This window comes from Uloborus diversus, chromosome 2 (assembly GCF_026930045.1).
Source record: "Uloborus diversus isolate 005 chromosome 2, Udiv.v.3.1, whole genome shotgun sequence".
Lineage (NCBI taxonomy): Eukaryota > Metazoa > Arthropoda > Arachnida > Araneae > Uloboridae > Uloborus > Uloborus diversus.
The window spans coordinates 188,131,190-188,203,278 of NC_072732.1; the positions used below are offsets into that span (position 1 = coordinate 188,131,190).

The following is a 72,089-nucleotide window of genomic DNA, read 5'->3' on the forward strand; positions in this document are numbered from 1 at the left end:
CAATACAAAAGTTTAAAAATAATACTACATTTCTCGCATTAAACAAAAACTTTTCTGTGTCATTGACAAGCTAAAATCTATTTAATTTGGAAAAGTTATTCATATAATAAGAGGAACATGAAAAAAAAAGAGGAAAAAAAATAAAATTTAGTAGTGAAGTCTCCATTTTAAAAATTACTAGACAAGGTTTCTTGACTTTAGTATAGTTTTAAATTAGATGTAGAAACGTTTTATATTAGCAGCACAAAAAATTGTCATGCTTTGATGGGTGAGGTAGGCTCATGAAATTGTGATGAGGGAGGGGATAACAGGAAGTGTGACCTCACTCTTTTTTTAATGAAAATATACTTACTAAAAACAGCATCACATACAACAAAAGGGTGACAGGTGATGAAGAGGAAGGGAGAAGGTGAAGTGTGACACTATGTGACAAAGGGGGAGGAGTGTTAAAAATGTTGAAGAAATCGTGATTTATGGACACTGGACAGCCTCTAAATCAATACAGTCAAATCCCGCTACAACGCGATCCGACTAACGCGAAATGGCTATAACGCGACTTTTTCACCAGTAAAAATTTTTTTGTCCTAACGCGAATTCCTCACTACTAATCTGAACATCGCTTTTACAAGTAACTACTCCTTATTTTCCACTGATTTTTTTTCCATTCTAAATGAGAAAGTTGATGAAACATAATGACACCTAAGAGCGCTATTTCATCTAAAGTTTGTAAAGATAGAAAGAAAAAGAAAGTTTTCGACAATTAAAGAAAAGCTAAAGCTTCTCGACGCTAAAGCTTCTTGAAAAGCTGAATCTCAACTAAAAAATCCATCGAAGGTAGCACGACAATTAGGTATGAGTGAATCTTCCAAACATACAATTAAAAGTAAAGAAAAAGAAATCCGTAAATGTTCAGCGAGTAATATCCTAGTAAAATGCAACAATTTATGAAAATGGAAGCTGCTCTTGTATTGTGAATTAAAGAAAATAGGAAGACGGGTGTTTGCCATAGATGGAAAGGTTATAAAAGAACTAGTGAAGCAACTGCATTAAAAAATATATTAGAATAACGGTTTGATTATGCAGCATAAATCATTATCATCTTCACTTTTTTAAGTTATAGATATCATTACTGGATCTACTGTACAGTACAACTAGTGCATTTGCATTATTTACTATATACTGTACATACTTATACTGGTTTATTTTATGTCTTTCTTCCCCATTGATCATTGATTTTGTGCATTGTAACAGTATCTTATGTTGAATGAAACGGCTTTAAAAAAAATAACATTCAGTTCTTTATGTAAGAAACAGTAATGTATAGTTAAGAAATGGTTTTAAACAGTTGAGGGTGTCTATAATAATTGGGTACGTTTATAGAAGTTTTTACACATACCCTTTTCCACAACGCGAAATTTCGACTTACACGAGGGGTCTTGGAACGCATCCCTCTCGTTAAGTCGGGACTCGACTGTAATAATATTCATAGGACGAATATTATGATGGGTTCCTAACTTATGATTCCATTTTATGTTAGTAGATTACATTACTACATTACATACACATAATTACATTTTTGAACAACTTTTTAAAGGGTCCGTTTTTAGATTTAAGAATTTTGTGAAAGACCTGTTTTTGATGTTGGATAATTTTAGATGCGTTAATTTTTATGATTACTAATAAGTGCAAGTGCAAGGTTTGTAACTGGACACAGGAGTGCTTTGAACTTAAAATTTTTGGGAGGGCAGACATTCTTAATTTGACGAATTGAACTACAAATTTTGTTGATTGATAAAATACGTGTATGTACACATAAGTACATCTACTGAAAAGGGACGTTCCGGCATTTAAAAACTTCAATATTGCAATTGCTTTTTCCAAATTTGCCGAACAAGGAAATTTTTGGGAGGTTGCAGTGACCTTCCTCTGGGATGACTGACTGAACCCAATCTTTTCCCAAATCAGTCCCTCATTAATATTCATATTTAGGTGATTTTTTAACACCTATTCATCTTTGTTACATCGTCTTTATTCCCTTTAAGAGCACCATAGCATCAAAAACTTTTAATGAAACTTAAAGTTTAAATATTTTCATGAATCCAAAAGTCGAATATTTTCTTACAAATTTGCTGTTTTTACTTATTCGATGCAATCAAATATCGGTGGGTGAATGTACATGTAAATAACTACAGTTCAGTTTTTTCACACAGCTTCAAAAAAAAAAAAAAAAAAAATCGCCGAATTCACGTATTTTCATTTTGGGGGGGGGGGGGGGGGGGGTTGAATGTGGGAACTTGATTTGAATATTAAAAACTACTGTTGCTAAATTTTATTTAATTAGAAGTAAAATATTGTATTTCACACAATTTTTTTTTAACAGAAGTGAAACATTCTTTTTTTTTACTTCCAAATTTGCAGTTGCGTTTGTTTGCAAAAATTCTTGATAATGACATCACAACCTGCGGAAGAAAAACTGAGTTAAGAGATAAAACGACACACCTGCTAGCTACCTATGAGATGAATTAGAGGAGATCGACAACTATATGTCATTTTTTATAGCTGGCGTGTTCATTTAAAATGGAAGAGCTGCTTCACACAATGTCATTGGTAAAATTGAAAATATTTAACAGAAAATATGACAAAGAAGGCTACATAAGTGTGGGTTTAACAAACTAATCCAATTTCTAAAAGTGAAGTGCCTAATTTTACCTAAAACTATTTCCTTAACTTGGTTTCAACGTATTTCTCCATTTACAAGAAATGTTGCTGACTTGTAAAGTCAGAGTACTCAGCTGACAATACAGTAGACCCTTGTTTTACGTGGTTTAAGTTTTGACACCTTTATTTTATTTTACGCGGATGAGTTTCGGTTTTACGCGGATGCGACAATGCAAACAGATAAAATTTTCCCCTCTTTCTAAAACCAAACTCCTAAAGATTGCAGATTACACATAATGAACTGCATTTTGGCATGCTAATAATCAAGCTTGAACCACTGGAGACATTTTATGCGATTGTCCCAAAGCTCTTTCCAGAAGTAAAGTTATTAAACTCACACAGTTCAGAACTCACTGGAAGAAGAGCTTTTAGGAGTGACAAAGGAAGCCAAAACCGACGAGGATACCGACGTCGGTGACACACAACCAAAATCGCTCACATTGATTTTGAGCCATTCCTTGACAAGACATGATCTTTCTGATTTGTTAGTGAAGGAAGATTCCATCATGGAAATGACGCAAGTGATCATGGATGCATTAATGCTCTGCAAAGAATTACAGAATGACTGCCAAAAGACTATCATAGCCAGCTCCTCTTTATAAACCAGAGCACGAAATTAATTTATGTTTTCTTTATGCATGTTGTGCATAAAAATCGAAATAAGTACACATTAAACTTATTATACAATTGGTCATCAATGAAGTAGTTTTTTTACCTACGGAACTTAACCCCTATTTTAACACTACTGTTAGGTCTCAATTTACGCGGTTACGATTTACGCTGCATTTCCATGGAATGTACCCCCGCGTAAATTGAGGGTCTACTGAATATCTTGTAATGAAATGGGAAAAACCATTACAGTACAGAAATCAAATTTTCATACATAATATTGCTCCTTTTGAATGAATTTATGAGCATTAGCTCGGGATGGGGGGGGGGGGATTTTTACCTTAAGAAGTCCACATCAGTACCCTTGGTTGCACCTCATTATGGGTCAATATTTATGCATACTTTTTGAATTTGAGTGAGTTTTCCTAGATTTCTAAAAGCATAACCAATTAATCTAAAAATACTTCCAGTTTACCCTGGACTAATATGCTATTAAAGCCATCAAAATGCAGTTGTTGTATAAAACAAAAATTGCACTTCACTCAACACCAATAAATCAGAATTGTTGCACATTATAAAAACGATTAATATTTCTATGGATAGTTTTAAAATGAAAGATTATGCAATTACAATTATTTTTTTTAGAAATTTCAAATAACTTATATACATCAACAAAATATTTGGGTTACGCAGCAGTTCAGTCAGAGTTACGGCCCAGAAAAGTTTTTTTATTATTGATAAAATAGTTTGTGTTCTTCTTCAGGGCCATTCCACGGAAAATGGTAATTTTGTCCCGCACATGATGCTTCATATATTTCATAAAAAATAATAATTTAAAAGGATGATGAACAAAGTTTTGTTGCTTAAGAAATCACAAACACATGTGTAACTTCTTAAGCAAAAACTTTCTACAAAAATTCTCTTTTTTATAAAATATAGGAACTGTTACGTGCGAGATAAAATGACCATTTTCAATGGAATGGGCATATACATTTTTTTTTCAATGATTTAAACAATTATTTCTAAACTAATGAGATATGTTTCCTTTGCGTTGGAACTATAGCTTTCAAAATCTACAATTTGGTTCGTCATTGATGGATTAATAGAGCAAAAATATTAGCTTATTCATAAGCAAGTTACCAAAGATTGACTTTGGTTGTCCCGCATGTAAATAAATTTAATTTCAAATAACAAAACTGTTTAGTAAAAATATAATTGCGTCAGGAGTATCTTTGTATGAAATGTAAAGATTTAAAAAATTGCTCACCCGTTTCATTAAAATATTAAGAGATATGACAAATGCTAATGAAATTTAAGTTTATTTTTGTCCCGCACGTGACGGTGGAATGGTTCTTCAGTAGCACTACAGCCTGCTGAAGGCAAAGATTTTCTCTGTCTGCTTCCTCCAGGCGATAGGACTATTTGCTAGGTTTCTCCGCCTATTTATTGCCGAGATCTTCAAATATCTCTCAACACTGTCCACCCAACTTATAGCGGGTCTCCCTTTTCTCCTAGTCACCTCAATCTTTCAAAAGGTTAGTTTTTAAACTGGGTCCAAATCTGACTGTCAAAAAATGTGCCCCAACCATCTGATTCTGTTGGATTTAATAAAAACCTTTAAGAAGTTAAGTTGTCTATTACAGACAAACTAAAACAGTTCTTACGTTACAACTTTACTTAACTAAAGTAGTAATGTAGTTTAGTAAAGTTAAGTAACTAAAAACTTATTTAACTTTACTAAACTTTGCTTAAACTGCTGTATTAAGATTGGCAATAATGTTAAAAACAAGACTTCTCAGAGGTGCTTTTACCTCCAAAACTGGGGGTTCCAATGAAGGGGGCTCATGATGCATATCGTCCCATTGACAATTTTAGGGGAGTCAATTCTGTATGCGTTTCGTTCTTTTACTGGGGTAAGGGGAGTCCTGTTGGGGTTATTGCACTTGAGGGGTGTACCATCAACTTTGGGGATGGGGCACCCCTGCCAAAACACTCTTTGATGTGTTACTGGGGTTACAATTTAAAAGAATAAATAAGAAAAAGCGTTTTCTTTTTTTTTCTTTCTTCAATTTTAACGAACTCATTTTTATCACCAATAATAAATAAATAAATAAATTAACTATTAGCTCCAAGAATTCGAAAAAAAAGTACAAACATTGACATAATATATATTAATTTTCATTTGGCAGAAATATATATACCTTCATCATATTAAAACTTTTTTTACACATAAAACTCATTGCACCTCTGAAGCATTATATCTTTAAACTCAAATAAAAACAATTTAATCTCATTTATTTATAGTTTAAAAGTAAAGGAATTGCAAAATATATTAACACTAAACTTACAATACTTGGACGAAACTGTATATTTTGTGCAGCATGTCATAAAACACTTAGCATGGACGGAACAGAAAGTGGTTTTTCAAGAATTACTTATCTTACATCACTTATAATTTAAAACCCAAACGTTATCACCAAAAATGAAAAATGATTTAAAATATCTAATCTTAATGATTACAAAACAAAACTGATACACAAAAAATTTGAAGCATCTTCTAAAACAAAAGAGAAATCTTTTTTTTTCTGATGATTAATATGAAATAAAAGCATTTAAAATAAATGTAAAAAGTAAAATTCAGCAACTGTACTCTGTAAAGAATCACAACCCAAACCAACAATAAATAACTAAATAACAAAAACAAAACTATGAACTAATTTACATTATTATGTCACATAATCATAATTTGACAATATTATTAACAAATTGCCTCAAACCACAGAATATATTTTTAGAGCATAATATTTTCTTCTAAAAATATTTCATTAAACAATGCAATATGCAATATACTTAGTCATTCAACCGAATCTCAACAAAATTTACAGAAAAAAAAAACAAAACATAAATTGAAATATTATGATCGTTTGACATTTTAATCCTTCAATGCATGTAATGGTAAGGAAATCACGCCACTTTTAACTGAATTTAGCATCATAAACATCACAAAAGTTTTCTGGGATGATTTTTATCTCCCTTTCAATTTCATTAACGATAAATTCATCAAAAAATGGTATGATTTACTTATGCATTGCTAATTTTGAAAAATTAATGAAAAATATATTAACACTTAACCATCCAGACAGCATATTAATATGCTCTTTCTCTATTGTAGGTACCCCACCGGCAACACAATGTAAGTGTAAGTAAAGGAAAAATTTACAATCTGTACATACACAGAAAAAGTATAACACCACCTATGTGTAATTCATGTTGTGTAATGTGTCTATGGAGCTTGTTTGAAATCACATCATACTAAGAAATACACACAGCGAAATATGCTTAAGTTGTGGTGCAGTGCTTTCGTGGTCAAGTTAAGACAAGCGGTCCACTAATAGAGGTTGATAAAACAGGATTAACTGTATCTTAAATAGTGGTCAATTTCTCAGTTTTTACTACTATTATTAAAACTTAATTTACTTGATTTTACTAGGCAACAATGTATCTTAAGAATAAAATTATATCTTGTATTAACCTTTGGGATGGGTTAACCTAACTGATTAGGATGTCAGACTTAGATTGGCGGATGCCGGGTTCAATGTTCAAGGTCGAAAAGATTGAACGAATAGTACAAGGGACAGGCTGGATAAATCTGTAAGGCCCCTTAAGTCTCGTGGCTGGTCATTAAGAAGTTTATCACATAGATACAAGAGATTGTAAAAATATTCTTTCTCCTTCAGTCTCATATTCAAATTGTGGAAGTGGAGATGACTGGTGATGCCATCTCTTGATTATTAAACCAGTTACTGCGATCTCCCATTTAAAACAATGATGGAGTACCTTCTGGATTGCCCTTTATGAAAGACCGACAATTTAGTGCATTTGGAAGGTGAAACAGAAACCTAATACCACATACCACATATTGCGGTGGTGGGGGGGGGGGGAGGAGAGAGAAACTTTTAAAGTGATTTATGAAAGTAAATATTCTCTGTTTTACAAATAATAAACAGCTAGCAAAATTTAGCATTTCTTTAAATTCTATGAAAATATTGTTCAAAAACAATGTCTTTTATATGAGAAACACATTAACTTTCTTAGTAAGAGTAGAGCTTCTTAAATAATAATTCTTCCTGCCAAACAGTTAAATTTTGCTGTGAAAGAGCTGGATGGTTAAGTATAAAACTTGACAGAAATATCTTGCAGTCACAGGGCTACTTATTTACTGTCAGAAAATTAAATTAAAAAACGAAAACTAAATAAAATGTAAATACAATCAACAAATAAAATGAACCACACAAAAGAATTGCATATCCAAAACTTTAAGCTCACATGTGTTAGATATGTTGAAATCAAAGGTTGTAGCTTTTTAATCTAACAGATACATTTTTTAAAAATTCATAAAATACAAACATTTCTATCAATATCTTTTGAGAAAAAAATTAAATATCACAGATTGATTTTTTAAAAGAAATTTTAATACTCATTCATATATGTATCAAATATAAAACTGATAAATCATAAATTAAAAATACATAATTTATTTTTGTTTTCGTGAAAATAAATAAAATAAGATAAACTCTGTTCTTGAATATAGAAACAAGTTCACCGGAAATTAAAATTTGCTCAATAAAGGATAAAATATTCAACACAGTAAAATTTTTTAAACCCTTTTAGCACGAGGAATGAGCACTCCGTACGACTTAAGTTTTGTTAGTTGGAAAGGCATTGTGCAACCCAAGCTTTTGAAATTAATTGTTCTCTTTTTAAACAATGTACTGCCCAATGTAGTAGCAGAGTGCAAATCAACTCGCTATACTGTTGAATAAAACCGCCCAAATATTCTCCATGAAACAATGAACAATTACATGACATTGAACCCTAATGCTAAAAGGGTTACAAGGAAAGTAATGCACTAAAAAATCAAAATGACATCACTTTAAAATATTTCAATGAAAAACTAAAATTTATAAAATATTCCACTAAATCAGGAGTAGTAGTTTAACAGCATTTGAATTGGGATTTATGACAAAAATATACTGCACCAATAATGCCTTTTTCATAGCCTGACAAGGGGGGGGTGGGTCCAAAATCTATTTTCTCATCCTTTTCAATATTCGTAATGAGATAGGTGATAATTCAAGATGTGGCAATTTTCATTAATGAATTGAATGGTAATAAACGTGTGAGTGTGAAATTTGAAACAAAACTTCTTTTAGGGAAGTTCCACTAACAGTTTCACTCTGAATTTAACTATACACAGGGTTCGTACTCAACTTCAGAAATTAAATGAAGGAGTTTTGAAGGAGTAAAATGAGATTTTGAAGGAGTAATTTTGAGCTATCCTTATAAATTTTGTCACTTTTTTTTTCAATAGATTTGAACCCCTTTCACACTTTACCTTTCTCCTTCCCTTTGTCATACATCTTATTTTTCATAAACATATTGTTATAATAACTGTGTGATGTCACTTTTTGGCACTCTCTCTTTCCCTTGTCACAATTTCATGAGCCTGTCTCCCCTCAAGGCATGACATCCCTTGTGGATGACTCTTTTTACAATGTCAAAACTTCAATTTACTAAACAATTGCTTTTTTAACAAAATCACTTAATATAGTACATCTACTAATGTATTTTTTAATACTTAAGTACCGAACAAACTGACGTTTGCTACTGAGAGTGGCGGGAGTTAAAAGCAATAATCATAATACTTGGCAAAATTGCCAAGCACCATTTAAGTATGATTTACTACACTTATGAAATGTCTTTGTCCACTAATAATATTTTCACAATCAACTTTTATGACTTCTATAACAAATTTGTAAATCACATCTTTTTGAAAAAATGTATCAAATTACTACATTAAAATTGCTCTTATACCTTCGCCCCTGTGACAAAGTTAAGTTGTCGAACGAAGTATTTTAAATTACTGTCATAAAGGAAGATTATGTACTCTTGATCTAAAAAAGAAGGAGTTTTGAAGGAGTTAAAAACAAAATGAAGGAGTTTGAAAGGCCCTTCAAAACATTTTCCTAAATGAAGGAGTATTGGGAGTTTTGAAGGAGCGTACGAACCCTGTAAACAATTTCGCTTTCATATTTTTTTATTGCTTTCGATTAACACACAAAACCCTTGTTCACTTCTGCACCAGGTTCTTCAGAAACAAGATTGAATCCTACACTTGTGTAAACTAATATAATAATGTGTAATATACTTGTGTAAAATTACACATTAACAGTTTTAATATTGGTTTAATCCAGGTTTCACACATTAAAACTTATGCTTTTCTTATTGCATGTTTTACCAAGTTATGATGTTTATTAATGATGCAGTATCATTTTTGTAAAATTTAACAGCAGATAGATAAAAATCTTTTACGTCGATTTTTTACTCTTACATTGCTAAATAGCAAAAAATTATGTAACATATAAATACGGAACCTAGAAATATAATCATTTAATAACAACTACAGGCATACACAGACACCCGGTAGCAGATTTTTTAAAGTAGTCTGGGACACACATTAAAATTCAAAAGATTTGCAGCATAGACTAACAGTAGATTAGTTGTAAAATCTAAACTAGCATTGAGGGCGAGAAATGCTTAAAATTAAGATAATACAAGAGCATGCCATCAGAGAATTATATCTCAGAAAATATAGTATAATTCATCATTAACAAATATTTTAAAAAATTTCCTTTAAAAATTTTAGGTTTTCCCCCCTCTGCCAGCTAAGAAATTTTTTTCAAGAATGTTTGACGCACATCACAGCATCACGCTATTTCTGCTACCAGGTAACTGCCATAACTTTGCCTAAAATTTAGATAAACTTCCCAAAGAATGTTTAAAACTCTTGAAGTAAATTTGAAAGTTTTCAAAACCTATGTAAAAACTTGGGACATAGTAATCTAGGGCTCAAAGTTTTACATCAATATTGTTTAAAGCCTGGTCTAAGTAGTAGGGAGGGAGGGGGGACAGATCATATGAACACTTTAAGTAAAAAGTTAAAGAATAGCAGCAATACAATAGTTTTGGTAAAAAGCAATGCTTTTAAAGTAAAAATCTTTGATCCTTTGATTCAAATACATATATTCGTTTAAATAGTTTAAAAAGTTATTTATCCAAATGATGTTTGTAGTCTAGATGTACATTTTACTAAAATATCAACTTCATAGAGATGGGAGATTTTCCTGAAGTTCGCAAAATAATTGATGCAAATAAAATTGCTAAGTTCCATTATAAATATATTTTTCATTTCATTTTGTAACTGAGAAAAGGCAAATAATTTTGATTATATAAGAAGCTATGCAGCTTTCTAATACCACTGATTTTCTCACACACTGAGGGGATCTAAGCACAAGTAAAAATATTTACATACATAACTAAGAGTAATTACAACAGGAGGGAATAAATGTGCAGGTTCCTTTCATGTAAGGCACAATTTTTAGTTCCAGCTAAAAATTTCTGTACTAGCATAGCTGCAAACACTAGACGAATCAGATAACTAAATGCAATAAAAAATAACAAAAATCTAACAAGTGAATTCTTAACAACATTAATTAAAAGTGCCATCATCAAAGAAATATATTTGGACCATTATCAAAGGCATAACAATATATTTTTACAATATATTTATAATAGGCATTTTTACAAGAATATCAAATAAATGTATATAAGTGGAATACTCAAAAATTTGTTTAAGTTCTTCATCCCTAATTTATCACACTTAGGTAGGAAGATTTATTTATGTACCTTTGTTAGCTGCTAAAATTGCTATTATTCAAAATGTGAGGGTTAAATTGTTCAAGTTATTTGCCCTGTGAAGTCCTGAAATATGAGATTCATATACATTTCATGGAACAAATGTATTTCAAAATAAATGGTACCGTTTAGCTATATTATAAATCATTCAAATAACATTTATTTATCAAAAATAGATTAATAATGTTATATTTCTGCTATAAAAATATATTTTGTTATATCTGTAATATGTTTTTGTTTTTCATTATAATTTAACACTTAATATATAACTTTTGCAAAAGTAATTTCCGAGTGTAAACTTTATAAACAGAATAAACAAAATAGAAGACAAATGCAAACAAATCCATAAAAAATGCTACTATGAAGCAGAATTTTCATCAACAGCAAGAACTTTTTTGGATGCACAATGCAATTAAAATTATTTCAATTAAAATTCTGATTTTTCCTAAATAATTTTCCACAAAGCTCTAAGAACCATTTTATTTTATAATTTATTTTAACTATGCATAACTAACCTCTCATACAATTTTAAAACACTGTTAAATCTACAGCTTGATTTATAATCTTACTAATATTATGTATGCGAAAGTTTGTCTGTATGGATGTATGGATGGATGTTTGTTACTCTTTCACGCAAAAACTACTGAACGGATTTCGATGAAACTTTACAATAATATAGCTTATGCATCAGAATAACACATAGGGTAGTTTTCGTCCTGTTATGGGGGGCAACACCCCCTTAGGGGGGCAATAAAACACAATTTTTGTATAAAGTCTCTAATATTGGGATGAAAAAATACTTGCACATATTTACATTATATGTCCATCGAAAGCTCTGATTTTTCTGCTGAAGATGGCACCTGTTCGAAATTTCTATGTAGAATAAAAAACGAGTTATGAACTTTTTAGATCCATGTTCGAAGGCTTTCCTCAACTCAATACAGTATTTAGTGTATCATCTCAACTCCCTGTCGATAGCGACAATTGTTGTATTGTTGACTTTCTTTGCTTTTCGTGATTGTTCAAGGCTTTTCTCAAGTCAAATCTTGAAGTAAGATTTTTGCACAAGATTGGCAAATAATACATGATTTGGCTGATGATTTTCCATTTAAACGGAACTTTAATGTAATTAATGGTTTTTATTATTATTTATGCTGATTGAACACTTACTCATTATCCAAACAACCAGCAGATCGCCAAAATTTATGCAGAAAGATTTCCGTAGCTGATGCATTTGGCAGTTTTTTCAACGTTGCTGTTTTTGAAGCCGAAGACTACGTCATAATGTTTCTCAGCTTTCACCATGTAAACAAAATATCGCCAATCAAAGAATTTTCAGAAGACCTTTTTTACTGTGTTAAATAATCCAGCAACTAAATTAGGCAAATCCATAAACAGCACAAAAACTTCCATTAATTTTCCTTTTTGCACAATTTTGAACAATCACCAAATTTTATTACTTATTTTGGTAACATTTCGGATGAAACTGTTTAGCGCCATTTTATGGTGACCAAAAATATCTCAGCATCTGGCGACGATATCCCTGTAACTAAAATTAATATCATATCGTTTTACAAAGTAAGGAAAGAATGGGGGAGCATCATCGAAGGTACCCCGAAACGACTTTCGCAAATTCGGTAAAATCGCACCAAGAGCTACAATGATTGAAATTTCCCGAAGTAACTAAAGCAAGTATAAGGGGATTACGAGCGCAGCTACTTTTTTTTAATTACTTCGTACTTCATTAGCCATATAGAGAAGGTTTTAGACTCCATGTTAAAAAAAAAAGTATCAACAGATTAATCTTTTTAAACATGAGAAGATTAATTTCATGTTTTTTAAATTTGTATATGCTTAAATATAGTGCTTTCGTTTTTAAATCAATACTACTTTGTTCTTTATACTTATTGCTATTTTAGTTTTATGGGTAAGGAAGAAACTCGATTTTTAATCACGTCAAAAAGATGTGTTTTAAATTCTTTCACTTAAAACAGAAAACAAAAGCAAGTAACGATTTTTTCTAATAATTATTACTGACCCAGGCAACGCCGGGTATTTTTGCTAGTGTCAAATATTTTTGAAAGGAAGACATTATTTTCTGAGCTGTCCCCTCCACGGGGCCGGCTCTAGTTTTAAATAGATATAATCTGAAAAATCATAAAATTCAAACTAAAAAGCTTTTTTTTTTTTCAAAAAACTATCAACCAGCTCTAAAATGCATGTATACATGTGTAAAATTTGAAGATTATGTATCACAGTGGGAGAATCCTGTTTAAAAGCACTATAAAATATGCTGCCAAAAATACTTTTTTTAAAAAATCAGAGATAAGTTCACATCAAAAGGCTGCAAAATAATATTTTTTAGTACATCTACTGTTTTAAGTGATAAATGCTAGTTGTATTATATTGGCAGGAATTTTATATATTTTTTCATAAATACTTAAGAAAACTATTAGGAAAGTTAGACACATTTGTTGATCGTTATAAATTCAAAAGCAAACAAAAATAGCTGCAAACATTAGATTAAAAGACCCTTTGTATAAAGAACCTTTAAAATTAAAACATCAGGCAACAACTAAAAATCGAGAATTTTTAACTTCATCTTTAGCAGTTTCTTAACCCCTTTATCATGGCAATGTTACTTATTCGGCCTTTTAGAAATTTTGAGAAAATATAATACTATGAACCAGGATGGAATGAAATGTTTTTTAAAAAAAGGACATATGCATTCTGCAATATAGCAGAAAAAACAATGTAGCAGACAAAATCTTATTCCTAACATACAGAGAAATACTTTTGGAAAATGAGATAATTCTTTACCCATGAAAACATCAAATACGGGCATATTTTTCATTTAAAAAATGACATTTTTGCATGTAAATTTCATTATTTTAGTCTAAAAATGATGCAAAAAGTATTGCATCTTTGATAAATTTATGATATGAAATGACATGGCAATTACGAGATTCATTTTTCTAGAAGTGAAATATGAGAATAATGTTCATATAAAAATATGATATTTATGTATAAATTTGGTATGAAATATTTTTAAAAATTTCAAGTTATCAACGTCATAGACTTTAAAAGTAAACTTTGAAATGGTCCAAATACTTGTATAAAATTTTATAAAAATACAGCAAAGTCCGTATCAGATAGGAGAAAAACACCTAAAGACACAAAACACAGTATCTGTTCCAGAAAAATATTATGAGAATAGCTCTCTTATATTGCACTTGGTGGTGGGTTTGAACCGCAAGTGCTCTTCAATAAACTGGCAGGGACATCTGGCACTGCCACAGTGTCTGGGAGGAGATGGAGGTCCAGTTTCAACTGTACCATCTGGGTGCAATGGTAATCGCAGATCTAACCTTTTCCTTACAAACTCTTTCACCCATCGCTGACTATATCGTAAGAACAACTTTTCAGCATATTTCTATGGAAAAAAGAAATAAAATCCCCAATCAGTCAAAAGGGTAAGAAAAAATTCAAATCTTGAAAAAATGGGACAGACTTTTCCATTTCTTGTAAAATGTCTAATCCTTCCAAATTCCAGTTGAAAAGCGTACAAGTTACCTGGCAATCATTTAAACATCAAAATCATTTTTCTGTTGCCTGAACAAATCAACTCAGGGTTAAGGATTGTTAAAAATCTCAAAAGTTGGAAATAGAAATCTGAAAATTTTATGCAACAACAATTATTTAATAATGAAAATTAAGTTAAAAAGTAAAAGATAAAAACTTATTCTAATCTACACAACAAAAGAAAACTGAACTTCGTTCAAAAAAATGATTTTTTTTCTTTCTTTTTTTTAAAAAATTTAAAAAGCAAAAAATCATCATGCCTGTAAACTACTAATGGTTTGACTTTTGTTGGTACAATGGGCAAATTATGTCACAGAAATGTTAAAAGCTGTGAAAAAAACCTATTTTAGTTGAATGAATAAAGTTTTGTTGGTAAGGCTAAATAAACAAGTCTTATGCATAACTTATACCTCCAGCAGTGGTGCCGGGTTTTGAAAGCCAATGGGGGTGCTCAAACACCTAGCACAGAAAGGGGGGGTGGGGGGCAAACAAGGCCAAAATTTAAAAATGTAACTATCAAGAAAATGTGCTTCAGTTTTTTAAATATTAATATTTGGTAGAAAATATCAACTTTTATTTCAAGTTTTTACCACAAAATAATTCCAAGAATTTAAAATAAATAAGTGATTGTTCTTTTTGTTAAACTTAAACAAAATATTTTTAAAAAAACGTCTCTTTTGGTAAGGCCTCTTTTTTCCGCTAGCTGGTGGTGGGGGTGCTCGAACACTGCACCCCCCCCCCCCCCGAGTCAGCACACCTGACCTCAAAAATATATCTTACATGAGCTTCAGGCATTGTATTTTGATGAAAGCCATTAAAAAAAAAAACTTTACAAAAAAAAAAAAAAAAAAAAACATAAACTGATTACAGATTGGATTCATTGAAAGATCACTAAAAGTTTCATTATATGCACAAAAAAATAAAATAAAATACCATAAAACAACATACTAAAAAAAAAATGCATAAAAGCAATGAATATTTAATTTGTATTCTAAGTATCATTTAAATATAATATTGATTGTATTTCTCTTGAAGTTAACCAAGAGATGATGAAAACTGAAAAGAGACAATATTGATGACAAACCCATAGAATACGCTTCATGACCCTTTTGAGCTTGACATTAAAAGGTTGGACAACCAATTCAGACTTAAGAGGGAAAACTAGTTTATCTAGGTAAACTAACCTCTTTTTGAGACAATCTAGTACTGTTACTGCCAGTAATGATTATATCAGAAGTATCAATATCCATTCTTGACTGATCAATAGTGGGTTGCCGAGATGGATCAGCAGTTGCAGTCTATAAATAAATTATTGAAAATAACAAATGATAAATGTTGCACAAACATAATGCTGAATGATTTATTAAATAATTATTCATCATAATCACACCTTAAAATTGGTAAAAATGTGTTACAGTTTTAAACTTTATACATAATCAAGAACTGTCAATTCATGAAAAACTTATACACTGTCTGTTTTTTTCCCCGATGGGTATATTTACAATTGCAATCGTTGTTTATTATATTATGACGTCGTTTTAACAACACATTGGTTAAAAAAAGTAGATTCTTCCTATATGTTTAAAAAATCACTTTTTTAACTTTAAAAAATTACTTTAAAAAATGTGCATGTTTTTAAATACAGTAAACTCCCAATTATCCGTGAGAACAATCAGGAACATGTATTTTCACAACAAAAAGCAAATTCAAATGGTTGTTTTTTGTCGAACAATTATAAATTTAAACTCAGTTGTTTTTGTTTTATTTACTTGTTTATTTTTTTATGATTTCTTCATTGTAAATACACTTGTTCTTTTTTAGTAAGTTGCCGAGTTTAAGTTATATTCGAGTTGAACCGAATCATTACTTCAGTCACTCATCTGGTCAGTGCTAATTCTATATTAGCTACCAGTTTGTTTGGCACTCTTTTCTTCCTTAAGATGTTTTCCACCTTCAGCTCAGTCACTCCTATGCGGGGCTGATGAGTGCAAATAAGCACGAAACTGCAGTCCTCGGCTGGAATTGACTGAGCTGGTGCTGTATTTTACACTTGTTCTTTATTAATGTTAAGTTCTGTTGAGCAAAAATACAAAATATTTTTACTGTATTGCATATATTTTCAGTTTGAAGGAAGTATTATGCATCAATACAGCTAAGTTTTTGAGGCAGGACAATTTTTATCTTATTTCTCCCTCCGTTTAGACTTTTTGTGGTTTATCCGCGATTTTTACTATTCGCGGCACTTGTGCCACCCAATTCCGCGGCTGATCGGGAGTTTACTGTATTTATTTTGCATCCCTTTAATCCTTTCGAAAAGAGAACACTTCCACTACTAATTCTTACGTAATGAACTCAGGTGTCCATATACAAATTAAAAAAAAAAAAAAAAAAAAATCTGGTGGAGCTTTGTGGGCAAAAAATGAGATTTTTCATGACTGTTTTAAAACTCAAAATTACTATTTCTTAAAAATGTTTCCAAAATGTAAATAAATAAACAACAGTTAGACAAATCAATTTTACTGCTGGGAGTGTGGTGAGGCAAAAAATTAATAGATATGTACGAAAAATTGTATATACACAAAACACTAAGGTGCATAATGGGAAGAAAGAGATTAATTGTTTAATCAGAACTATGGTGCAATGATTATTCCTACAGCAAGTTTTTACTTCTAGCCAAAAAAAAAAAGTTTTAAAATATAAAATCTGCTTACAATACATGGAAGAGAGAACAACTTGTGAATAAAACTTAGGATGAAATGATTTAAAGGTGATCAATTAGAAATGAAACCTATAAACATGCAAAAAAGTAGACAATAGAGCATATACATTTAGAGTTTATTTCTAATGATTAAGCCCTGGCGGTGAGATAGAACTGTTCTTCCCCTCATAACAATTATGTGAGGTACATATTAGAAAAATTTTCTAGAGTTTAATAAGGAAAAAACTTATTTTGACGCAGAAACATAAAAGACAGTTAGCAGGGGCCAATCCAGGAATTTTTTTCTCACTATCTATTTTTGTGAAAGTATTGCAACAACATTCTAATTTTGTAAAAGTTTTATTTTATTTTATTTACCTATATATTTTTTATGAGCATTATTTTGTGATTTTTTACAGGCACATTTTACCGTATTACCAAGCATTATCTGGCATGCCGGGAAAAAGTGAGGTTCACCAACACACCGGGGAATTCGAATTTTCCGGCATGCCGGATAATTCGAGGTTTATTTTGCAACAAAACAAAAGTTTTCCCCATTCAGTTCCAATCAGAAAAAATTAAATAAATCCCGAAAGTAACCTTCTTTCAAAAAAAAAGTTATTGCCTATACTATGTGCTGGTTATTTATGGTATGTCATTGTGAAAAGATTTAATTATGTGCCAATAAAGTAATCAATTCAGAAGCAATTATCATCACTGCGATTTGTTTTTATAATTTTTTTTAAATATATTATTTTAGGTTCCTTCTAGAGGCAAGTTTATTTCTCAGGTATTGAATAGCTATGAAAAATTCTTTAGCGGGCGGAAAATTACTGCTTAAATTCTTGCTTACTTAGTTTTATTTTAATTTTTAAAAAATTATTCGTTATTAAATAATATTTTTCTTGTTAAAATAACAAATAATATTGTTAGTAAATATTTTTACAAAATTAAAATGTTCATTAATAATAATAATAAGACATGTATAGAATAATAACTGAACTAATATAACTAATTATAATCTGAACATATATTAGTCTTTTATAGTATTTTTTTCCTAACCTCGATTTTTCCAGCATGCCGGAAAGGACCAGGCAAGTGTTATTGAAAATCTGGTGACCCCTGAATTTTGCGGCATGACGGATAATGCAGAGTAATACAGTAATTTTTGTAGTAGAAAATAAGAGAAACATTAATTTTAAATTGACATATGCAAATGTCATCTACTATTATTTCGAACAGCTTGTGTTTTTTCTCGGTGGGAGGGGAGGGGGGGAGGAGCTAAAAACCTAAAAGGTACAAAAATCATCATATTTTAGCTCAATAGGCTTTATACTGTGTACAATTTAGGAAATTATCTGCAAAACAGTCATCCAAAGCAGAGGCTAAAAGATAGCAACTGAATTACGTAAATGCACTTTGGTGGAAAACGGATGAAGATGAGTTGAAATACTATGAAAAAGTTGTTAATTTAGCGATTGTACATGTAAATTATCACGAGTAAATTTTGTTTTGATCAGACAAAAAAAATTTTCTAATGAAAATTTTCAAAATTACAGTCGGACCTCGATTTAACAAACCTCTATTTAACGAATATTTCTTTTCCCCCTATTAAAATGAAGCCAAAAATTCTATTTACCCAATAATAAACCCCGAATTATCAAATCATTTTAACAGTCTTTTTTTTTTTTTTTTGTTAATTTGGGTTTGGGAATATTGGATTGTTTTTTAAATGATGTATCCATCTTTTTCGAATCAGACTTTTCTTGGATTCAGCAATGTTTGACAGGCAGGCGGGCAACCAAAGAATACCGATTCTGTTGCAGAAAGCGAGAATGAAACTCATTAAAAATTACTTTTAGTTTCACTAATGCTTTACACTGAATGGAAAGTGTAAAATCATATCTCACGCAGCAGGCTGTAAATCACACAGTATTTTCTTCTGCCCATAAAGTCGAAAAAGAACTATTTCTCAGTCAAGTATGAAGGAAATTGTCAAAATCTATTACTCAGAATCAAATTTCAAACTAACTAGTGTGTAATAAGTCGTGGGATACTGAATAAAAAGTGTACACTTTCTAATTATGGATATTTTTGTGCAGTTGCGTATCGGGGTTTTTAGATCAAGTAACGGCAATTTAAAAAACATATATCGCACCCTGATATTATGAATAACCCTGATTTAACGTATAAAAGTTTCGGTCCTGATGAATTCTTTAAATCGGGGTTTGACTGTAGTTTTGTGAAGCTGCTGATTTTACAGCACGATTTTTGTGAAATTACCGATTGTAAAATACGATTTTCGCAAAGGTACTGAAAAACGGTGGTAAAATTAGCCTGTATTGGACCCTGGATTGCCAAATTAAAAGCTGATGAGGGAGAAAAGAGATTAACTTTTTTAGTATACAAACATTAGAAAATATAACATAGGTACAGAAAAGTGAACATGTAATTTCACTTAGCAAATTTTATTTCCAAATAAAGTAATAGATTTACCAGACCCTCCAAAAGGCTTGGGCGGGAGAGCTCCGCGCTCAACTTGCTCTTTTATTCTTAGAATGTGCCCAACTACCTGCTTTATCCATAAAACAGCATCCTGATTGCCTTTTTGTTCATCAACTGGTACTGTTTTAAGATTCTTACTAGGAAAAGGAAGGAAGCCAGGGTCCCCTACCGTAGTTTCCTACAATATCTTTCTTCTAAGTGATGATAGCAAATATCCGCCCCTCCCCTTCTCCTCTCAACTTGGATTGCCATTGAGCTGACTATTAGAAAAAGCATGCCTTCCCTTATCAGTTACCACAAGGGAAAGATATTTAAGTTATCACTGATTCTGTTTTATCTATGAGCACCAGTACCAATCTCTACTTATAGGAACTAGACATTCTCCCAACATATTTAATGCATGGCAGAAGTCTCCTTAGGTCAGCATTCCCAAAATTCTCAGGGGATGCACTTACCCAAACTCACCTAATGAAGCTGAAAGTCTAGATCTCTGCGATACGCATAGCGCCTAGACCGTTCGGCCGATTTTTATGAAATTTGGAACAAAATTAGTTTGTAGCATGGGGATGTGCACCTCGAAGCGATTTTTCGAAAATTCGATTTTGTTCTTTTTCTATTCCAATTTTAAGAGCATTTTCCTGAACAAAATTATCATAAGATGGACAAGTAAATTACCAAGTTATCATAACGCGGAACCGTATCATCGGCAAGTCAATTGGCGAGAAATTCACAATACATTATTTGTAAATGTACAGGCGAACCAAAAGACCTTTTACTGTTCTACTACGGGCAAAGTCGTGCGGGTACCACTAGTAATAAATAAAGCTCAATGGTCAATTGAAACTTAAAAAAAAAAAAAAAAATGTATATAAGCTGAAATTCAATAATATTCTTACCTCTTGTACTGACATTCTTTCTTCATTTTCCAACATGTCTCTTAAATATTTCTGAAAGATAAATAAAACAATCATACAGTTTTGGCCGTAAAAAGTTATCTAAAGATAAATCATACAATGAACCTTTCCCTTATTTTCAAAGCTAGAGAAGAGTTGATGAAAAAAAAATATATGTAGATACATTCTAATTCTATATTATTTTTTCTAGCTAATCTAACACCCATTTTTGAATGAATTGCATTAAAGTTTATTCATTTAAATACAACTATTTGGGAATAGCTGTAGGTTCAATGTCCTCCTTAACCATTTCAGTGGCAGATTTATTTTAATTCGGATTGTTCATTTAATTTCATGCTAGATTCTGATGCGTGTCGAAATATAATGGGCATGACTTGTAGTAATGATAGCTAATCTAATATTATCAAAAAGTACGTTTTAGAACATTTGATGAATTTTATCCATAACATGCACAAAACGTGATATGCTGATCAAAATTTTTTCATAAACAATTCAAGTTAGCAAGAACAATAATCAGATACACAAATGTGTAGTGAAAAATACTTACAATGCAATAGCTGACATCAAAATATATAAATATGAGCTAAAATTGAGGTTAAGGCAAAGTAAAGAATTTAATAAAAAATATTATGAAAATTAAAATTATTTCATGTTTTAAAAGGCATATTTAAAAAGTAAACTAGAGGTTAATGCTTTTAATTAAGCAAAATCATTAAGAAGCTTTATATATTTTAAAAAATCAAATGAACTTAGTTAAAGCTTCAAATAATACATACTTAGTTGCTATTCGGCAATAAGGAGATACAATTAGACATTCATGATTGCAAAAAAAAAAAAAAAACTTACACTGTAGCAGACAGCAAATTGCAGAAATTAAAAAAAAAAAAATTAACTTGAATTCTGAAATCTGGAATTCAAATTATGTTTTTCGCAATCACGAGTTGCGACAGGACTCTGCTCATTTAGGGGCTGTTGTTTCTAGAAACGGCTCCTGTCCCCTCAAGCCTGTCCCTCCTCCTCGGCGGTTACGTGTGTATAGTTGTGTGTGTGTGCAGGCGTGTGTAGGCGCGAGTGTGTGCATGTGTAGGCTTGTGTGTGTGCATAGACCTGTGTGTATGCACCTAGGTGTGTGTATGCATGTAAGCGTGTGTGTGTATGTGTGTAAAGGCTTGTGCGTATGAGCGTGCATGTGGGTAGGACATGAACGCCACCGACCAGGAGAAACGGATTCCAGGAGGCAGTGCTCGGAGTTGCGCCTGCCGAGGCTGGTGGTGCTAGCAGAGGCCCCTGGTCCAAGCCCAAAAAGGAACCACAACATCAAAAACGGTCAAACGAGAACAATAAGCAATCGTGATTGCTCAAAAAAAAAAAAAAAAAGATGAATAAAGAGAACAAACTAAAACAATAACAAATTTTTAAAATGCAAAAAAATCCATGCATCTTCAAACATTTATCTCAGAAATGAGAATGGGTCTATAGCAAATATTTTTGCAAAGATGTATAGAAGAACTCAAAGATTTTTTTTTTTTTAATTGTATTTTTGGATTTAGTTAGAGGTGCACACAATTCACGACTGATTTATAAAATGGCAGCTCTTGAAAAGAAAAATTAAAGAGCCACAGGGTTCATCATCTAAGCATCCTCACTACCTGTGTGCATGATAAATGTTTGTAACACACTCTGTGTATCCTATATTTACTATATTTAGCTCTTGGAATACTCTTTAGTTGATTTGGCAGTTTTTTTTTCTATGAAAAAATTATAAACTTTCCATATAAACTCTGGAGAGCAATAGAACTTCTTTTAATGATAAACATTTCTTATCATAAATTTGTGATATTACTCACAAATGTTCAACGAGACAACTATGCACTTTGATAATTTTATTGGGTTTAAATATTTTTTACTTTTGTCACTATCAGTCACACAACACAGTGCCTTAATATTTTCTTCTTGGGGGGGGGGGGGGAACCACTATCTTCAATAAATCAATGAAGCATTGTAATCTATGATCAAAAAAAAAAAAAAAAAGAGTTAAAAAACAAAAACCTTTTCCATGCCTGCAGAAGATTTCGTTGCAAACCTATTCCTTATTTACTAATAGCTCACAGAAGTAGGAAAAGTTTTATGACACTTTGAAATATGTAACAAAAAACTGAATTTCATATCTTTAATTATTAACAGAAAAATTTAAATTTTTTTCTTGTCATTCTGAATCTAAGTCTAAAAGAAAACTCAATTAAAAGTGTAGCAGAGTTGCGTTCATGTTTGAAATTTAGTTTACACAACGAAGTCAATCTGCACAAAACAAAATATTCTTGAAACTTTTCTGCATAAGTGGAGCATGGCTTTTTAAAACACTTAAGATTTCTGCAGTTCAAGCAATTTATGTTGTTTTGCTATAAAACAATTTTATAAAATGTATTCAAGCACTTCGTGTAAAGATCACAGCTTTTAAACTGTTCAGGGGTGCCCATCCCCCCCCCAAGTTCAATGGCGCAAATTCCCCCCACAAAAATTTTATCGCTTTCATATCGGGTTAAATATAAGTTTTTAGAGTGTTTAATTTCCAGTCAAATTCATGGGAAGGGGGGGGGGGGTAGCGCTAACAAGTAGCATTTGAACTGAAATATTGTTGGATTGTTGACCTGCCTTGCCTTCCCAAATTTTACAACATAAACCTTGAGTAAACAACTTTTGGGTACCCCTGCTTTTTTTTTTTTTTTTTTGCACCTTTTTTTTTTTTTCAAACGTACGAACAATTACAGGAAGAGTGGATTCAACTTTCTGGCCTGGGATGGAGTCATTACTAGATGTATACAATATGAACCTATACAATATGAATCTTATTTTATCGTCACTTAGATGGGCGGTGGTTCGGAGGTTTCTCCTCCGGAAAATTTTCGAAATTGTAGTTTTAAAACCAGTTTAGACGATCTCTGGGGAAATTTGGGGGGGAAAAGGTGTGTGCCCTTCCCGGTAATTTTTCAATATTGAAACTTAAAAAGCACAATTGTAGATAGATTAACATTGTGTGAAAGAGGGATTTCCTTTGTTTTCAAAATTGTAATTCTAATAAAAAAATTTTGAAAAAAAATAGAACCGACTTCAAAATTGCTCTAAAAAGTGAAAAATAATTTTATTCTTTAAACACCATCGATAATGCTTTTAAACATAATTTTTGAAGTTGGCGCAAAAACAAAACGTAAAATCCAGTGTAACCATGCTTCGTTCATATTTTTATCAAAAAATCATCCAAAGTTAGGAACAAAACATTTATATCGTTATTCAAATATGTTGTCATCAATGCATAATTTATGTGATAGTGAAGAAACTGGGCCTGGTTAAATTTATAGTTGTAGTTGAGTTATGGCTGTGAATGATTTTATCTATCGTTTTTGCGCCAACTTCAAAAATTATGTTTAAAAGCATAATCGATGGTGTTTAAAGAATAAAATTATTTTTCACTTTTTAGAGCAATTTTGAAGTCGGTTCTATTTTTTTTTCAAAATTTTTTTATTTCATTCTTTTTAGTGTAAATGTAGGTATTTCAGAAATAGTACACGAGACTTCACCTTATTTATTTCATAAAAATGCTCTATACTAAAAAAAACAACTATAAACACGCCTTAAACTTTAAGCGATTGGCACTAAAAACTTATCTTTGTTCCTCTTTAGAATTAATGTGTAGTTAATTTAATTATAACCATTTAAGTATTACGTTTTTCCTAACTAATTTACATTTCACAGCATTTAAGTTGCTCATGATGCAATTCTGTATTTTCTTACTTAGCTCCCATCATTTGTTATTGGCATAGATGATAACGAAAAAAATACTACTGTAGTTGAGGCAAACCTAATGGTAGCATTGTGAAGGTTAAGCAGATATTAATTACTGCATCACCTCGCTTCCAGGTCAGGTTTACCCCCCACTATGGAGCAATAGCACTGAAGAAGGGAAGATTTCGATAAGTCACATAGGGTTCTATAAATCAGCAAGGTTACCAAAATAAAATTATTTAAGCCAAAAATGAGACAACAGCGCCAGATTCCCTATTATTATCGAAATATCCCCCCTGAAGAAACTTGATGCTTGCTTCAGAGAAGCCTTCATTCAAAATTATCATTACAATTACTATTAATGTTACTGTCGTATGGCACCAAACTTTCATAACAATGGGTTTTAAATTTAATCATTTAATAGGGAAATTGCATGAAATTTATTGTTTTTTGCCCATAACTTTTTTTCTAAAGGACAAATATGGTCAAACAAAGTAATGGGACCTAAGTTGAGCCATCCCCTATCCATTAAAAAAATAATCATCAAAATCGGTTCACTAGGTGAGACGCTGTGAGTGGACAAACAAAAAAAAAAACATACATACGGTATGAACTGATAACCGCCTCCTTTTTGAAGTCGGTTAAAAACGCAGTTTTAGACTATCTGGTAATGTTAAGGAAAGAAGATATCCTAGGGCTTGCCCCAGGGAAATTTTTAAAATTAAAAGTCTTAAAAACGCTATCTATGGTTGGGGGAAAAGCAGTTTTCTGAAATTGAAGCTCTAAAATCGCAATTGTAGCCGACCTTTGTGACGTTAAGAAAACGAGTTTTTGGAAGCTCTCCCGGAATTTTCTCGAAATTAAAGCCCTGAAAACCAAATTTAACATGATTTTTTAATAATGTTGACGAGAGCAGGGGGGGATGGGGAGGGGCACACCACTTAAATTTTTCGAACTTGTAGCTTTAAAAACGCAGTTTTGATAGATCTGGATAATGTTAGTAGGAGGTGAATTTCGGTGCCATTCCCCCGGCAATTGTTTGAAATTGATACTCCAAAAAGGCAATTCTAGGCTTGTCTTTGATAGTGTTAAGGAAAGAGGGGGAATTCAGGGGCTCTCTCCAATAAATTTTTCAAGATTGCAGTTCAAAAAACGCAGTTTTAGATGACTCTTGATGATAAAGAGAGTGTTATTCTGGCCCTACAGTGGAGGGCACTCTCCTGGAAGTTTTCCAAAATTGAAATTGCATATCCAAAAAAGATGGATCAGACACACCGTTACTGATATGTTTCGGAAATCCTCAAAAATGGATTCAGCTATTCAGCACACATCGAAAATCAGAACTCGAGAATTTTAATGAATCAATTATCCTTCTATGCATGTCAGATATAGAAGAAAGTAAATGTGATTTACGAAACATAATTTAAACACCTTAAGAGCAGACTGTTCTACCTCCATCAGTGGCAACCAACATCACTGACAGTTTTAATAAAAATCATCTAATGATAAATTAAAACAATTAGTTTAAAAATGATAGAGAAGATGGGAGTAAAGTGAAATGAGAGAGAGAGAGAAATTCTTCACAAGCTTAAGCTCGTTAATGAAGAAAATATAATAATTGTCAATTGGAAGGATAAAAAATATGTTATTCGGAAACTTCAAAACTAGTTCTTAACGATTGTCGAGGTGCAAATGAATCAATGGAAGACTAGAGCATACTGGTCACAGTTATTACAAACACTAAAATATTTTTGACCTCTTTCCCTCTCATCATTTTTACACACACATTCATCATGCAGAATTGTGCTATTTCTAGAAAATTTATAAAAAATTGAAAACAAATCAAATTGTCTGATCCAGCTTTGAAACGGACACCAACTCCATGCCGTCTGTGATGTTCCCTTCATTGAAAAAGAGACACGGGTCATTAAATTTTGGAAAGAGTATCATTGCCGTCGCTAGGTCAAAAAACTGGAAAGGGGGTGGGACGCTTTTGGCTTCCCATTAATTGTTTCAAACACATGTTCCAATATGCAGAGAGAGAAGATTTGGCTTCTGGTTTAGCAGGGATAGTCATATTACTAGATCTTAGTACTAGCAATATAAATTTAATCGTAAGGATAATATTCAGTCAGAATTAAGGAATGTCGGAGGACTACCTTCTTGCATTATTTCGAAATTGAAAACATAAAAACGCAGTTTTAGACCATATTTTAAGTTTGGGAGGAAGAGGGAGAGCAGGTCCAGGATAGTCTCTCCCGATAATTTTTTCCAAATTTAAGTTCTCAACACAATCGTACGTTATATTTAATTATGTTCAGAAGAGGGGGTCCGGGGCTCACCCCCCTGAATTTTCAAGATTGTTATTTGAAAAACACAGATTTTACACGACCTGTGGGGGTGTTAAGGGAGGAAGAGACTCGGAGTCATCGTTCTGTAATTTTTCAAAATGCAAACTTTAAGCACGCATTCCCAATTGTGAATTATTTGTGATTATGACACTTAAAGGAGGGTTTGGAGACTCTCTCCTGGGAAAAATCTGAAAATCGTAGTTTGAAAAATGCAGTTTTAGATGATATATGGTGATATTAAGGGGAAAAGATATGCACCCCCCACACGAAATTTTTGGAAATTTTGAAGCCTTAAAAACGAGATTGTAGACTTTTTTGTAAGTGCACCGCCAGTTTCTTGAAATTAAAGCTCCGAAAACGTAATTTAAGCCAACCTTCGATGAAAAGGGGAGTTTTGAAAGGGCTCGAGACCAGAAATGTTTTGTAATTGAAGCACTAAAAGCGAGATTTAAGACATCTTTTGATGATGTTGGCGAAAGAGAGGGGGGGGGAGGCATTCTCTCGAAAAAACTTCGATCTGTTGAAACCGAAGTTTTCGAACATTTTTGGTAATGTTAATGGGTGGAGAGATTCAGAGTCCTCCCTTGGCAAATTTTCAAAATTGAAATTCAATTAACGCAATCGTAGACGATTTTAAATACTGTTAGAGGAACAGAAGGTTTTGGAGATCTCCCTCGAAAAATTTTCTGAATTGAAGCTTTAACAATGAAATTTTTGAGGATCTTCGGTACTATTTGAAGAACGACAGTTTCGGAACATCTCAGGAAGTTTTTTTAGAATTAAAGTCCAAAAGACAAAATTTATTCGACCTTGAATGATGATGAATGATTAATTGAGAGGGTGTTTCTTTGAGACGTTGGGAGCACTCTCACGACTTTTTGAAATTGCAGTCCTAAGTACTTATGTGTAGGCCATCTTTAATGACGTTAGGGTAAGGGATGGGGTTTGAGAACATTTTCCCGGGATTTTTTCAATACCTAAGTTTTAAAAACTCACTTCCAGGATAGCTTTGAGGACGTAAAAAGAAGGGTTTGGAGTTCCCCACTCTTCCTTTCAGTTTAGCTACGTCCCTCCTATCTTCATTGTAAATTTCAATAATTGATAAACACATTGTGGTAATTTTTTTCCCAATTTTCCTTTGCCAAACACGATTATTTGCTTGGATTTTCCATAATAAAGTTTTCAATTTCCCGCATAATATTTTTGTTTTCTTGCAATACAAGTGTTTGGGGCCTTAGAAAAAGTACTTTTAACATTTTGAACAGATGTGGTAATTTTCTACGATACCTTAGATCTCTATTCCACTTCATTTTATTTTAAATATGCCACTTGCATCTCTTCATCAAATTTTGATTTACTTACAATTTTTACATTGAAACATTTAGAACTTTTAGTGTGAGGATTCATTATAATACTTTGAATCTCTTTTTGCATTTAACTGTTTTTCTCTATCTCTCTATTTGAAATTCATTTTGGCGACCCATACATTTTTCTTCACTTATCAATAATTTTCAGGACAGCATTTTTCATCAAAAAAAAAAATATGTACACATGGGAATGTTTCGGCGACGCCTATCCCATGGACTGTCCTATTTATTTCTGTATTTTCATTTTTTTTAAACTGCAGAACCATGAAGCATGGTTTTGTATAACCAGAGCCGCCGAGAAACAAGGCGTGCAACATGTTAGTTTGGTCGCCTGTCCTCCTCCCATTATTCAAATTTTACTCTATTCACAATATTTTAATTCAAGCCGAGCCCATAGTTTTCGACTTGGCATACGCAGTCTGAGGCCTAGTGAAGAGTCTACTGTACTGAATACTTTTTTTTGTGTTAATAAAAATGTTTGAAGCATACATTTCCGCAGCCCTTACTTAGATACTCTTGATAAAAGAGAATAATGGATGTTCCTAAATTGTATTTAAAGACAGGGCTGCCACAGAAGCTCAAGAATGAAATTCCCTGACAATTCCAGGTTTTCCAGTTGCTTTTAGAAAAAATTCCAGGTTAATGAATATCTACTTACGTTATTAAATACCAACACAATATATTTTTTCATGTAAATAAACCTCCTTTATGAATCAAATAATGCTTAAAAAATTATCAATAATTGTAATCAATATTATACGTTCAGATAAACTAAAAATTAAATTTCATTGATTACAAATGCTTTAAGAAATCAGCGATTTCCAATTGGTACTTTTTTTTTTTGAAAAAGAACTGAAATCTCAAACGCACTAAGCAATTTTCGGCAAAGCCAGTTTCAATGTTGGCATATTTCCAAAAAAAGTTTTAATAAAGGCACAAATTTTGAGACTTTAAATTTTTGTAACCATCCTTCATTTCATGAAGAAAAAAAAACTGAATGAAGAGCAATTTCACCCACAAGACGGGGAAAATTAGAAACAAATTCCCTGACATTTCCAGAAATTTCAACCAATTTGTGATATTCCCTGACCATTTTAGCTGATTTTCATTTTCCCTGACAATTCCAGGTTTTCCATGTTTTCCAGGTGCGTGGCAACCCTGTAAAGATTACATTTTCTATTCAAATTTGACAGAAAAAATACTTTTTGTCACTATTATTTCTCGTGTTCATTTATAATTACGATTCTGATTTTTTAAAACAATGAAGAGTTTTCCTTTTTCTTCGTTAGTTGCATCGCTAAAATGAAATTGGCGGCCGCACTTCTGAAAAACGGAGAGGGGGGGGGGGCTTGCTACAGCGACGGCCCTGAAAAGTATGCGGAAAAAGTATTATTAATGCATCTATTTCTTGCTGAATAAGTTTAAATATTTTTTCTTTCAAAAAAAATTTTAAAAAATCCATGTTCTAAATTTAAAAAAAAAACCTTCTGGAAAAAAAATCCCCACCAAAAATTTTGATGGTGCAACTTGCGCCATAATCCCCCCCTGTGAGCACCCCTGAAACTGTTAGACATACAATATACACTAACATGTAAAAATACAAATGATTGAAAATTAAAATTAATATTAATGCAGTAAAACCCCTCTAATGCTGACAGTAAAGGAACAATTTTTTTTGTCCGCAGTAAAGAGGTGTCCATAGTACAGGGGTTTAATAATGTTATTTGCCTTGGAACTGGGGAATTAAAAAATGTCCGCGTAAGAGGGGTGTCCGTTAGGAGGGGTTTTACTGTATTACCTTGAAAGAAATTGGAGAATGTTGACTTTCACCTCTGAATTACCAGTAATATTCGGTCTTCCACCAGTGTCTTCGGTATGTGCATGTTGATGTTCACTGGCTAATGTTAACATTTTCCAGGTTTCAGACTTTCACAGCAATATACATATTTTTTATAAACTTTTAATACATATACATATACATACAGCAATATACATATTTTAAAATTACACACATAAGGATACATTCACTTTGTGGCAGGATATTTTTCCTCTGTCATCTAAACCAATTAATATTCGATGCTTATATAGCATCGCGTTCACACTAGCCATGCATTGTTCCAACATCCGATACAGCTATAACAGAAAGCATGAAATTGACTGAAGCAAAATTACACATGATTTTTGAAAAAGTAATATCAGTTTGTTTTTGGAAGATAAACTACAAAAAATAAATGACTTAGAAGTAAAATACAAAAAGACCTAATATTCTCCTAGCAATTTGTAGGAGATATCGTGAAGTACTACTTTCTCATAAAACCTCCGGGCTGAAACGAATTGCTTAAAAAACTACAGTAAACTTCTGATTAATCGGCGGTCAAATTACCCGCGGGTCGTTTTGCAATTTTCTTTTTTCAATAGTCATTAAATGTTTTTACTTCCTTTTACAAAAAAGGAAGTATTGTATTCGCAAAAAAATTTTTACTCAAAAATCAACCTTAATTTCCATTTTGCTCACCCTCAAAAGAATGTTGAGTTTTTTTTGACTCCACCACACAAGGATAAGTGCCTAAAAACATATAGACACGCGAAATATCCATTTTGACGATTCCCGAGTTAGTTACAACGCGTTTTCTCGTGACATCTGTACGTACGTATGTCGCATAACTCAAGAACGGTATGGCCTAGAAAGTTGAAATTTGGTATGTAGACTCCTAGTGGGGTCTAGTTGTGCACCTCCACTTTTGGTTGCATTCGGGTGTTTTTGAGGGGGTCTTTTGCCCCGCTTCAGGGGGAAATCACTGTTAACTTCGATGTAAATTCAAGTGGTGTGACAAGTTGGCGGACACTTGGCGATATATCGCCAGTCTTTTGGTCGCCAATTTGGCATTTTTTTAAAATCTGGTTTCAATTTGGCCATTGTTGGCAGGGCCCAATACAGGCTGATTTTGCTACCGTTTTTCGGTACCTTCACAAAAATCTTGTTTTGAAATAGGTACCTTTCACAAAAATCAAGTAATAAAATCAGGTAGCTTCACAAAAACATAGAAAATTTCACAAAAATTCGCATTTTAAAATATAAAATTTGTTTCTCTGTTTAAAACAAAATTTACTTATGAAATAAAATTCTAAACAGGTTTATATGAACAATCGCTTAAATAGCAACCTTTTTGTGGTATTTTAACTAATTTTTAGCTGTTTCTCGCCAAAGTGTATTTATGCAATATTATCGCAATCTTTTAACATGTTTTGGGGAACCGTTTTTCTCATAATTTAGAATATTGTACACAGTACATAGCCCATTAAGCTGAGATTACGATGGTATTTTTGGTTCTTCTTAGTTTTTTAGCTCCCTCCCCCCTCAAAAAAAAAAAAAAGAAACCTGTTAAAAATAATACTAGATTACATTTACACTTTTCAAATTAAAATTTCACGTGTTCTACTTCTCTTTTACAAAAATAGGATGCCTCTAAAAGTGCACAAAAACAATGTTGATAAAAAAAAAACTTTCACAAAAATAGAATGATGCAATACTTCCACAAAAATAGGTAGCGAGAAAAATATCCTGGATTGGCCCCGGTTGGTGATATTTACAAAGTATATTGAATCACATTAACATTACCAATAACGGGAAAATGACATTAAATTGGAGAAAAGGAAGTCATGTGAGGCACACATCAGCTCGTTAAAACTACTGATTGCATTATTCTTTGCTTTTATACATATATTTTACATTCAATGTTCGTAGATGCAATGTAAAAATGCTTTTAGCTATAATTTAAATGTATGTGTGACTATTATTCATATTTTTTTAGCTATTGTAAACACTAGTATCATTTTTTCCCTGTTATTCAGATTATCCGTGGTTTCTGCGCCACCCTATTCAGCGGATAATCGAGAGTTTACTGTAATTACATTATCCTTGGCTTTTCTAACTAAAGAGTAATAAATAGTTTCATAAAGAAAACTGATACAACTAAGTTTTGATGGATGTAAAGAAATATTGATTTGGCCATATATAGGACCTTAGGCTAACAAGTAGTGAAATGATTAGCAGTAAATACAAAATAATTATTCATTTTCATAAAAACAATTTTTCTTTAAATGCTTTCATAATCTTCTGTTCTGCTATGTGCTAGACCATTTCCCTATACACTTCAGTTTATTAATTTCTGAATTGACTTTCTTCAAAGAAAAAATTAAAATTTCATCTATAACTAAATGAGCTTATTTTCCCCAGGTACCAATATTAATTTTGGAACACTAGTTATCACTCTGAATAATTACAAATAATCCTGGTCAACCAAATATTTAAAAAAATTCTAAATAGCATGAGAAAATATGGACAAGGAATAAAAATCATAAACCAAGTATTGTTGTTATCATGACTTGACGCTTATTGCATTAATTTCATCTGTTTTATAGGAACCAATTTATGAATATTTAATACCATATTTGTGGCATTGACTAACCATGATTTTTTAATTATTAAGTAAAGAACTATTTCTCCTAAAGTGTGCCTTAAAATAAGCAAAAAACTGCAAATTAGAACAGCAGTCAAAGGATGCACTTGTCCCCATATAATGTTAAGGTTATTTTATTTATTTTATGAACTTATTCCTTTAATTATTTATTTATTTAAACAATTCAAAAGTGAGCAACAAAAAGTTCAGATTAAAAATGGAAACAGAAGGCTGGGAGTCTCCGTTTAAAAAAAAAAAAACACACACACACACACACACACAATCAAAGAAAAAAAAATTTTGTTTGAGCCAGTTCATTTTCACAACAAACATTCGCAAAAGTGGGACTAGGGTTTCCTGAACTTCGAACCATGATATTGCAATAATGAAAAATCTTTATTTTGAACTAAATAGAAGCATAAAATTTTTTTAACAACATAAATTTAAATCTTTTACAGCAATAGAATTGAACACCTCAGGGAAAATTTAGAAAATTGGTTGACTGTTTTAAAATAGATTAAAAATTCTCAAATTTTAAGAAATTTTCAATTTTTGGGTTCGAAAATGGGGGAGATTTGAATAAGAAATTGAGAAAGCAGAAAAAGACCTTTTTGTACTGCTCCCGTCCATAGCATTTATGAGAACACTATCAATATTTGAGATTTTAAAGAGAAAAAAAATATTGTTTAGAAATTGTTTAATTGGTGTCCTCTTTTGTGATCACCGCATGGGAAAGGGTTAAATAGTGAATAAACAAAACGTGTTATACCTTTATTTTGACCCACATGCAAACAAATATCCCAACAGCATTGATGATGAGCCACACTATTCCTCCTCCAAACAATGCAAGACCCCTGACGCCAGAAAAGAGCAAGGACAGTAAGATGATGAAACCAAGCATGATCCATAAAATGAGAACTCGCTTGTAACAGACGTTGTATAAATTGAATCTCACATCATTCACAAGCACCTGCATTGACAGGACATAATCCTCGACAGTCAGCTAGAAATCGAATAAACATATTGCAGTTAGTTAAATTTTGAAAGTTTTTTTTTTTTTTTTTTTTTGTAATTTAACTATCACTTAATTACTCCCTTCATCCCAAATTAAGTGCTAGAATGGGGTTGTTTCCTTCAGTCAAAAGTAGTACTTTTTGTCACTGAAATTGATAGAATAAGCAAAAAATAAAATAAAATAACAAGGTCCCAGAAAATACTTTCATTTTCCCAACAGTTATTTTTTAATTAATTTTTTAAATGTACGATTTTTCAAACAAGACCTGGTCGATGACATCACAAATGATGCTATTTGGCGCATCTTTCTACTGTGTTTCCACGTTATGATAATCAAGAAGCGAATTAAAATTGCTCTCTACGCTTGCTATCAACCATATCGTTGCCAATACATGTGAGTAAAGATGCAAATTAAATATTTTGCACTGTGAATGGCAACACTGACTGGCATTTCATCATTTGTGATGACATCTTACAGAAGCATAAACAATGAAAGCACACCGATTTAAGTATTTTTTTTTTTAAATATTAAACTTAAGCAAATTATTTAAAAAATGGTCAGATCCTATGTTTTTAAGCATGTTCTTTCAGAAAAAAAACAATTTAAAAATTTTGGAAACAACCCGATTGAATACTTTGGTACTGATTACTGGCATATTAGTGTTGCCTTAGATTCTCTAAAGTTTGTTAGACTTTAAACTTTTCAGACACAAAAAACATTCTCAAATGGATTAGGGCACATTTACAAACAAAACAAAATTTTCAGTAACTCTGGAGAAAGTATAATTCTTATAAAAGCGAATAATTGGAGATGATCATAATAAGTAGTACTTTAAAAAAAATAATAAACACAACAAAGGATTAAAACATTTACACATAATAACAAATATTTACTGTTAAGCCCTGAGCCATCAGTTCTTCAGGAACAAGTTCTGGTTTAAATTGTGCTTTTGTGACCCAAGGACACTTATTGTTCACAGGAAGCAATGTTACTATTACATCTCCATTACCTTGAAAAAGAGAAAAAAGGAAACAGAATAAATTATTTATTTAAAAAAGCACATACAGCAGAACCTCGTTTCTCCATATCAAATTGTAGCTTATAAAAAAATTTATGTTCGCATCAATAATTTTAAATTATGATAGTGAAAACGTAACTATAAGTAAGCTTTACTAAAAGTACATATGCTTTTTATTTTGGTTAAATGTACAGCTTCTGTTCAGTTTAGTGGTGCAGCCAGGGGTGCCCATCTAGGGAAGGGGGGGTCATGGCGCTGACTGAGCCATTGAAATTTTTAGAAGGGGTTGTTTTGAGGGGTATTCTTCATTTTTAGGAGGACTCTTGCCTTGGGGGGGGGGTATTCACGGTACTTAGGGGTGTGTACCCTTGCCCTTAGGGAGGTGGGCAACCCTGGGTGCATCAAAGAGGGGACCCCCCCCCTCCCCCAGAGGCATTGGTTTTAACATAAATACATTATTCTATTACAAAACACGGTAGTTTAAACGTATGAAAGGACTGCTCTGATTAAGAAGTTTTCTTGATCAGAACAGGTATTTTTGGTTTAAAAAATAATCCTCCGAAAGGTATTTGTGATTAAAAATCCTCTAGAATGTATTTTTGATCAAAAAGAACCCCTCTATGAACGTCTATAATGATAAAGCGTTAGATTGATCGTGCTTTATTAAAATGGCACACTTGTTTGAACCAGAAAAGTGAAACAATTCTTTGTTAGGAAAAGATGTGAAAAATTGTCTTGATGTTTTATAGATGTCTTTTATACAGTTTTGTATAATTTTGCTACAAAATAGGGTTTTTTACCAAATGAGATGGTACGTCTGTTTACTTAAGGATTTGTGTGCTTATTACCCGGATTTTCATTCATTCGGATTGCCTTTTTTCCCAGTTAGTACTAGTGATGTTCCGGATATCCGTATCCGTGGATATCCGAGGGAAAATAAAGATCTGTATCCGTATCCGTTACTTTTTTGACGAATCTTAAACGGATCATTTCTTTTCTAAAATGTCTTAAATATTTGAATAAAAGACTCTTAAATTCCGTTTAAATTAGGTTTTATTCCCTATTTAAATTATAAGGTATCATTTCAGAAGCCAATTTGTTCTCCCCCCCCCCCCCCTTTGTTGCAAAAAGGAAGGGGAAATAAGTTTTAGAAGTGTGTATCAGTGTGTCTTTTGGTGGATCGTAGCTCCTAAACAGATGAACCGATTTTTATAGTTCATTTTTTGTTCAAAAGGTGACTTGATCGAAAGTGTTCTCAGCTTGGCCTCGTTTATTTAGAACTTTAATTACCGGAGATATTGATTAAAAACCGATTTAACTTTTTTCACAATTATGGTAGTAAAAATTTACCCATACGTTAAAAATGTTGGCCTTAATTGAAAGAACGAAGTTTTCTGCGTTTGACGTTTATTTGAAACTTCCTACTTATATACAGTAGGAGCTATAATCTTGTTAAGTAAATTTTAAATGCAATTCTAAGCCTTTATACGCGTGATTAGTAGTGATTTCATAGTCGGAAGATAAGGAGAAAAAGCTCAATGATTTAAAATATTTACCTACTGTCAGTCATATTTGTTAACAAATGTGTGTTCTGACCCGCGAAATTCATCCTAATATGAGGTCGGCTCTCTGGGACATGCTATGTTTTTTAATTTAATATTAGTTTTTGTTATTGATTTGGGGTTTCTGTAATTCCTCATTTGTGTTTTTCTCGGCATCCTTTAAAAAAAGTGAGACTAAATTCTCTATTTACTGCTTGTAAAGGTGTTCCCGCCTCTGTATTTCGTCGGTCGGAGAAGTTCGGTGGAATGGGTCAGCGCTGCATTTATGCTGAAATAAAATAGGAAAAATTGTTTCTAGCCTATCCAGTAGCAACTTTAGACTCTTGCTTCTGTATTCTACATCTACCGAGTATGCTAGAAATCATTTTTCACATTCCATCTAAGCATTAATGCAGAGCTGACCCATTCCTTCCAACTCTCCCTCAATTTTAACGAAGATTTCTTTAAAGAGTAAATCATAGTCTTGATTATATTTTTGCAGCAGTTGACATTTTTTGAAGAAACTGCCATTATTCTGACGGGAATACCTTCCGTAACAAATTTTACACTTGGATGGTTGAATTGGGAAAAACAATTTTGAGATCCGTATCCTGTTTATCTTGTCACTAATGATCCGGATCCGGATCCGCGGATCTACTTTTTTAACGATCCGGCACATCACTAGTTAGTACCAATTAACGAGGTTGTACTATACATTGAAAAATATTAAAAGGTAGAATCTATGTCAATTCAACAAGGAGTGTAGCATGAGGGTCTCAGATTTTTTTGAATTTAACATATGTTAAAATTCATAAAAAATTAAGAAATATTTTTTTTTTTTTTTTTGCCCAAAAAAAATCCTGAGACGAGATACAGGTTGCCAAAGATCGCGGTCTTCTCACTTTCAAAAGTCAGTGGTTAGAATGGTTGACTTCCAAGCAGAAGGTCCCAGGTTCGAGTCCCGTAAAGCAATAAATAGGAATCCCAAGAGGTTTTTTGCATACGCTAATTCGGGGAAAGTTCGAAATAGTCATATTGGGCCACTCGTTGATGAGCACGGAATTTTTATTCAGGACGATAGTGATATTGCTAATGTTCTTAATAACTTTTTTCGAGTGTTTTTAACGATAACTGTATCTCAACAGTTGACACCAGCAAGACACAAGCTATAGTACAGCTTGAGGACTTTGTATTTCCAGGGATGACGTTTTACTTCATTTGAAAAAAATTAAAGAGACTAAGGCTCCGGGACCTGATAATATTTATCCAAAAATTTTAGTTGAATGTGCGGAGGAATTAGCAGATGTAACGTAAATATTTTCAATGCTTCTTATAACTCGGGGACAGTGCCAGAGGACTGGAAGCTGGCTAACATTACACCGCTCTTCAAGAATGGGTCTAAAGGGAATGCGGGAAATTATAGATCTGTGAGTCTAACTTCGGTGGTTTGCAAAATTTTTGAAACATTAATAAAAATTAAGATAGCGAATTTTCTAGAGACTAATAATTTATTGACTAGTTTTCAGTACGGTCTCAGGAAAGGTAAAAATCTTGTGCAACTAATTTATTACATTTCTATGACAAAGTAACCATGGCTTTGGACAATAAGAAGCCTGTAGATGTTGTTTACATTGATTTTCAAAAAGCTTTCGATAAGGTACCGCATGCTGCTCTACTTAGCAAATTAGCTGTTATAGGAATAGGAGGGAAAACTTTCATTTGGGTAAAAAACTGGCTGACTGGAAGGAAACAAAGGGTAGTTGTAAGGGGAAATTATTCTAATTGGAGTGAGGTTTTAAGTGGGGTTCCTCAAGGCTCAGTGTTAGGGCCTGTTTTGTTCATTGTTTTTATGAACGATATTCACAAAAATATTTCTGGGAACATGAACTGTTTTGCTGATGATGTCAAAGTTATGGGGACTGTAGAAAATGAAGAACAAGCAAAACAGCTGCAAGAGGATCTAGATCATATTACAGAGTGGGCTGATAAATGGGGTATGGCTGTTAATGTTGAGAAATGTTAAGTGCTACATTTAGGGAATGGAAATAAGTGTACAAGTTATTATTTGCAAGATTCAGTCATTAGTCAGGCAGACAAAGTTACTGATCTGGGGGTCTTAATAAGTCAGGACTTAAAGTTTAGCCAACAGTGCAGCATTGCTAGTAACAAGGCCAATAAGATGCTTGGGTTTATCAATAGATTTATTTCAAACAAATCTAAAGAAGTTCTTCTGCCCTTATATAGAAGTTTGGTAAGACCTCATTTGGAGTATGCTGTTCAGTTTTGGTCTGCTTATCTTAAGAAAGACATTAATGTATTGGAAAGGGTTCAAAGGCGGGCTACAAGGCTAATAAATGGACTTTCTCACTTAGACTATGATTCCAGGCTTAGAAGGCTAAAAATGTACAGTCTTGAGCAAAGAAGAGACCGAGGGGACGTGATTCAGTTGTTTAAATTTATTAAAATGAAAGATGTTACAGGGCTGAAGTTTAGCACTGAAAACAGGACAAGGGGTCATTGTTTTAAGCTATTTAAATCTCAGGCTAACATGGATGTTAGGAAAAATTATTATTTTAGAAGGGTGGTGGAACTTTGGAAGTTTACCAGAAGAGGTGGTAATGAGCAAGGGAGTAGATAGTTTTAAGAGGGCCATTGATCTTCACTGGGGATTGTAAATTGACTGGGACCAGTCTAGCTGGGCACCAGAGCCTGTTGCTGGTCGTCACTTTTGTATTTGTATTTTAAAGTTCATTATCTCAGAAACTTTAGAACATATTTTGTTGCGGTTTATTTTATTTAAAAGGATATTTTTTCCAATTTAAAAACATATGCAACATTTTGAAATATGTGCTTTAGTTTTTTTTCCAGTCTTTTGAAAAAAAAAAATTTTAAAATAATGTTTTTGATTTTTCTCAAACACGACAATTTCAAAAATTTTCATTTTTTTTTTACAGTTTATTAGTACCATTGAGCACTACATTCCCTGAAAAGGAGAACTGCCACTTTTCCGTTTAACAGATTTTAGAGGCATTTGAAAAAATGATGGTTTTTAAGGAACTTTTCATTTACAGGCACACCTGAAAATTCGAAAAAAAAAAAAAAAAAAATCGCAACAAGTGATCAGAGACGAAATTTTCATTTTGCGTCGCCATTTTATCCTGGATATTGAATTTAGAGAGAACAAAACAGCATTGCGCTTAACTATTCTTTCGGCGCTATGCTGAAGGGGAAATGCAGCGAATCGGCTGGAGGCTGCGTTCCTGTTTTCATAAAAAACAAAATTTCTGGAAAAAGTAGAGACTCAAAATGAATATTTCGCTATATAACTTAATTAAAAATGTCCTCTGGTCACTTGTTGCGATTTTTTTTCCTTGAATTTTCAGGTCTGCCATTACGTGAAGAGTTCCTTAAAAACTTTCATTTTTTCAAATGCCTCTAAAATCTGTTAAACAAAAGAGTGGAAGTTTTCCTTTTCAGGGAACGTAGTGCTCAGTGGTACCAATGAACTTTAAAAAAATGAAAATTTTTGAAATCGACATATTTGAGAAAAATATAAAATAATTACTTTAAACTTTTTTTTTTCAAAATACTATGGAAAAAAAACTAAAGCACATATTTCAAAATGTTGCATATGTTTTTAAACAAGAAAAAATATCCTTTTAAATAAAACAAACCGCAACAAAATATGTTCTACTATTACTGAGATAATGAACTTTAAAATGTTTGACGAAAATCCCAAGTGAGAAATCATGACAGGACCGCCATCTTTGGCGACCTGTATCTCGGCTTAGGAATTTTTTTGGGGGGAAAAATACTTATATCTTAATTTTTTATTAATGTTAGCATATGTTAAATTTAAAAAAATCCGAGACCATCATGTTACACTTCTTGTTGAATTGACATGGATTCTACCAAAAACAAAAATAATTCCCTTTTACACGTAAAAAAAAATAAAAGTTAAACAAGCATATAGTAAAAAGAAATAATGTTAGATTCAGGCCAAGCAATTAAAAATGCTTTCACATGAGTTTTCTAATTAATTTTGTATGCAAGTGTTAATTAATAAACTTAAAATACATTCTAAGTATGAAAAATTGATGCAGGAATAAGGCATTTTTAGCTCTCTCTCTGTAGCAGGGCGATTCCACCGTAACGTGTGTGACATTTTTACTTCTTTTCAAAGTTCTTTTTCATTACCTCTACATCAAAAATCAAACGTTGATTAATTATTTACATACTTTTCTAAAACAACTACATGTACAATGTAATTATTCAGTTTTTATAATTAATTATTAATTTCCTAAAGCTTGTAACGTGTGACAGTTTAGGATCTCAGTTGTTATATGCGTTACAACTTTTATACAATTAATAACTAATTGTAAGAAACTGAGGATAATGATATTGTGCATGTAGTTGTTTTGTAAGAGTGTATAAAATAAGATAATAAAATTAACCAATCATGGATTTTTTTACGCTTGGCTAATGAAAAAGAACTTTCAAGAGAAAAAAAAATAGTGTAAAAATGTCACATGTTACGGTGGAATCACTCAGCATTAAAAAAAATATCTCAGTAACTAAACATATGCTTTTTTAAAGTTGCACTGAAAAAACAATTTGAAAATTATGATTTTAAGTTTATTTAGTCATAAACAATGAGATTAAACTACTAATCGAGAAATGCTAATCATGTTGCCAATAATGCATATTAATTACAACTATAAAACACAGGTTCAGTGCTCATGCTTATCTAAATCTTCTGACTACAATTTCTTCTTGACTAAAAAGCAAACCCATTTATAAACTACGAGGAAAATGATTATGTTAGTCTGGCATTCCTTCATAGGCGCCCATATGCATAATTTTAGGGGGAGGGGGGCTCAGATATTTCCCCCATGGTTTAGCAGGATAACTTCCCCACAGAAACCGATTTCAGTGCAGATTAAACTTATTAAAATTTGACATTTTTTATAAATTATTCATCAATGGTTAGAGAAGAAATGTTTTTACATTTTTGCAAAGAAAAAAGTACTAAAAGCAAGGAGGTTCCAATTTCTAAGGCGGGGAGGGGGGCTTGAGCCCCCACTTGCCCCCCCCCCCTATATGGGCATCCTTGCATTCATTAAAGCATTGCAAAGTACAGTTTGACCACTGATAATACAGAAAAGCAAATATCTGGTTGATAGACTGAAATGGACAGTTAATTTATGTTAATTTTTAATTAATAATAATTTAGCATTAATAGACTATTAGTTTACAGGGGTCATAGTTTGTTGTGCTTTTGTCTCTTAATTATTTGGACGCTGTTTCCTACTGATTGTAATCTGTTCACAGCAATATTTTTTTAAATCTAAATTACGTTCCATCCATTCTCCCTACAAAAATTAATTTATGCATTTTTTACATCGTAATTTTGAGCTTACCCATTTTGCCTTTACATTTTGGGACATAATGAGAACATGTCATTTTCTTTTTGTTGTTTCCACAGAAACTTTTTGTTTCCCCTTATTTCCTTCTTAGAGAATACAATAAATTAATAAGACACTAGTGACATTATAAAACGTGTGCATCAATATCCCATTGCTATTTTCCCTACTCCCCTGCTCGATTCATTCAGATAGAAATCTCTTAGTTTGGTTGATTACCAATCCCATACAGTTTGTGGTCAAACTGTACTTTGCCAGTTTAGGGTTGAATTATTATTGAAAAGAACCTAGAATTTCAAAATGTATGCACATCATAAATTCAAACTAAAATTCATGAATATTATACTAACTAAATCCTTGGCTAATGCCATGGTTGCTGACTGGCCTCTGCTGCAAAGCTGTCTCCGATAAGGGTATGACTTGCATGCTGTGGCCATTATCCCTGCCCACATCAGGAGGGCATGAGCTTCGACTCAAAGGCGCTTCTGTAGTTGGAGATTTTCGATTTGGTCTTGGAGGAGGGGGCAAAACACTGTTGGGAGAAGTACGACCTGGAGTAAAACCAGAACTTGGGGAAGAAGAAATTTCCAAAGTTGCTTTTGATTCATTAGGCAATTCGACGTCACTCGCACTCAAGACTTCGGTAAGAGAATGAGAGGAGTTTAGAATGTTATCTACTTGTATGGTTTGTGTTGGAACAATAGTGGCTATGGCGTCTTTTGTTTTGTCATCCTCTTCAAATCGTATCCAAGACTGCACTGGCGAATTTCCTCTTTCGGTAGGCGTAGCATCAGGATTCCAATTTTGAATGGTTGAACCTCGAGTACTTTCTTCCATTTTTCAATCTATCACATCAGGCTGAAATATAATTTACCACTATTTAATGATGCTGAATTTCAATTAGATATCAATGCTTTTTAAGCATGTATAAAATTATAGTCGGTTTTCTGTCTAATTATGCTCTATTTGATGAATTTTTCCATTTAAAAATGACGTTTCCTGGCTACAAACTTTCGACTGTAGTTTTAGAAAAATTTTGTTTATAGATGTATTCTTCTTAAGGACAATTGCTAAATAGAGAATCAACTACTACATAAGCTTTGATGGAACACTCAATAGCAGTTTCAGCGGTTTTAAGGGGCAAACAAAGATGGTGGCTTTGAGAAGCATTATTTTCACTGAAACTAAAAGCAGCATCTCATTGCATAAAATAAACACCTTATTTTAGTGGACAAGTTTTCAACGAAATGGGGGGGGGGGGGGGGAAGAAAGAAGGACTTCAAAGCTTTCTGGTTGCATAGCATAAGTGGCTCATATAGGGGGGGGGGGATAATGCGGCAATAGCTTGCGTAAAATTAGCGTTGCTTTGCTCCTCTACTTTTTAAAGTTTAAAATTAGCGATCAATTGAAAAATTATAAAATTGATTGACTCCAATGCTTAAAAAACAAAAAATTGACTTAATAAGTGTGTTTTGCATTTTTCTTGTGTTATTAATCCCCCACCCTCCCTTAAAACAAAACAGAGCTTTGAATTAGAATGAAGGACTCTTATTGTTTTTGGGGTTGTGTTTCTAATTTTTTGAGGTCATTTAATTAATAATGAGGTTAAAATTCAATAGCACACTTTTTTTTAAAAGTCAGTCTCACAGGTGCCACACCCAACCTGCCTATGTTTGTATATACGTATGTTCCACCTTAGCGCCTTAAATATTCACCCAATTTCAGTGAATAAGGTGTCAATGGATTTGTTATTAGGGCTCAGGTAACATAGGCTACATTTCAATTGATATCATTTTTTTTTTTTTTTCAGAGTTGGTTTCAAATGAATTTATTAAAATTTGTGTAACCAGACTACAGAAAGAACACCAAAAGGTAGAATCAAGTTAGGTGTTCATTTCTACTGTTGTCTTATGAAGTAAGAACAATCACTTTTTATAATTAAAATTTTCTATCAGTTTGACGTAATAAGATTCAGTTTATTTTACCATTCTTGTATATCAAACTCAAATACTTGATTGTTAAGTGTGTATTGCTCCCACTATTAAACTTTTTTTTTTTTTTTTGTTGACAGGTTAAAACAGAAAATATTAAAATGAAAAAAATAGTTTTAAAAAAGCTGAAATCTGACTACAGTAAAAAATACTAAAAGTTAAGAAATAAGGTAGGTACTATTAGATATCATACTCTTATTGAGTAAAACAAGTCATTTCATATGTTACATAAACCTCTTTGTTAAGTTATTGAAATTCTTGGTCACTTCCACAACAATAACATTATAATTCAATTCAAATGCTGCAGCTATGCGTTGTGAACTACTAATACTTTTCCAACAGCCCTTGTATATTACAAAAGTATGTCATATTAATTTAGAAAAACAATTGAATATCACAACTATCTAAAAATAATCGAATTATTTCATTTTTCGTGATTTTAGTGTTTACCCGGCACCTAAAATTTGCGCACTTAACTATATGCATATCACTTTTAAGTACTACATTTGACTTGATTAAAGAACTCCAACACGTTTATTTTTTTCAACAAATCATGGGACAAAAACTAGTATTCAAACATTACCAAGCGAGATAGGTGTTAACAAAATATCTTACTGTTTACAGCAAGGCCGTATCCAGAAATTTTTTCCGGGAGGGGCCCGGATTAGCACATTGCCCTCCCCTAACACACACACACACATATAGTATATATAGACACACCAAACGCATAAAAATGTTAACATAGAAGACTTTTTGTCTCGATTTTTAATGATTCCACTGTTTGAACTGTTGTTATTTTAATTTCTTATTATTTTTCTTATTCACCTTGTAGTGGTAAGGATAACAGGAGAGTGTCCCTTTAAGTCGGATGTAGAACATCCATAATTTCAGGGGGTCGGGGATTTCCCCCGAGAAATTTTCGGAAAAAAAAGCTGTATTTTGAGCCTTATATTAGGTAATTGTGACTACAAAAATATGAAAAAAAAAATAGGCAATCAAAGTTTTTTTAAAGTTATACATTCTTTTGCAAATCAAAATCAAACAAAATAAAAACTGCTTGCTCGACAAATCATGGAACTTAATGGACAAAGGGGAAAAACGAGAGAGGAGAAAAGAGAAGCACTTCGTCATCTGCTCATATCGGCTTTTAGTGAAGTTTGTTTTTTAACACTCCTCCTACCCCCCCCCCTTTTTTTTCATTAAATCCCCTATAGTATGAAAATTGTACAAAATAGTTTAAAAGAAATGGTGTAGACATTCAGAAAATAAGAACGGAAGAGTAATATTCTGGCCATTTAGACAATTCATACTTTATTTTCTTGATAAGATACAAAATTGAAGAACTTTTCAAGGAATTTCAAAATCTTAAATAATTTTCAGACTCTCGAACAGTTGAAATTATTTGAAGCTCTTTATTTACACTTTTCATAAGTTGATTGCAGTCTTACAGAATGATTATAACTTTGTAAGACACACCCATTTTAAGTTAAAAATAAGTGCAACGAAATATTTCTCGAAACAAACTTTTTTTTTTCAATCACAAGTAGTGCAGAAAAAGAAAGAGAGTAGAGTAAGGGTTTTTTTTTTTTTTTTTCTCATACTAAAGGTATTAACAGTATGCAGTAGAAGTAAGAAAAAAAACAAGCAATAACAAAAGAACTTCCATGATACTGAATTCGGCATTAAATAAATGCAAGACAAGAAACATATCAGTCACAAAAATGATCTTGAAAGTTTTGCTACAAAAACGCGAGAATTGTGATTTTTGCATTTTTTACTCAGGATGTATCAAGGAGCTGAATTTGTCACATCTTGGTAACAAGATACTCGCCTAATCGGAAACTAGGGGCCCAGCCTTTGGGGAGTCCCCGGCTCAAAATCAGTACAGTGTAAGTTTTATAAGAGTTTTAGGGAGAGGAGGGCAGGGTCGTGCACAGAGGGGAGAAGGGACACCTGTTGGCCCGGGCTCGAGCTTAAATGGGGCCCAATATTTTTAAACCTAGGGTTGAAAATATAGGTAAGCAATATGGAGGGGGCCCAAAAGAAGCATTTGTGACAGCCCCAAAATTTCTGTGCATGCCCCTGGAGGAGGAAGTGCATAGAAGTCAGTTTGATAGACTTGAAAAATCTACCGAACTGACAAAGGGCCGACCTTAACCCTGGACTGCCCTGAATTGAATTGTGAAAGAGAGCAGGAAGTCCTAATTAAAGGTCTAAATTTCAAGTGTGCCTTGCAGCTAATGAGAACTAGAACTGTTTTTTCTGTACTTCTTCAAAATATTATAAATTTTTTAATAGTAGCAAAATTAAGAATTAAAAAAAAAACATTGTTACTTTCCTTTTCTGACATTAGGAATTTAAAAAAAAAAAAACTTTTACGGTGCAAAACATTTCGGGTTTCAGGGGGGGGCCGTCAGGCCCCCCCCCCCCCCCCCCTCTGGATACGGCCCTGGTTTACAGAGTGGGAAGCAATCACAAATTACTTCACAGTTGTCAAACATACAAATAATATTTCACAAAGAGTACTCTTCCCTACTACAGCTAAAATGGTCTTAATAAAGCACTCCAGCGGGTCATGGTCAGCTTTTAGCATTGCAAAAATCCTTTTCAGAAAAATCTAGAGAGTAGAAGCCTACCACAGCAAATTTTCAATGGCTCCTTCCCAATTATTAAAAGATTAAAACCTTTCCAATGGGGTCATTTCCAAAAATTTCAAAGTATTTGTTTATGACAGAGCATGCTTAAAAACATGGGATTTGACCATTTTTCAAATAATTTGACAAAGTTTAGTATTTTTAACAATTATTTTCATCGGTGCACAGATTCATATTTTATGCTTTGGCATGTGATATCACAAGTGATGAGAAGATGCCATTCACTGATGCCATTAGTGCAATATTTAATTTGCTTCTTTATCCATACGTAGTGGCAACGATATGGTTGATAGCAAGTATAAAGCACAATATTTTATTCACTTCTAAGTTATCATAACCTGGAAACGAGGTAGACAGCAAGCGTAAGCATTCAGTTTGCCAGTGGAGTATGAGCCAAAGTTCATCACTTGTTATGCCTTGTTTGAAAAATCAAGACATTTTAAAAAATTAAAAATTAAATGTTGGGAAAATGAAAGTATTTTCTGGGTCCATTTTATTGTCTTTGCTCATTCTATCAACTTCAGTGACTAAAAGTAGTACTTTTGACTAGGAAACAACTCGATTCTCGTCAAAAGCTCAAAATCGTGAAGTCTTGTATTTGAAAAAGTGAACCTACTGTTACCTTGATTTTCATTTACTCTACTTTGTAATAGATATTAAATATTTTATTTAAATAGCTGGTTAAATGAGTTGTATAGGTGTACAACTTTTCTGCACCTTGCTGTTCCCGTCCTTTGAATTTCTGTTTTTCACATCACCCCAATGTATAAGAAGAAGTTTTAAATGATCCCCCCAAAAAAACTTATAAAAAAAATGAATATCAGAGGAAAATAAAGGTGATGAAAAATATATTGTGCTTTTTTTTCTCCATCCTCCTTTCTTTGTTATGACATCCTTCTGATATCAATATGAATCATTTATTATTTTTAAACAAGTGCCATGAATGACTAATTATTAAGTAGAGATGTACCTAGTACTCTGTAACTACTCGGTGCTCAGCCAATTTGCCGAGTACTCGGTACTCCGCCGAATTCTGATCAGATACTCGGCCAATACCGAGTAGTTGCAAAAAATTGAATATTGTCCAAGACCATGGGTGCTACTCTAAAAATTGGTCAGTACTGAAAAACGCGTGGCTCCATTTTGCGACACCAAAATGTTAGCACTTAGTTTGATGTTTTAGGCATATATAATGCTAATTTTTGATGTTTTAAATATATAGTAAAACCAAATTGTAAGATTAAGTAAAAATTAAAACCTAAATAAAAAAATAACATATCATTGTCCAAGATTTTTAGGAGTTAAAAGTAGAAAAAGAACCTAATAATAAAATACTATAAAAAACTTACTATTTGCTACTGCAGAAAAAAAGCTTCAGATTGTATAGTTCATGTTACATAAATAGTTCATATTTCATACAAAAAAATAGTAATTAAAAAAAATTCAGGTTTGAGATTCTTGGCTATAAGATGCATTGTGATAAAAACTTTAACAAAATTTTCCAGATTAAGATAAGAATGGTTGAAATCAACAGATTGAGTAACTTAGGTACAGATGTGATATACCCCCCCATTTGGCGACATTCGATTTTTTTGCACAAAATTAAAATATTTTTCTCGCCAATGAGGCGATAATTTTTTATGCATGGCATCCCTGGCCAAACTAACCTGTGTTTAACAACCCGAAGGCAATCTTACAGATCTGTTTAAACTTGTTTACTTGGGTTGTTTGGGTTTCACGCAGGAGAGATACGTGGTGTTGTTTCGTGCAATATACCTTACAGGAATGCTTATTTTGTGTTAGTTTAAATTCAGTAGTTGTGTTTTGAAGTAAAAACATTAGAAAATGCCAGTTTCTTCAAAATTGAAGGTTAATTAAAAGTTAACTCCAACGTGGTGTGTATCTGTAACGTGCCATTGTCATATGATGTATTGTTTTAGACTGAGTGTGAATATTTATACCATATAAAAAGGTAAGTTCTTTATTTTAGAATTCAAAAAAAACCTCTCACTTCCAAAATTCTTTGTTTTTACAAATCCTTGAGGGGTTCTTGTAGTTTTTAACTTTATTTTTACTGTATGTAAATTAATTTTACAGAAATAGTACGGTTATTTTGTTCTAAAAGTTAATTCTTATCGATGCCACGAATTATTTAGACATTAACGTGCCTCCTTTAGGTACTGAATTTTATGTTAACAATTGAAAGTTCTTTCGGTTGTACTCTTAAAAATGCTGAATTTTATTAATAAATCTGCACAATAATGGTGCATATTTCACACTTAAAACTGTGTCATTATTGTACACTGAACGGAAGGAGCCACCCTTGGGTGTACATACACATGAATATGCATAATATACATAAATATACATAATTGTGACCATACTCCGACTGTAATGTATATTAACAGTTGGAGGGATAACGGACCGAGCGGAGCGAAGTCCTGGCGAGCCAGAGGTCTCATAGTACTTTCGTAATGAGACCGAGGCAGGGCCGGCGAGCCGAGGTCTCATTACGAAAGTACTATGAGACCAAGGGCTCGTATCCCGGAGAAATGATGAAAAAAAAATGAATGCATTAATTTCGACCTGTAATTAATACAATAATTTATTTCATTGTATTTTAATATGTTTACAAAAAACCCTGGCCCTGTACATTTTTGAAGCATATATTTGTGATGTTTTTTGTTGTGCTTTTATGTTGTTTTTATATATATTGTGTTCTGAAGTGCTTTGATCATGTTTTTTTATCTGATTTTTCCCTGTTGGCACTAAAAAAGCATCGCTAAGAACGATGTATGACATATGTCGTCATACATCGTTTTCTTGGCGCCAACAGGAAAAAGTCGCCAAGGGTGGGGTATATCACATCAGTTCCATAACTTATTTAGTTATTCTTTGAAAAAAAAACAGCTTATCTTTTTAACTTTAGCAGATAGGCCAGTTTTTCGTCCTCAGAAGAATAAGACCTTTTCGGAGAGAGAGATTCAAAAGTAAAGACATGTTTCATCTATAAAAATCATTTTGAACATGGAAAAAAAAACCCTGATGGCCGAAATTTTTGAAAAGACGGAATTCCGTCCCTTGGACGGAAATGTGGTAGCCATGTCCAAGACAGATACTAAAATTTATAAAAAAAAAAAAAAAAAGAGCAAGCATTATATTCTGCAATCATTTACAATTAAAATTTATAAGTCAAATTTAAATTTTGAGAATAATGAAGTTTGTAATGCTTCAATGGAATAAATCTTTATTTTAATGTCCCCAAAGTTAATAAAACTTGTTTATTAAAAATTATGCAAAAAAGGTAAGCATAGAAAATATGGAATTTTTATATTAAAAATGAATTTTTGCTACAAACAAAAATTATTTATAAAAAATATAAAAATACCTTTGCTTAAAAAATAAAAAGAAATAAAACAACGTTGAAAGCACAGTGCAGGAACACTGCAGACACATGTTTTGGCGTTACAAGGAATTCCTTTTTCAATGCACAAAATGGGAGCTAGTGGCTTTAAAGGCATCCGACATAAGTCGGATTTTTTTGTTGAATGTCTTTACATTCCTTAGCTCACATGTTATGCACTGAAAAAGACGTTCCTTGTAACGGGGGGAGGGGGGGGCAGAAACACGTGTCTGCAGTGTTCCTGCACATTTGTTTTATCTGCTTTTAAAAATTATCTATGTTTGGCGGACTGTTTTAATTCCAACTTGATTAATCATACATTTTATTTATTTATTTTTAATTTTAAAAATAAGTTTTTTGTAAAATTTTTGACACAAACAAAATTGTTTACATAATGTAAAATTAAATTTCAGCAGGAATTTAGTTTTAAAAACTATTATATGGACAAGGAGGTCTATGCTACTATTCCAATAAGTTTAAAATTCATCACATGTGTGTCGGTGGTTCTTCTTAAAACATAATTGGTACTTGGTAACTCGGCCGAGTAGTGAAAGGCCGAGTACTCGGTAACTCGGCCAAAGTGCTACTCGGTACGTCTCTATTATTTATTAATCAATCGAAACTGTTTGGTTAAACATATTGAATACTACTTGGGAACAATAAATGAATGAGAAAGAAAACAACAAGTGGTAAGTCACTGTTTCAGAGGATCTTTTTTTTTTCATTTTACCGGGCACTCTCATTCATTCTGGGGGGGGGGGGACATTGCACTGAGAGAGACAGACATCCTTGTTTATAGTGAAATTTTCAATATGAAATTTTCTCTAAAAGGGGTTCCTTGTCCCTCTCCTGAAGAGTTTAAATATGTATTAGGTTTTTTACTTATGAAAAATGTTTATGTAGTAAATTGAAGAAAATTCTTTTACGAACATTTTAAGAGTCTTTAAAAACTATAAGCACCTCAAATAGCTATAAACGTAAAGCTACAAATTTCCGCCCCATAGCCCGAGGAAACAAAACTGCAAGCAAGCACCAAAAAAGTCAGTTACAGAGTCCAGATATTGAACCTGCGCTCTAGATTTGTGCTCATCAGTCTGGAGTAGCCCAAACCATGCTAGGGGAAAGAACCTCATACAAAGCTGAGTTAATTATCACATTAGTAAGTAAAAATACATTTGGATAACAGCAAATAGGTCAGGTCCCTCCTGCAGAAACTTGCAAAATTGATGTCAAAAACCAATTGATGGCAAAATTGATGTCAAAATTGATTGATGTCAAAACTTGCAAAATGGATGTCATTTTTTTGGAGGTAACGTTAGGTGAAATCGAAATAAAGATTGAAGTTCTTTTTTGAGTGGTTTGAACAACAGTCACTATTTTTAGTGATATTTAGGGATCCAATGCACCTTCCTGAAATTTGCACAAATAATAGTTTAAGATACGAACTTTAAGCTAACTGTAAAAATGTTAAGGTGATATGGAAGGCCATGAGCTCTCTCTTAAAATTTTTCATTGTGTGGAACTTGGGGAAAAAACAATTACAGGCTATCTTTGGAAATGTTAAATAAAGAAGGTTTTTGGGGATGAACTTTAGAATTTTTTTTAATTTAGAGTCTTTAAGAAGGAATTTTACGCAATTTCTGCTGAGGTTTCATTACTAGACGTCCTCCGGAAATATTTTGACATTAAAGACTCAAATTTAGGCTAAAATTGGTGATTTTTATTAAATGAAGAGGGGTCTCTCTGGAAAGATTTCGTCAGTGAAGTTTAAAAGACACAATTTTAGGTTATGTTGGGTGACGTTTAGAGAATGGGAAGTTTTGGTGGAAGCTCTCTATGAAAATATTTCAACAACTAAGTCTTCAAACTAAGTGTGGTTCGGAAGCCCAATTTTCAGCTGTGTTACATTAAGCATGCAGGGAAGAATTCAGGTATTTTCATTGACTAAATTTGGAAACTAGAATTTCAAAGTGACAATTTATACCATCTTTAATGTTAGAAAAAGAGTGAAGGTTTGAAGATCTTTCAAGGACTTTTTTCGAATTTGAACTCCTTAAAACGCATTTTAGGCCCTTTTGGACGATGCTAGAAAAGGAGTTAGGGTTCGGGGCTGTCTTTGAAAATTTTTGGTATTGAATTTCTGAAAGCAGAATTTTAAGTTATATTTTAAAGAAATGAATTGTCTCCCAAAGAAATATTTCAAGCTTGAAGTTCTAAAAATGCACACTTTTTTTTGTCACTTTAAAGGAACAGAGAGTGTTTGAGGACTTTCCTTGCAAATTTTTGACATTAAGGCTAGAAAAAAGCAATATTAAACACTTTTTATGGTCATGTTAGGGGAAGAAGTTGGAGATTTGGGAGCTCTTCTCCTTCCTAAAAATATATTTTAAATCTCACTTAAATGATGATAAAAATAGATAGGGAAAAGCAGTTCCCCAGCAGAAGTACTTTAAAATTAAAGAGCCAAAATACAATTTTATTCTATGATTGTTCAAGTTAGCCATAAAAGTTTAAGTCAATTGAAAAAAAAGAAAATTTTCTCCAGAAATAATCAAACCTAGAGGGATAAAAAAGTAATTTTCAGTAACCTTTGATGACATTAGGAGGGATCGGGCTCCCCCCCCCCCCCCCGAAAATTTTTGGAAATTAGAAGATTGAAAACAGTTTTAGACCCTTCGTAAAAGAATTGCAGCATTAAAAATCTCCGAAATTTCGGTTTTATCTAATGAGGAAGATAGGGAGGGGGGGGGGGCTATGGCCCCTTATTTGGAAATGAAGTAAAATATATGATTGTTAATTGGGCTTAGTAATAAAAAGCGTATAAAAAACTTTGATAGCAGGACGAAGCCATTTTCTTCAAACCTTTCCATGCCATTGCAAATCACATTGTAATATGTTTGAAGTTTTGCCAAAATGGGTGACGGGGTTACAGTTCCTTTAGCCCCCCCCCCCCCCCCACACACACACCTACACCCACCCAATAACCCATCATTAACATGCCATCATCCATAGTTCATATATTTATTTAAATATAATGCATATTAAAAAATTTTGAAAGTATATGGTATTGTCTAGAGTAAGTTTTGACCTTGTTTGAGGGGGGGGGGCCTATATCCCCCTTATCCTGGGAAAGAGATAAAATAAATATGACTGGTTTAAATTGAAAATAATAAATTTTAAGATTAAAAAATCCAATTGCAGAACGAAACTTTTTCCTCCAAGCCGAACTATACCATTGCAGATCACAATTTAAACTGTTTTAGTTTTGACCGAATGGGAGAAGGGGTTAGTCTCCTAGCGCCACCCCCTTACATTAATAGTCACTACAAATACAGTTTATAGCATTAATTTATTGTATTATAGTTTATGCATATTTAAATTCGCTTAATAATTGCAGTGCTAAAAATTTCAGAGACTTCGATTTTATCTAGTGTAAGTTCAGACCTCATGTGTGGCAGGTGAGGCTATAGCCCCCTTAGCCCCCCCCCCCCTGGATCCGCCACTGATCGAAACTGTTTGGTTAAACATATTGCATAACACCACTAGGGAATAATAAATGAATGAGAAAGAAAACAACAATTTTTATTTTAAAACACCTCTAAGAAATTTTATCTTAAATTTACCAAAATTCCTTTCTGTACCCTTTCTTGCTAGAAACTAAACGTGACACACCAAAGACTTGGGAAAGTAAAACATGCAAATTAAAACAATATTCATAAAACTTACTCGGATTTTCACGAAACGAATGAAACATCAGAACTCAACAGTTTCATGGGGCAAAATTTACTTCATCAAAAGAAAACAATACAAATTAAAGTTTTTCACTTTCAACCCTACAGACTGTAAATCGATTCCAAGCCATTCAACTATTTCTAAATTACTTTAAAAAAAAAACTCAGTAGTCACCTTCCGGTGGGGAAATTAAAGATTACAAAAAGAATCACAAAAAAAGAATCTGTAAAAGTGGCGATGATACATAAACAAATTAGAACCACGAATTCCAACAATACAAAACATTTCAAAACTATATTTAATAACTCAAAACATAATATACCTGTGAAGCTGTTTGCCAAATTCTCCACCTCCAGCTGTGCTAAACAGATGTAATGCGGTTCCAGTTTTGACTTACAGCGAGTCACAATACGTAGAATAAAAATAACGGAGGAATATTCGCAACTCCAACAAACTATAGGGGACGCTGCAGCCACTGCCTAAAATGGCGGATGAAAAAGGTAAAACATACAAGTGCCGTAACTTATAACTTGCTTTGACGCTTAGTGAATGACAGTAATTTTTCCTCGTGTTCGTAGGAAGCTTTCTTTTCTATTCTTCTGAAATTACATTACACCACAAATTGTCTGAAGCCTGTAGTTAACCCTCCTTGGTAATTAACCCCAAAGGATACACGTGGAATGCAGGGCCGATCCTAGCAGGTGTGCAGGGTGTGCACCGCACAAGGGCGGCCAAAGCAAGGGGCGGCCGCGGGCAGCATCATATAGTTCTCATAATCAAACAGAATTCCTCAAGAATTTCTCACAAAGTAACTTATAAATAGGTCGAATAAATATGCTGAATTTTAAATGTTCAGTTATAAAAGCAAGTGTCGATTTCCCGACAGCATAGCATACTTTAAGAAAAATATATGAAACAGTGTTAGTATAGTGCCTAGAAGGGGTTAAGGCTCCTATATAGCGGCTCTAGAAGGGGTAGTGTTGCGATCGGCCATTGAGCTAATGTTAAAAATATCGCACTTAAAAAGAGGCAACCGCGAGAGGGCGCGCGAGCTCTCGCCGGCGTTGTTTATTTATCTTGAATTCCCATTGTTGATCCTGAACAAAGTGTTTAAAATCGTTATTGTTGCGGAAAGCACTGTTGTTTCGGAACTAATATTTGCTTCTTCATGGCTACAAATAATAAAAAGAAGAAAAGCGATAGGACATGCTTTGTTCCTGGTTGTACGAGTGGATACAAAAGTAATAAAAACAAAGTTACGCTTTTTTGTACTCCAAAGGATGATACTTTTTTTCGTAAGTGGCAAAAGAATATTCCTCGCTCGGACAAAGATCTGGATCAGTTTTCTGTAGTATGTGAACTGCATTTTGATGACCGTTTTATAAAACGACATTATCAATATATCATTGATGGTAAAGAAGTAACTTTACCGCGTACAAGACCTTGCCTGACAGCGGATGCCTTCCCAACTGTTTTCCCGAATTTGCCTCAGTATTTGTCAAAGCAATTACCACATCAACGTACTCCTAAGGTGAGAAGTGATGAACCACCTCCTACCAAAAAAAGGAAAACTCAATCTGATGACTGTTCATCAGCTTTACTTATTGACGAAAGCCCAAGCAATGATGAAAACGTTTTAAAGACTATAGAGGGTGTCTCTCTTCCATCGAAGTCCTGGTCTAAAATTGTGTCTGGAGAAGGAGCAATTATATTTGCCTGTTATGAAAACTTACAATTTATTGCTGATATAAGGTCTTTTATGCATTCAATCGCTGACCCAACAAAAATTGTACTTGTGAATCTTGAAGAGGGTAAATTACTTTGCACTGTCTATGCATACTACAAGTTAGTTAAAACATGGGAAGCAACATTTAACGTATGTATAGAAACTGAAATTCAAAACATTTTAGTTGAAACTGATAATTTAAAACTTTGTTCTGGTGCTGGATTGGTTTCAGAATTTGAAACTGGTAAAATGTTTAATAATTTGATTGTTAACAACAAAATCATTAGAAGTAAAAGTTGCCCTGCGTTTCTGTCTGTTCTGCGCGTTGTTTATCGACTATTGAAACAAATTTTGCTCAGGGCTGCTAAAATTCTAAGCACGCCCCTGAGTCTAAGTAATATCAATGTCAAGTGTCGTAGTTCATTTCATTTTAAAGCTTTGTTATGCATATTTCATTGGGTTGAGCAGGGTGAATTTATGCCTTCCTTTTAATTGTTTTATTGTTCCTCTTGAAAATGTTTCATGTTGTCTTAATAAAGCATTTAAGATAAGAATATTTGTTTCATTTATCAAATTTGTTTTTTTTTTTTTCACAGTGGTTAAAAAATTTTCAGTTTCAATTATAGATGATCCTTTCATTTATTTCAAATCAAATGTTATGACTACAATGAACTTCAAAAAGAAAATCAATTACTTAATTTTCATTACATCAAATTAGTGTATTAATGCATTTGCTGCAGAAAGTGTCGTTTCATTTTCTGTGTATATTGTTTTAAATTTCCAGGTAACTATGTTCTTTAATAAGCTATCCAAAATTAACTTATGCTTTATGCTTGATGTTAAAAGAAAAAAGGAGCAAAACTGAATAACTGCTATATAAATCAAAATATAGGTACCTTATTATTAATTTTCTAAATTTTTTGCCTGAAAACATTTTGAAGCATTAATTCTCAAAAAACTAATTTGTAGATATAGATATGTATTACTATAACTACATTATTAATATTGTTCTGTTTTTTCATCTTGAATTCACTAATGGAATTAAAGGAACTGCATGCTTAAAAAATTGTGAACACTTTCGAGCTTTCCGAATTATGAAGTTATATTTTTAGCATTTATTATTATTATTTTTTTTTTTTTTTTGAGTGAGTTTCATAAAAACAAATTGCAAAAAAAAAGAGAAAACATCTTTGCCAAATTTTAACAAAAATAAATTGGAAATATCATAACTATTTTTGTTTCGTTGATACACCGAAAATGATGAAAGACGCACACAACGAAAACAGAAATTATGTATCAAAAGTTTTTCATTAACAGCATTTTTTTTTTTAATTTTATCTCAGTTTATCAATATATTAGGTGAAATATATTTTCCGAATAAACATTTTGTATTGTTTTTTCCCTGATTGATAAGATTTGTTGTAAATCTACAAAATAAATAACGATGCTACGATGCGAGGAATAGCGTAGTTCTGACGCCGGCGGGGACATCAGCGCCACCTAGTTGTTTCCTCCGTTTTGGTGCTACGGTTTCCGCTTCGATCACAACACTACCCCTTCTAGGCACTATAGTGTTAGGGAACATTTTGTCGGTTGATTGTCCATTAATATCTACTCTTTACACACATGCTTCATTTGGTTACAAAATTTGTGACAAAACCGGTAATCAGGCATGGATACAGGGGAGTAGAAATGAGGGAAATGGCCCCCCTTTTGAAGCATGAAAGGGTGTCTTCTAAAAGGAGCACCGAGGGCGGCCACTAATGTTCATGCCCCCCCCCCCCCCAACTTTTATAGACCTAAACAATGAAGACATTTTTTATTTATATAAAGAAAAAAAAAGCTATACTCATTAGATACTCTCTCGTGGAGAGAAAGTGGAAAATTGCGACTCCCCTGAGAGTCAAACATATTTGAATGACAAACTAAAATTTTGTAATTTTCCCCCTTTACGGCAATTTTTTCTAATTATTAAGATCCCAAGTGAACTGCCCGGTTGCATATAAGCTACCTTTACTTCTGTTCGGGCATAGGAAAATTTCAGGCCCTCTTATTGGCTTATTCGAGTGTCAATCAAAGCTTCAAAGCTGTGACGTACTGCAATGTTGCTAGTCGTCTCTCGTAGTGTTTTCCCGTTTGTAATCTGCTTAATACGAATAAGCATTTGCAAATGAGATCTTTAATTGAATGTTGCTGACAAAAATAGCATTATTATTTCCAATCAATTTCATCCTTTGCAAAACAAATGAAAGCGGCCTTTCCAGTGGCGCCGACTCCATGGGGCTTGAGGGGGCCCGAGCCCCCTCAAAAATATTTTTGAGGGGGCAGAGCCCCCCCAATAAATCAAGAAAATTATAAGTTACATTATGCTTTCTAAACTCATAAATTTATCTGTTATTTTCCTTGTTTGAAGATAGTTTACCTTGTAAAATATATTCAGTAATGAGTTAAAACAAATAATTATTACGGTTGTGTAAGCAGGTTAACTGAAAACGAGTGGTGCGAATGATGATAGTGTTACAGTGCTGTCAGTACTGTAAAAATTTGTCCCAGTGCGCGAACTTACGGGTCAAGTCTGTTGCCGGTGGGCAGCGCTGCGGCGCGCTCACCTAAGTGTTGCTGATCTGGAAAAATATATATGAGAGTTTGATTTGTATATAAAATGGGAGGCGTGATAGTTTTGAATACTTTTGGGAATCGTGTTTAAAAGAAAACCTTCACAAAATGATGATCCTTCCCTTCCTCGGAATCGACGTGTACCAAAGAAGTATGAAAACAATGAAGGCAGCTCACCGCACACTTTCAAAATCCCAAAGGAAAACATTTGATTCGCGCTACTTATGCGAAATAGCTATAACACGATTTTTTCTCCAGTATTCAGACCTAACGCGAATTCCTCACCGCAACACGAAAATTCTCGGGAGGGAATCGTGGTGTGTTCGTATCAGCTTTGCTATTGGCTACTAAATTTTTTTTTCTCATGAATGTATCTTTATCCTTTTACCATCGCTGAGAGTTGAAGTTCCCTTTTCATTTTAAATGCGAAAGTTAAAGAAATATAATGACACCTAAGAGCGCTGTTTCATCTAAAGTTTGTGAAGATAAAAAGAGAAAGTTTCATGACAATTAAAGAAAAGCTAGAGCTTCTTGAAAAGATGATGGTCAACTAAAAAATGCGTTGAAGGTAGCACGAGAAGTAGGTATGAGTGATTCTTCCGTACATACAATTACAAGTCAAGAAAAGGAAATCCGTAAAAATTCACCGAGTAGTGTCTTGCAAAAATTTATGAAAATGGAAACTGCTCATGTATTGTGTACGAATATCATTAATTGATCGACTGTACAGTACAACTAAAGATGCATTTGCTTTTCTTACTATATACTGTGTCTACCGTATACCGGTTTATTTTTTCTTTCTTTCCCATTAATCATTGATTTTGTACATCGTAGCTGTATTTTATGTTGAATAAAACGTTTTTTTTAAATACAAGTAAACATTCAGTTCTTTATGTAAGAGACAGTAATGTACAGTTAATTAAGAGATGGTTTTTAACAGTTTGAGGGGGTGATTACAAGTGTCTAAAATAATTGGGTACGTTTATAAAAAATTTTACACATACCCTTATCCACAACGCGAAAATTCGACCTACGCGAGAGATCTTGGAATGCATCCCTCGCGTAAGACGGGAGTTGACTGTACTACAAGGCAATATACATTGAGGTTTGTAAAATGGTGCAATTTTGCATTATTGGGCGATTTACATCAACTGGACGCACACAGGTCATTGCAGTTGAACAAGAGTGCTTGCTTTTATTAAACAGAGGTGAAAGAGAAGAGAACATTTTGAAAAATCAACTGAGTTTTTCAAAAATGACCTAGACATTGAGAGACTGCGTTTACACTTGAATATGTCAGCCGATGTCACTAATGTAAAAACAACTGGTCTTAAAAAGCATGCGTAAATTAAATTTCCTTTTTACAAAAATACTGTGTGTGTGTTTGTATTTATTTCTTCCGTTTTTCGAAGCCAAAAAATATGTGTCGGGCTTGTCGAGTTTTCGAGGTTCTAATGTTGATTATATGATTTTAAAAAAACTTTAAAACTCACTATTTTTCATCTCAAATTTAGAAAATTTCCTGCGGCATGCCCACTTTTCCCCGATATTTTTTAAGTCGGCGTCTCTGGCAGTGCCCTTCAATGCAAGTCAAGCGCCCTACCTTTTCCATGCCTAGCTACGGCACTGCATGACTCCCCATAAAATAGAACAAAAAAATGTCTCTTACTAAGACAAGTGACATGATCTAGTTGAACCAGAAAAATTTGTATACCAATTTTTGGATTGTTTTACTTTGAAAACGCCATGCCACATACTGTTTGTTTTTTAAATTATACACACCAGAAAATATGTAAATTGGCATTTTCAAGGCACAACAATCGACCTTTATTTGGGGGGGGGAACCTCCATGGGATTACATAACCCCCTAAACCCCCGGTGATGACTGGGCCAGCCCCCCCAATGATTTTTGCAAGTCGGCGCCCCTGGGCCTTTCAGATATGCTTCGGAATAAAAATAGGTGGCGCCATCTTTAAGCAAAAAATGCATGCTTTACGACATTCTTTTAATTTAATTTGAAGTTATTTTTGAAATAATTCTCACGGTAAACTTTTTTTTTTTGATGGAGAAGCGAATTTCGCAATTTTTCATATTCTTAATGATATTTAACGCAATTTAAACAGCTCTTGTTAAATAAGAGCTGTTTAAACCATTACTATTTAAGTTAATAATAAATACTTCTAGTGAATAATTTAATACATAATAATTTCTAATATAATTTTCTCCTTTGCCAGTTTATTTCTAGCTAATTTCTTTTGAATATGAGTTAGCATTCGAAAATAAGACTTCCAATTGAATATTGAGTGAGTTTGGCGAGCATATCCTTCTTGTCTCATACAAATTTCATAACTCATAAAATAAAATAATGCTCTGCTTTTAAAAATATTATGTAAAATGCACAATTAAACGAATAAATAGCATTATCTTTAAGCAGAAAATGGCGCTTTTGAAGAAGGTATTATTGGAGTTCAATTAAGCTCATTTGTCAACTAATTCTCAATGTAAGTTTTTAAAATTAAACAGCGAATTCGTTATCTTTTAATATTCTTCATAATATTTAAAGTTATGTAAAAAGGAACAGATAGTTTAAACCCTTGAATGAAATAATCGAAAATAACGTTAAAAAGCAATGTTTCTTAATGCAAAATTATATAATGTTATTTCAAGTCAAATCACTTTCAAGTCAAACTTTCAAAAATCGCACCCTTTGACACCTTAAATTTATTTATTATTTTGAAAAAGAATTATCACACACGGTTAATGAGGCAATTCAAGAGAATTTCATGCAGTTTCATTTACTATTTAACTTAAATACATTTGGGGAAAAAACAGTTTCACAAAAATCTAAAAATTGAAAACTCAACCATTTTTGAGACAATTTTGAAAATTTTGAAATCAGTATATGACTTTTATTGTGCTGTAATAAATACAACTAAATATTTCAGACTAGGCCCATGAAGAGATCAGCAGCTGCTAAATATTTTCTACAAAATTAGCAAAAAAATTTTTTTTTTTTTTTTTTTGCTGTATTGCTGATAAAACCTTCGTGAATGGATAGTTCTGAAACCATTTGAATGTAATCATTGAAATACATTAAATATTATACATTCATTGAAATTTTTTTAAAATATTAAAAAAAAATTGAATTTAAAATCTTGTGATTTTTTTTTTTTTTTTTTGAAAAGTGTCAAACTTAAGTTGTCTTTGAAACAAGCTGTTTTACAATTCTGTGTTTCTCATAGAGTTTGAGAAGTTGAAAATTAGGGTGAGCACACTTTCATAATTTGCATTTTTTCCCTTGATGTACATTTTTATTAATAAAAGTGTGTGTGGGTGTGTATGTATGTGTATGTTACAAAACTTCTTTGGTTCTGAATCGTTTTGCAACTGTTTTATGAAAATGTAATTTCTCTTCATATGATGTGGTAGAATTATTATTTTAATAATACTCTGACTTTCTAGTCCAGTCACATGTACTTGAAAACCAACAGGGAACTAATCATAATTTATTCATATTAAACTCACATAAAAATAAAGTAAATATTGTAAAACAAATGTACATAATATATCAGCCAGATACAGTATGAAACAATAGATATAGCAACGAGAAAGAAAAGTTATACGATAAACAATTTATTTACTGGCACAAGAGCAAATTATATTAGAAATTAGCATGTATAAAATTATTCACAAGAAGTATTTGTTATTAACTTAAAGGGTAATCATTTCTTTATATTTAAGTTCAAATTGCATTAAATGTCTTCAAGAATATGAAAAATTGCGGAATTTGTTTTTTAATTAACAAAATAATTTACCGTAGGTATTATTTAAAAAATTATTTCATTTTAAATTAAAACGTTGTAGTAAAACATGCATTTTTTGCTTAAAGATAGCGCCACCTATTTTTATTCCGAAGCATAGTTTCTCAAAGGCAGCTCTCATTTGTTTTGCAAAGGATGAAATTGATTGGAAATAAAAATGTTGTTTTTGTCAGCAACATTCAATTAGAGATCTCATTTGCAAATGCTTATTCGTATTTAGCAGATTACAAACAAGAAACACACTGCGAAAGACGACTAACAACATTAACAGTGGCGTCACAGCTTTGAAGCTTTGATTGACACTAGAATAAGCCAATGAGAGGGCTTGAAATTTTCCTATGACCGAACAGGAGTAAAGGTAGCTTATATGCTGCCCGGTTTCTGATCAAGTAGGAGGACAGGGCTCTTGCACCGGGAAGTAAATTTAAATGTAGCTCCAAAATAAAGATCCAAAAGGATGTCATGACCTCCTTGACGAGACTAAAGAAGGCCTAAAATTGCGTTTCTAGGACTTAAATTTTGGAAAATTTCGCAGGTTGAACCACAGATCTTAAGGACCCAATGAAGTCTCTGATTCACCCCTTCCACCTTAACTTAATCAAACATAACCTAAAAATGTTGACTCTAAAATCCAAAATGTGTTTTCAGAGGACAGCTTTTCCTAATGTCATCAAAAATTGCTAAATGACATTTTTCGGATTTCTTTTTCGAAATTTTTGCGATGATCGGCCCCGAAATCCATTCCCAAACATTACTACCAAAGACAGTCTCAATTAGCGTCTTTGGAGAGGCCTCTAATCCCACCACTTCTCACTAAACGTACTAAAAAACAAACTAAAATTGCGTTTTTCAAACATCAGTTTCAAGAACTTTCGGAGACTGAATCCGGATCTCCCTTTTCTCCAGCCCAATCACTATACACCTCAAAATTTCGTTTTTAGACGGTTCCGTGGAGCCACAGAATCCTTCCTGCCTAAACTAGCGTGAAATTGACTTCTGTTTCAGAAAACAGTTCGTGAGGGCACACTGAACCCCTGCCCGCTCTGAGTCTCATCGTACTCAAACAATGCCTAAAATACAATTTTGGGACTTTAATTTCTAAGAAATTTTGGATTAGAACTGCCTGGCTTATGTAACATTTTACGGCGCTAGAGCATACCCATCAATGGTCGAGGTGAAGTGGGCAAAAGTCAATAGTTGTATTTTTTAGATATTAATATCGAAAAATATCCAAAAGATCCGCCGAAGTTTCCCAGTTTCGTTAACGTCACCAAAGATAGTATATATAACTGCGCTTTTAGAAATATCCGCTTGGGATCCTCAAAACCCTTCCTTCCCAAAAATAGCCCATAATGGATTTTAGTTTCGAAAAATATTTCGGTTCAGAACATTTTCACGTTACCCCTATCGTTTCCAAATATAGTCAAAAATGGGTTTTTGAAACAATAGTGCCGATAAACTCTCGGAGGAAGGCTGCCAGATCCCCTACCGTAAGCAAAGACAGCCTAAATTTGCGTTTTAAACTTCAATTTCCAAAACTTTCGATGGGAGACGATTGAATCTCCCTCTTTCTAGCAACGTCAACGAAGGTAACCCAAAATTGCGTGTTTAAAACTTCAGTTTCGGAAAATTTTCGGGAAGAACACCGATCTTTCCTAAGCTACTCTCACCAAAAATAGCTTCAAATTGATTTCAATTTTGAAAGAATTTTAGGAAAGAACTCCAACATTACTTTCCCCTGAAGTTTCGAAAAAATTCCTTAAACTGCTATATTTGACGTCAATTTTGAAAATTTCTCCATGCACCTTGAATATACCCGACTCTTTTGCCCTTGCAACTGAACACAACCAAAGATGAACTAAAATTATTTTTTATGCGCCAATTTCGATAATCTTCTCGGAGCAACCCCCCCCCCCCCCCCTCCGTCCTTCCTCTGATGTCACCGAAGACAGACTATTAAATGCGATTTTACGACTGGGAAATTTTGGCATCTATTAATTTCTTCAAAGATAAAAATTGTACCTAAGCAGTTTCTTACTATAAAGCTTTTCTTCCTTCTTATAAGTTCATCATTCTTCATCTTTTCTTTAAAATTAGAACTTAGAATAGAAATTTGAAGAAAGTTTATATGGACGTTAAAGATTAGTCAAAATATGCAAATTACTCTTGAGGGGCGGCATATTAGGTCTTTGCACGCGGGCGGCCGACACCCTAGGATCGGCCCTGGTGGAATGGAATGTTTTAGCTTTTTTCGGTAGTATTGTTAATCATAGAAAGGTAGCGTATTCGAGCTCTGGAACTGCGAATATAAAAACTGAACAAGCGTAACTTTCGATTCGCAAGCCCAATAAACTATAGAGAGCGTTGCAGATGGTTGCAGCCACTGTGTAATGGCGGATGAAAAAGGTAAGTGGCGCCATTCACGAGCGAGCCGAATGGAGCCGAGCCATTCTGAGTCAATCCATTTGGAATGGGATAAAATTGTGACCGCATTCACGACACGACCGCACCGCGCCAGTGTTTGTTTACAAATTGAAAATCGTAATTCGGGCATTTGTTTTTACCCGACTGCGCGTGCGCGACGCAAAGGAGGGTAATGTGTTTCTAAGTCTATGTATATCTGTTCCTATGTGGGCCAATTCCTACGCCTTGGCCAATTTTGGTAATTCTTACGTCAATCGATTTGTCTTAACCTTGGGAGTGTCACTAGACACTTGACAGTAATCAAAATTTACCATATCAACAACCAATTGCCATTTTTGTCAGTTTGGGATCGACGCACGTTGGGTGTTGCACACTGTGTCGCATGCTACCTGCGTGCGGAATGCAAGTAGTTTTCGCTGCCTGAAATTTTTTGTTTACTGAATGCCGATTTACATGATTCCCGCTTTCGGACATGTGACGTCATTTTGAGCTCGAAAACCAGTTTTCGGGCCTCCAAAACCTGCCTGACTTCGTCGGGAATGAGTTGTGGATCGTCCACAACTCCAAGTCAGAAAAACGAAGTCTGACGTGCAATGATTGGCTATTGATGTCATATGCTTTCGTTTCTATGGTAACAATAAACCTTCCAAAATCAGGCGAAAGGTAGCCATCTTTCTGTCTTATCTACGGCACTGATTTTGATGAAGTAAATTTCAAAGTGTAACTTCGAAATTGAACAACATTTTTTAAATCAGAAGTATATTCGACCTAATATTCTCCCGGCAAAAATTAATTGATTTTTTTTTCACAACAAAGTTTTGAGCTCACCATTTTACTTTTACGTTCCTGAACGAAATGAAAATATTTTCTTTTCTTTTTGTTGTTTCCAAGGTAACTATCTTTGTTTTCCCTTATTTTATTTTAGAGAATGCAATGAATGAATAACACACTAGTGACATTATAAAACGCGTGCATCAAAGTCCCATCGTTATTTTCCTTTCTCTCCTGCTAGATTCATTCAGTTGGAATAGTCTTTACTTGGCAGATTGCCAAATTACATACAATCCGCGATCAAACAGTATGTTTCCATGCAATTAAAATCACGAGATAAATGCAGACGACAGTCTATTACGATTTATCTTTCTTATTCTTGCAATTACGAAGCTATTTTTATTCACACAAATAATAAAAAAATTAATTTGAATTTTGACATTTTGATTTCAAATTATGTTTTTCGCAGTCACGAGTGTGTGTATGTAGGCATGTGTGTTTGTGTGCAGGCATGCGCTTGCGTCTGTGTGCTGGCATAAGTGTGTGGGTAGTTGTGTGTATGAACGTGTAACGTGTATGTGTGGGGGGGGGGATGTGCGAGACCCACGTGATAACAGGCCAGACAACTCCTCCCCCCCCTCTTCGTTACGCCACCAGTCGTCGATCTATGAACTTGGCGCGAAACTTTGAAAGCAGTGCGTTTTACCAGTAAACTGTAGTGCTCTGGCTGAAATAGATGAAATAGGAAATATGTAACTTCGAATGCACATTTTTGAGTACAATACTGTTGTATTTATCTCATCCTTTCCTCGTACCGGAATGTAGAGGCAATTAAAAAAATATATAATTAAGTATTGCAACTGTCTGCCGAATGAAAGTGAGTCAGCGATTTCAGCTTCCGAATAACCTGCGTGCGAAGAAAAAAGTTGGGCTTCTCATGGAATAAATTTTAAAGTTCGGAGGTAAGTACTTTTCTCAGATAAACAAATTTACATTTTATGCTTTTAAGTTCATGCAGTTAAGGTTACTTACTTTTTCCTCTATTACACAAACAATTGTCAGTTTCCTTTCTGATATCTTTGTCTGTAATTTGTAATTTCAGCGTACTGCTTAATATTTGAAATGGTTAACTTGCAACTTTTTATTTCGTTATTTTTTCAAACTTGTGCACGCATTTATTCGAAATGGATTTTCCAAGCTGACAATATACATATGTCAAAATTTTCTGCAAATATACTTGTTGCTATCAGAAGCAACGTAACTTGGTGTTGATATTCAGTTTATATGTATGTAAACAAGTTTATTGAAACAGGCTTTTACTGAACTATTCTTATATTTTCGGTTTCGATTAAATTGTTTCATACGCTAGCATGTGTTATTTTGATCAAAAAACATTCCTTGATGGGCTTCCGCAGTTCTGAGATAGAAGATTAGCTTTGAACGCCGGAGGTCGTGGGTTCGATACTCAAACATATCCCCCCAACTATGCCCCTGCAATGTTATTCAAACAAGCTGGTTCTATGCATAAATTAAAAAATATATATGTTTTTTTCCCACTGTTGTCTTTAAGTTTTATGATATTTATGCACAAATTGTGGTTGAGTTAAAGGTATTCATAATTTCTGAGCTTACGAAAGATTTCTTTTTGAGCAGTGGATACGCAACGTGTTTTTGCCAAATGTTCTATGCTTGTTTGTTTATGCTTAAAAAGGGCAAAATGTCTTGAACTAAATATTTTTTGAACTCCTTGGGTTTTCTGTTAATAAGCTTTCAGGAACTCTGAAACTGTAACATAAATTGAATTAAGGGGCTGTCCATAAAGTATGTTGCAAAATTTTGAACAAATGCCCCCCCCCCCCCCTTGTTACACGTAACGCTGTTCAACATGAGCATATTGTTATAAACAACGCTTGATGTCATACTTCTTGTTATCCCCTCCCTTCCCCCTGTCACAAAACTCACACTGAATTCCTAAAAGAGCATACTCAGCAAAATGTTGATCTAAATTTAACATATATGAAGTTTTAAGTATTGAAGAAAGTTGCTAAAATGGTCATTCTATGAAAAGTTTTTTGAAAAAGTTTACTTTGTTATTAATTAATGCTTTTTAAAATAATTTTTCAAAAGCCTAAAATGATGAACTATTGAAGCCCCCCCCCCCCCCCAACACACAAGAATCATTAGCAGCAGAAAAAGCTAAAAATGGAAAAATAGCCAAATTCCAAAAAAAAAAAAAAAAGTCTGCTTAGATACTGAATACATTTTTTTGATGTACAACATACAGTATTCATGATGTTGTATAATTCCTTCTTTAATTAACGTTTTTCAAGTTGAATTCCTGTGTAATTTTTCGAGAGTGCCCACCGAAGGGGGGGGGGGTGGGTTGGAATCATAGTCTCATAGTAATGGTAGCTTTTCAACGGCTATAGTTAAATAACTGTGCCCTTGAAATTTTAAGGGAGATGGGGGAGATGTTTTTGGGGTATTTTTCTTGAAGTTTTCATAATTGAAGGGGGTAGGGCAGTGCTTACTTTGGGGGATGGCACCCAAGCATTCATGTCTTTTTAAAAGCAGAAATTTGCTCAGCTAAGTTAACATTAATAATCTGGTATTATGTACTTTAATTTGATGTTATGTCTTTGAAACATATTGCAGTCATGTTTCCCATTTACTTAAGTAAAAATATTTGTTTATTTTTTAAAATTTCATTTAATTCTTATTCAAATACAATGGTAAAATTATTTTTTGTTTTAATGTAATTGTAAAATGAAAGTTCATTTATTTATTTGAATACTTCTTAAGAGTTAATGTTTCAATACAATATACAAGTAGTTAAAATGCGATTAGGTTTAAAAAAAAATTCAAATGAAAAATAAAACTGTGTTTATTTATCACTTCGTTTTAACATGATTGCAAAATAAAATCGTGTTTAGTTATTTGAATACTTTGTAAGACTTATAAATGTTTTTATGTAAAATACTATGAATTAAGCTCAGTGTATTTTTAGTGTATGATTATCGGTTCCTTTTTATGTTTTCGAATGAAAAAGTAGAACTTTTAATGCTACTAAAATAATAGAAGACAATAATAAATAAACCAAATAGTTTAATTAAACCAAAATACTAATCGAAGAGCTCACTTCCCAATATCATTGTGGATCGACGAACGATGACGTCATTTGCTAGTTGGATGGCCTTCCTATCTCGAAGGCCTCGGTATGTGTATGTAGGCATATGTGTTTGTGTCTGTGTGCAGGCATGAATGTGTGGGTAGTTGTGTGTATGTGTGTGTGTAGGTGTCTGTATGTATGTGTTTGTATATGTGTGTGTAGGTTTATGTGTGTGTAGGTATAGTGCCCAGAAAGAGTAGTTTGCCGATCGACGGGGAAAAAGTGAGGTCAAATCTGAGGAAAAACCAGATGGAGCTGCGCTCGAGGTGTACGTTATGCTCCTCAATCAGACTCGTTTTAAATCAGCGATTGCATGCTCATTTCGTAGTTCAATTCTGTAATAAGTGCTATTTGTTACATGGGTGTTCATTTATTTTTTGAAGGACATATAAAATTACCCTATGCTAATTTATCTTCAATGAAAATAGTAGACTATAAGGGGCCATTCATTAAATATGTAAGGGCCCCGAGGGGGAGGGGGGTTGGAAAAGCCTCTACGTACCTTTGGGGGGGGGGGTCAAACTCATTCTTAAGTAATATTTTCCATGTCGGTATTTCACATTGGAAATTGCGCGGTCAACAAGTGATTTGGCAGAGATTATGTTCCATTTGCGTATGGAAGGTAAAAAACGTGTTAGGATAAGATGTTTTTTTTATTTGTTTTACAAAGAATGAATAGTGTAAAATATAATAAAAGAGTCGCATTATGTATGGCATGTTTTATTTTTAATTAATATTATATCAAAAAAAAAAAAAAAAATGTCGAAAAAATATTCAGTTTAGATTCTAACTTTTCAGTAACTATTTCTTTACGCAAAAAGTTAAATTTAATAATGTGAATTTAATAACGATTCCAGTGATGTAACGATTCCAAAATTTGTTATTTTATCATTTTGAAAAACGAAATGGAATCTTACGTAAGAATAGGGGGGGGGGTTGAAAAATCTTACGTGCCCTTACATGGGGGGGAGGGGATCAAAAATTACCAAAATCATCCTTACGTAATTATTGAATGACCCTTAAGTATATTCAATAACTGCGCGTCTCTTATTTCTCTACTAATAATTAAAGCTGAAAGTCTTTCTGTCCGGATTTCTGTCTGGATCTCTGTGACGCGGACAGCGTCACAGAGATCCAGACAGCGTATATGTATATATATATATATATACATACATATATATATATATATATATATATATATATATATATATATATATATATATATATATATATATATATATATATACATTACGTGTATGTATACATTATATTATATTATGTATATAAATAATTTGTATACGTAATCATTTGTTGGGCCTAAAACTCGAATTTTTAATTGAACTTAATACGTCCATGTGCATGGTGGGAATTAAATTCTTTTAATTTTTCTCATTTCTTAAAATTTTTCAAAGAATGTTTTATTTTCTACTTCGTATCTGAATCCTTAATTACATTCATTTACTAATACATTAAAGCCTAATACACAGGCATTTTTTTATGATTCCCGGTTTCTTTTATGAGTATTTGTAGAAGAATGTTGCAATAATGCCTTCACACCATCATTAGCATATGTAAAGGGTTTGTTGCAAGAAACAATAAAACAAAATCCAGCCCTATCAATTTTGTACACTATATTTCCATCTTTTCATTGTAGGAATATCCTCTGTTTAACCATTCCCAATTAAACTTGTTCTTCTTTCCTGCATCGATGGAGCCAATATCTTCAGATCTATCCAGATACCTCATTTTTTAAATGAGAACATGCAAAGTTCAAATGAATAAATTTATCAAACAAAAACAGTAGCAAAATGAAAAGTAAGAGTTAACTACATATTAATAACGATAAAGTATAATTAGAATTAGTTCAATAACAACAGAACGCACGCAGATAAAGATCATTCGGAACTCCAGCGCTCGAATACGCTACCTTGCGGTGATTTACAAAACTGCCGAATGAACTAAAACATTGCCACGTTTTAGTTCCATGTGTGTCTGTTGACGTAAACACAGGCAGTTTGTTCTGAGTATTTATTAACGCAATCGATGTGTCTTAGTTTGCTTTCAGCTACAGAAATTAATTCGTCCCCTAAGAGTATTCTCGAGCTTCTCAAAATAATGTTAGTTTTCCCTATTTCTTTCAAAAAAGTATTAAATGGTGGACGCGTAAACAAGAAAACTCTGGATTAACAAAATTGGATAACGTTATACCAGGTAAAATTTTTTATTGTATGAATTTGTAAGAATATGAGCTTTTTTTAATCTTAAATTAATTTAACTAATCATATTTTACAGCAGCATTTAGTTGGAATGGACAGTATGCAAAATATTTTCTTGGATTTATTATCGTAGAACAAAATGAAAAATGTTTAACCTAGAAAGAATTTACTTTATTCCTTTTATTCTCAGCTGAAAGGTTTCGCCAAATTTGTTTAGGGTTATAATTTTGGTATTGTGCGAGCAAAGTAGCCTTGGCGAGATTTCGCGTTTTTAGTTAAACCATTTTTAATTTTTATCATGAGTGGAATAAAATGGTAGTAAGATTACAGAATTCGATAAGTGAAAAGAAATAATGGTCAATCAACTGAAAAGAAAACTACCACCATATATCCGTGAGAATTTTGTTGATGATTTGCATAACATGACACAATTAAATCGTAACTCAGAAATTAGAAAAATCGAAACAGAAAATTTTTAAATGAACCGATTAGGGAATTCGAGAGAAATAACTCAGCTACAAATGGAAAAAAAATAAGCGCTAGCCAAGCAAGGCAAAGAAGTATCATCTTCTTTCGATAATAATTTGTAATGTCATATTGAATTTTCTAGCATTAATTGTTGTTCTTGTCAGGCCACAATTATTATTTAGTTTTATCAAGAATTGATAAATATCGAATTCAACATCATGGAAATAGCTGCTTAGAACTACGAACTACGTAGTTTGCATTAATCTTTGACGTTTAGTAATGCTTCTTGAATTCTCATTTCTTTCTACGTGGGCCAGAATATCCACAAGACTTTGAAAATTAATTTAAAAAGAATAAAGCGAAAAAAATCATACGTACGAACAAAAATCACAACACTTTTAGCATTTTCTTCGTTACCATGTGCGTTTGTTTTAGTTTTCAATTCCGCCATTAGACAGTGACTTCAGTGCCCCCTATAGTTCGTTGGAGTTGCGAATAAATTAGAATATAAAATAAAGAAAATATTTGCATACGATAAATTCCTCCAACTGCAATAAAGAACAGACAGGAGTCCCACTTTTCTCTTCCTACCTTCCCCAAAAGAAAATAAAACTGCCACCGATTTCACCTCTTCCCAGTTTGACATTGAAGTACGTGTGAAAAATACCATTTCTTTTGCAGAAAAAAAAAGCAAAAGAAGGAAAAATGTTCTTATCTAGCCTTTATTCCATCTCCCACCCCAGCTGTTCTTCCATAATTACCATAGAGTTTACAAAACATGACCATAGCTTACGCTTTATACCAAACAAAACGTCTTCAATTTGGAATTTTGGCGTTTCATTAAACATCGCCCTAAATTTTACAAAAGTGAGTTTTTCTGAAAATATAGAAGTTCCGGTATTTTCGAAGATGAAGATACCGGAATTCAAGATGAAAATACCGGAAAGGTTCCGGTAAAATACCGGAACACAATCACCCCCTGTATCTCATATCTAAAATAGCGAAAGAAATGTATCCTTAAAAACTAAAAACAAATGGGGAAAACAAACTAAAAACAAATGTTTCATGAAATAATTCACGAAATAAAGGTAAAATAGAGAAACGCGGAACTAAATTGCAACAAAATCCTGCGTCTACTAATGTAAACACCGAGAAATTGAATGTACATCTCGACCGCAGTCATCTAGCGGTTTTCATACAATGTCTTCAAGAATCGTGGGGAAAAAAGCGCCGGTCGGCACACTACCCTTTCTAGGCACTATAGTGTAGGTGTTTGTGTATGTATGCGCGTGTGTGTAGGACATGGATGCAACCTGGAGACGGCTTTCACTATAGGAGCAGCATCGTGAGGAGCCCGTCGAC

The 72,089-nt window shown here is 32.9% G+C and overlaps 1 protein-coding gene across 1 annotated transcript; it reads right to left on the reverse strand.

The window, feature by feature from the left end:
- Positions 1-14,287: 14,287 nt before the first annotated feature.
- On the reverse strand, positions 14,288-53,866 carry LOC129217572 (transmembrane protein 268-like). Its single transcript, XM_054851898.1, has 9 exons — positions 53,839-53,866; positions 42,087-42,594; positions 34,648-34,763; positions 33,509-33,742; positions 30,302-30,412; positions 21,329-21,364; positions 20,764-20,814; positions 15,849-15,962; positions 14,288-14,515 (listed from the first exon to the last, which is right to left on the reverse strand). The coding sequence occupies exons 2-9, from the start codon at positions 42,571-42,573 to the stop codon at positions 14,288-14,290; spliced, it is 1,377 nt and encodes a 458-aa protein (XP_054707873.1). The 5' UTR covers positions 42,574-42,594; positions 53,839-53,866.
- Positions 53,867-72,089: the final 18,223 nt, after the last annotated feature.

Bases quoted from the DNA above. Each gene is read 5' to 3' on its own strand.
- LOC129217572 (XM_054851898.1), bottom strand. From the start codon at position 42,573: ATGGAAGAAAGTACTCGAGGTTCAACCATTCAAAATTGGAATCCTGAT. The intron at 34,764-42,086 runs GTTAGTATAATA...CTCTTTTTCAAG, and splicing joins TGGCATTAGCCAAGGATTTA to GTAATGGAGATGTAATAGTA. The intron at 33,743-34,647 runs GTAAATATTTGT...TTCGATTTCTAG, and splicing joins TGATGGCTCAGGGCTTAACA to CTGACTGTCGAGGATTATGT.